Genomic DNA, 64,877 nt, shown 5'->3' with positions numbered 1-64,877 from the left:
TTTTTTGGCGTTAAACTAGTTTCTTGGCATCTTATTGAATTCCGGGTCAAGGAGTCCTTGAATTCAAATTCCGACGGTTCCATTGAGTTCGGAACGTCGAATTTAGTGGGGGTACATATTCAGTTTGTGTGCACGAGATTCCGAACGAATCCCGAGGGTCAAACGGGGACTTAAACTTTGGTGTTATATGTTGTTTCAGCTGCTGTGGTTTTTTAAAGCTGCAACATCAGTTGTTTCTTTCTTTTTTAAAGCCAAAACCAGTAGCCATTTTCCCCTAACTTGAAAAATACCCATTTCTCCATTTTTAGACTTTGAGAGCTCGAAAATAGGTGATTTCAAGTGGGTTTTCGCAAGGAATTCATTGGATTGTGGTGATTTGGAGCGTGCTCGGAAGGGTAAAACTCAAATTTGAGTTACTAGTTGAAGTGTTTTGAGGCAAGTGACTTCTAAACTTTGTTAAACTCTTAGACTACGCATGACTACTTTCCTAATTGTGTTGGGGAGTAATGGGGATTGAGGATGGGTTTTATTTGTTGATTGAAATTGTTGTAAATGAAAGATGGGGAATAAAACGAGCTAAATGTGTTATATGTGACTTGAATTTGTTGAATAAGTCATGTGATAACTGATATTGAGGGGATAGAAGAGCATGAGTAGGCTATGATTGATACATACATTGATGTTGAGACAGATGATGTGTAATACTATGATGTGGTCGTGATATGGTTGTGATTGAGACAGATGATGTGTAATACTATGATGTGGTCGTGATATGGTTGTGATTGAGACAGATGATGTGTAATACTATGATGTGGTCGTGATATGGTTGTGATTGAGACAGATGATGTGTAATACTATGATGTGGTCGTGATATGGTTGTGATTGAGACAGATGATGTGTAATACTATGATGTGGTCGTGATATGGTTGTGATTGAGACAGATGATGTGTAATACTATGATGTGGTCGTGATATGGTTGTGATTGAGACAGATGATGTGTAATACTATGATGTGGTCGTGATATGGTTGTGATTGAGACAGATGATGTGTAATACTATGATGTGGTCGTGATATGGTTGTGATTGAGACAGATGATGTGTAATACTATGATGTGGTCGTGATATGGTTGTGATTGAGACAGATGATGTGTAATACTATGATGTGATCGTGATATGATTGTGATTGATGACATGTGCATATTCATTATTCATCCCATGTGTGAACTATCTGTTGCATGAGTTCTGAGACACTGATATGAGGATGGATGGATATGAGACACAGTTGAGACTAGCTCCGGCTAGCGATTTGGATGCCGATGGGATCTGGTTCCGGCGGTGATACATGGTCCATGTGTGGCCCCCATGGGTTCTGATTTGAGTATTCAGCGCGGACTGATTACGTCAACAGATGTGTATCGTAGGACAGACATGCATCACGACTACATGACATCATTATTGCATTTTGCATCGCATTTGCCTTATCTTTGTCTGTGATGTGTGGATTGTATCGATTTACCCTTCTTATGTGGAATTTGATCTACTTGCTCTTATTTGTTGATCTGAGGTTGATGAGGATATACTGTTGGTTCTGGCTGTTGAATATGATCTGTTTAGTATAGGTTGGTTGGTTTGCTGCTAGATTGAAGTTTCGGTTGTTCGGTTATGATTGAAAGGAGTTGTTTGTAGCTGCTAGTTTTGCTTAGTTTAGAGTTACTTGCGAGTACCTGTGGTTTTCGGTACTCACCCTTGCTTCTACACAATTGTGTAGGTTGACAGCTCTCTCAGATTCGGCTTAGTATTTTCTTTAGCAGATTGAGCTTCGGGACATACTCGAGAGGTAGCGGTTCATTCCAGACGTGCCCTTGAGTTATCTTTACTTTCAGTTTTGTTCTATTCGAGAACTATACTCTGAGACTTGTATATTTTTATTCGAATTCTGTATTTAGAGGTTTGTACATGTGACAACCAAATTCTGGGTAGTGTTGAGTCTTAATTAAAGTCTTCCGCTTATTTATTATCTTTTATTCTCGTATTTCTACTTCTCTATCGTTGTGGTTGGGTTAGGCTGACGTGTCCGGTGGGAAATGGACACGTGCCATCACATCCGGATTTGGGGTGTGACAAAAAGTAAGATTTTCATGTCTACTACATGTGATTATGTGTAATAATATGTGTAATAATATCTACCTACCTACCTCCACTATCTTCTCATTAATCTCCTACAAATAATTTTCCTTACATTTTCAAGGATTGACATCATATTTATGACATCCTTTGATGTTCCAACCTTAATTATGAATATAATATTGAGAATGTATACACTTGATTATACTTGGAACAAAAAAGAGAAAGTTCTCTCTTAATCAAGCATTTTTATTTTAACAAAATGCACTCCTATCAGAGCCGTCAAAATGGGCTTCGCCATATGGCTGGCCCAACCCAACTTGTTATTGGGTAGGTTGGGATAAAAAAAAGAGTAAATTTTAGGTTTAGCAAATATAAAAATCATATTTGTATGTTATAGCGCTATAGTTTGCATAATTGCAATCCATAGCAAATTTTATGTTTGCTATGGCTATGAATCTGTATATTTCGGTATACTTATACATAAAAATCAATTGTATAACTATATATTCGTATATGTATATGTGTATTATATTTATTTAAATATAAATCTGTATATGTATATGTAACTGTATTTTTGTATACAGCTGTAAGTTGTATAAGTATATGTTTTTTTGTTGTGATTTTTAGTCGTATATGTATATGTGTATAATATGTATTTAAATATAAATCTATATATGTATATGTAACTGTACTTTTGTATATAGATAGATTTGTATACAAATCTCTCTCGCTTTATACAAACACAAATTATATATTGTATTTTGTATAATTTGTATTTGTATAAAGCGAGAAAGAGAGAAAGGCAAAAGAGAACTGGCAGAGGAAGATTTGTATTGTATAATTATAAGTGTATAGGATGAAAAGATATGCATGTGTATGTGTATATACAATTTTCTCCCGTTTTATACAAACACAAACACAATTTATACATTTGTGTTTGTATAAAGTGAGAGTGGCTTTGTGTTTGTATAAAGTGAGAGAGACGAGGGAGAGTGGCAAGCGAGATCAGGGAGAGTGGTGAGCGAGATTTCTGGGAGAGAGAGGTGAGTGGCAACTGTTTGCTACAGATTATAATTAAATGAAACTGTGGTTATAACATTTATTTTGAATTAACAGTTTGTTATTTTATACAATTTTCCCTACAAAAAATTCAAGCCCATTTATTTAAGGGTCGGGCAATGGGCCAAACTATTTATTTAAGGGTAACTTACATATATCTCATTAGTTTAGGAACTAATTACTTAGATGCACTCTATGTTGCAATATTACGAATCTTACCAGATTTGGTGCTCCCAGATACATGTATCTCGAGGTACATGGGCTCAAAATTAGGTGTTATTTGTTTTAGATACACTTTATGCAAGTGGATTCACATGCATCTATGTATCTAGCTCGCCTCCCTCTCATTTCTCTCGTCACTCTCTTATCTGGTATCCCAAATACATACTAAACACACCATATACACGTATTTGATGTGATTCATATGTATCTGGGATACATAGACAAATCTCACTTGTCTCCCTCCTATTATCGCTCATCTCTCTTCCTATTTAAATGTATCTGGTAGCAAAAAACTTGTACCTAGGTGTATTGACTTGAAATATGATATGAGTTATTAATTTGTGAGATAAAATGCAATTATTTCAAACTGCAGAGAGAATTAGAAAATATGGTTGGAATGTTTGTGTAATTAGGTAGTTTTTCCTTTATTTAATTTGAATTAAAATAATTAAAGTTTTAAGGCGTAATTGTTCTTTAATTTACAAGTTTATTTTTTCAAATTTCCTATATTTATTTATTCGTCAAAAAAAATTATTACTCCCTCCGTCTGTGGCACTTTTTGGATTTCGAGATTCAAACAAGTCTATCTTTGACGTAAATTTTTCATATATCTTTTAATTATTTTGAATTGTCAATTATTGTGACTTATAGTACTTTTTACGTAGTTTACAAATATATAAATTTCTTTTCAAAAAAATTGAAGATCCACGCGCAAATTTCTGGTCAAACTTAAACTGTTTGACTCTCGAGAAACGAAAAGTACCACATAAATTGGGACAGAGGGAGTATTATTTTTCTTTAATACTTTTTGCTAGAATTATTGAAACAGCATCACTGTTTGTCATATTCTATTAATTAAAACTCTTTCTCATTTTCTTGATATTATAGAATTTTAAATTTGAAAAGAAAAAAAACGAAGGGCTAGCCCACCCAACCCGCGGCCCTTCTAGGATTGGGTTGTGTTGACCATTTTCAGGCCCTTCCATATGAAGGGTCAACCCGCCCTAGCCCATCAAATTTCTTGGCCTGCAATGCTTGGGCTAGGTGGGGTGTATTTGTTTTTAAAATTTAAAACCAAATCAAATCATATATCAATTTTTTAATCAGTTTGATTTGAATTGAATTTTTAACCATAACTATGAAAAACGATATGTCTTAGGTTGTTAGGTTCTTGACTCGTTAATTGATTATTACAAAAATTGGTTGATTATTTTATGTTACTTGAGCAATATTTATAGCGTTAATTGGTAAATAAAGGAACGGGGTTTGCTTACAGGAATAATGGATGACTGACTTCACAGTATAACAATATTTTGGGTGGTGACAAAAAACAAAGCTTTATATTGATATACTATATATAGGTAGGAACACTCATTTCCTGAATTTTATACAAAAATAATACTTACATCCCTCATAGTGTTTGTACTTCTCTTCTGCATATAATATCATCAAATTCATAGGACAAGGCTAAAAATTAGGTGCTCCTCACTTGATTAATTAAGACTTAATAGTTTTACAAGAGATGCTATAAACAATTTCTAGTTACTTGAGTTTGGATGTGTGATTGAAGCCTCAATATCTTTAGCTTGAAAAGAATCTACAAACTTAAGGTATTGATCAATATCTTTGCTATGTGAGCTACCAAGATACCATTTCCGAGTTGTTTTTGGTCGTTTGCTGATCGCAATGGCAATGTCATTTGGAAATAGGTCTCTCAAAACAAAAGCATGAATGATTGTTGTCACAAGCAATCCTGTTACAGTGAGTGTAGAAAGACCACATAGTATGATAGCTAGGCACTTTGTCACCAGGTTGGTAACTACAAGTGAGTACTTGATGGTTGCAATAGCAGCTCCTGTCATAGGGAATGTGTATGCCCACCAAGCCAATGAAAACCTGCACGCGGTTGAGGAATAAGTTAGCACAGTATAAGAATCCCGTTGATTTCTCAGATGGTCACTCAACTAATAGTTGTTAGTTCAGAAAGTTATTATAAGTTGAGTGATCATCTGAGAAATCAACTCTGCTATAAGATAGGCTATTTTACTTACTTGAAGCCTCGGAAGAAGTTAATGCGAACAGCCTGAAAAGCAACAAGAGAGAATGAAATATATTAGTTACAAGCTAGTGTACTAATTTGATTGTAGATACATTCATTATGCTAAAAATTGACTAGACATACCAATGAAAAATAGAGGAACAAGGCGATGAAATAAGCAATCCGAGATCCATGATCAAACGACCCTTGGATCGTTGTCCATGCCATAGAAGCGACACTAGGTGCAGCAACAAACAGAAAGAAGACAGGGTGAAGTTCCTTTGGGAGTGTATCATTTGTTGGAAGTCTCTGATAGAGAGTTACAAACATGACTATGTAATGAGCCAATCCAACAGCAAAGAAGAATATTGGCCCTTCTTTTAGTCCCATAGATGCACCAAGCAATGCACCAACGAAATTCCCAACAATCGACAGATGATTTGAGGGATTCGCTACCTTTGAGAGTCTTCGTTGTCCTCCAGACATCCATTGTCCATAGAGTTTTAGCTCTAGACAAAAGATTGGAAACATAAGAATGTACCATAAAGATGTGTGCAAGTGTTGAGTGATCGATGTTGGAACTCCGAGTGCTAAGAACAGAAGTGATATAAAGGGAGCAAAAAAGAAGTTGACACGTATAGGGTGGTAGTACTCTCGACGAACAGCTTCAAAGTAGAAAATGAATTTCAGGGCGTAGACGAAAGAGATAATGATCATAAGTGCAGCAGATATACACCACAGGCCAAGATTTGCTTTCAAGCTTACGTGCAAGAAATTTGTCGAGGCAGAAGTGGCTAGGTTCTTCCACATTATAGCTTGACTACTAACACCTAGACAGATACCGAAGGATGAAATAGGGAAACGAAGAAGAAATGGCCATTTTCTGTCTTCTGGAAGAATGATTTCCTCAGAAGCCTGCAGGGGAAAAATATGCCTTATATATTCACCATACAAAATAAAAAGAAATTTAACTTCACTCTAAAGGCACATCAATTGGTATTAGCATTGACACAACATATCTGTGTTGCTCGGACTCTTCAAAAATGATGACAGATCCTTCAAAAATAGTGCATTTTTGGAGAGTTCAAGCAACATAGCAACATATATGGAGTATTAAACTTTGTTAGGCATATATTTTCATGGCTTTAAAACTTACATGATGACCTATATATTGTTGTAAGCATTTTGCTCTTGTTCTAGATGAACAAACACCAACATAAAGAATAGTACATCCTCTATTTCAATTGACACAGAAATTAAAAAAGTAAAGAAGACTTTATAATCTCATGGTCTTAAACTAAAAATACGCAGAATGTAGTAAATTTATGAGTGAAAATCAAGTATACCCTTAAGGTGTCCAATTCAGGTCCTTCCAAGGCATCAAAATATCGATCAACAGGAATAGTTTCTATGTGAGGACTTGGTTGAGAAATAGGTTCTTGTTCCTTTCCGCGCAAAGCTGATAATTGTCTCTCCAGTCTACCAGACCATGTTTTAAAAGAATCAAACCTTGTATCCTTTAGCTTATTAGTATTACTTCTGGGAAGTTTCGGAGACTCTGGAAACACTGTACCTCTAGGCGTTGATGTCTGAGAATAAGACGATATTCGTTTATTATTCTGTGTGGTGGTAGTACCTCGAGGCGTTGATGTCTGAGAATAAATCTCATTGAAGCCAACTCCTTTCGATGAAGGAGTTGGCGGCATACTAATGGAAATAGTACTAGTGTCACTCTGTTGTTCAGCAGCACCTTTAGTTCCCTGAGAAGAAAAAAGTATTAGGCCAAATTGTGTTACTGAGAAACATCAAAGTTAATCATCGTAGTAATAGTTGATTTCTTAGATGGTCACTCAACTAATAGTTATTATCTGACAAAAATTGCAATCATTTTCTGAGATAATTAATAACTATTAGTTGAGTGACCAGAAATATTCCCATTCCAGTACTTAAACTAACAAAATGGAACGAAACATTTATGTGAAGTTCAACAAATAGTTATCTCAACTTACGGTGGCTAGTGAGTTTAAAGAGCGGCATCGTGTTTGATCAAGCTTATAATCAATAAGATCTGTATCCTCTAGAATGCTATCAAAGCGCTTCATCGTTTTATGATGACAAGTTATAGTTTTGGATACTGATGGAATCATTTGCGCAAAATCTTCCTTTGTTGTTCTGATCATAGTTAAAAAAGGACTGCAAAATTGAAATGCTAGAAAAAAAAGTTATGTGGATTGTGGAGAGATCACAAGTCTTGCAGCAGTATAAAAAGGGCTATTCATGCAAAGTTCTTGGAAACACACATCACTCACTATTACAACCTGTCATGTATGAAACGACAAAACCATCCAAAAAAATAAAAAATTTATGCTCTCGGTGTCAATTTAAGTGTCTTAGTTTGATTAGATACAAAAGAAGTTTGCATTATTAAATGGAAGATATATATAATTCTTTAAACATGTCATTTAGATTATTAAATATAAAAAAAGACGTATATTTAAATAATTGAAGAAAAGAGTAAGAAACTTAAATTGGAGAGAGAGTATCCGAGGTTCTCGACAGGAACAAATAAGAGATGCGTTACTAGACATTTTAGGCCTATATTCCATCAAAATGCGTTGGGTATTGGTCAGAAAAGATTAATAATTGGAGAATAGACAGGCACGCAAATGGAGAAAATCAAAGCATGTGCTTGCAGGTCCCATGCATAATACTGAACAAAATTATTTTGGGGTCAAACATGAGATGTACAATAGTCATATCATAATATAGAAACAAGATTTGATACGCACATCAAAGACCAACTGTGTCAGCTTAAAATAATACATGTTTACACTTGAAAAGATACCGTTAAGTTAAATTTGTATGTGAGGTTTAAATGATACGTGGATTAGATCGAACGGAATGTAAAATACATAAGCTAAGATAAATTGACCGGATGTAATAAGATTAAGCAAGTATAACCTGTGTTAGCCTAATTCCAACGATCTTTTGTTTGGAACATTAATGATTCTCTTTACCTTCTTAACATTTGTGATTCTCTTTACCTTCTTAACATTTGAATCGTATCTTACTTCGAAAAAGAGTGAAGTTGGGAAAAGGGTCAAAAATGCCCTTAAATTATGTAGAAGGAATAAAAATGCTCTTCGTGGATAGTTTGGCTCAAAAATACCCTTGTTGTCAATACTTTGATTCAAAAATGCCCTTGCAATCAATACTTTGGTTCAGAAATGCCCCTTTAGTTACTAAATGAGTCAAAAATGCCTTTTTCCGAATAAATATATGATTTTTTTCTTTTTAAACATATCTTCTTCCTAATTAACATATTATTAAAGAACGTTGTTCTTGTTTTCTTTCTTTTAAAATCACTTTAACAAATAAAATGTAGGAAATTTTTTTTCTTCTTAATCTCATTTTATCAATTAAAATAGAATAAATTCATGTACCCTTTCGACAGATAATATATGTCATATATATAAGATCATAGTATATCCATCATAAAAATTAATTATAATAAAATAAGTAACATATTCATTTTTTATTTTTTTCTGAATTGAAGTAAGATAAATTTTTGCTAATTTAAAAAACATTATTAGAAAAAGAATGTATTAAAAAGAAAATAAATAATATATATTTTATTTGAAAAATGAGCATTTTTTACCCATTAAATAACAATAAGGGCATTTTTGGACCAAAATATTAACGGCAAGGGTATTTTTGGACCAAACTACAGACTGAGGGCATTTTTGTTCCTTTCGCATAGTTTAAGGACATTTTTTACCCTTTTCCCATTAATGTTTCTGACACATTCGTTCATGCCTTTTCAGGAATACATGATTGTGTAGGGATGTCCAAAATCAAATCGTAATCGATAAGACAATTGTAAAAGACTTATTGTCTTATTGATTTTAGGTTACTGAATTAACGGTTGGCGAACAGATTAAAATTTTATACTTAATTTATTGGTGAGGGAGCAGATTACTCAAATTTTTTATTGGATACACCGTTAATCCGTTAAGAATTATAAACTTACAATTTTACCCCTTAATATATAAAATGTATATTATTAATCCTAAATCTCCATTTAATATTTTGCCGCTCCTTATGATTTGATACATATTTGTGTGAATTGGGTTTTGTAACACCTTGCATAATTCTACGCTAAAGAGCCGAACCATTCGTCGTAAGCATATCAACTTGGACCAGATAATATCTAACTTTCTCATCATTAAAGTGCTTTATTTATAAGTTAGACTATTCGTATTTTCATGAGTTAGGAACTAGGTCTAGGTCTAGCCTTATAAATTTCTTTCAAAATCTCAGTCCTCGTACGTTTTTCTATAGGTGCCTTCACGGTTGCTTGATTTTGGGACTCTGACAATTGCTTTCATGTGTTTGTAATTTATTTGTCTTATTTTTTTAATCTGTTTTATAATTTTAATTAATTTTTTAATTTTAATTTTTCATATGATTTTTTTTTTTCATATGATTCGTTTAATACTATAAGATAAAATGTATTTTGATATATTCTATCTATTTTTTAATTTTAGACTATAAAATTAATAGATAATTTTCTTTACTTTTTAAAATTTCGTGATTCGTTTAATACTATAAAATAAAATGTATTTTGATATATTCTATCTATTTTTTAATTTTAGACTATAAAATTAATAGATACTTTTCTTTACTTTTTTAAATTTCGTATCAAATTAAAATTATACCAACAAATTCAATAAAGTATATATATATATGAAAGGTGGAGTTCTAGAAGTACATGAAGAGCTTGATCCAGGTGCGTGTACCTTCAAAACATGCCAGAAAATATTTGTCTTTGCTTGCTTGCACCGTTTCCCTCTCCAATTCTTCTTTCAATATATATATATTATGTTTTGTTTTCACTTGTAAATTTTGCATTATTATTTCAAGGATTAGGAAAGGTAATCCCATTATAAAATTTGTATAATATAAATATTTATAGTATTTGCTTGGAGATATTTAAAAGGAAGTAATTTCTTAGTTGTAAAAGAAAATAATAATTTATATTATTAGGAGAATTTTTGAAAAATATACAACTTTCATGATCATTTTCATTTTACATAGACAATATTTTCTATAGTAGTGTAATTTTTACCTGATATATTAATTATATATAAAAAAAACTTATCTACCTTGCATAACATATTATTATTGTTATTATTAGAAGAATTTTAGTAGCTCAATTGATTGTCTATATGAACAATCAATTGAGTTACTGAGATTTTCCTAATAGTAATGCCACTATTTTAATCTTACAAAAAATCAATATTCTAAATAATTATGAGCTTAAGAGCATGTTTGACATTGCTCTTGAGAGATAAAAAATACTCATTTTGAGAAAAAAAAGTATTAATTTGTAAAAATATAAGGTGTTTGGCAAATAAGTAAAACAACTTTTAAATGGATGTGGAAGCAATTTTTCTGCTGCCGGGAAGAAGTAAAAAATTTCGCATCATAAAAAAAGCAGAAGCAGAAAATTATTTATTTTAAGACCAAAATATATGTATCATATATACACATTTGTCAACGAATCCCTTATATTTTGTTCATTTTTGTAGTGAATTTAATTTGTGAAATAATGTTGCTTGATATTTTTAAGGGAAAATTTCGCAATTAGGCACTAAAAACAACTTAATTAGGCTCTATAGCTATAGTTTGCTAATTATGATTCGTAGCTATATATATGTTAGAGGAGGAGAGAGGCGAGCGAGATTGGGAGAGGGAGGAGAGAGGTGAATTGTATTTGTATAGATGTTGAATTGTATATGTATATTTGTCAGACAATTGTATATATATACATATGCATTTGTATATATGAAAAGCGAGATTGAGAGAGGGAGAAGATGCGAGCGAGATTGGGAAAGGGAGGAGAGAGGCTAGTGAGATTGGGAGAGGGATGAGAGAGGCACATTGTATTTGTATATCTGTCGAATTGTATATGTATAATTTGTCAGATAATTGTATATATGTAACTGATATGCATATGTATTTGTATATCTGACGAGTGAGATTGAGAGATGGAGGAGAGAAGCGAGCGAGATCGGGAAAGGGAGGAGAGAGGGCAGAGAGTGGAGAAAAGTGAATTGTATTTGTTTATCTGTCATATACTTGTATATGTATAAGAGAGGAGTGAGGCAAGAGGGAGGAAGAGAGGAGAGAAGCGCACGTAATTATAGCTAAAAAAAGAGGTTGCGAATGGTAATTAATTCAATCTATAGTTATGTTATCTAATTAACTTGTATGTATACTAATTTTCTATTTTTAATTATATTTAAATCATCATATCAATATTATGTCAATTTATTAGCAATTTAAGCCAGATCAATGTATTCCACCAAAAATATAGAATTGACTTATTTTAAATATCTACTTTACTCACTCATCCTTATGGATGGAAGTAGAGAAAAGAACCGGAAGATCCGGTCAGTCTACTTTGTTATTATTCGGTCATACTAAAGTGACTTGATTCTTCTTTTCTTCTCTTTAGGCTTTTTTAGAGCTCTGTTTTCTTCACTTTCGGTGCTTCTGCCAACACCTTCTTATCTTCCTCTTCTGGTAATCAATTTCCTCTCTTTTTCTCTTTATATTAACAATTGTTTGTTTTTTCTTAATTCAATTTTGTAATTGAGAAACTTGTAGAACCACTAATTACTTATTTGGGAAAAAGATATATATATATATATATATATTATTTTGCTTCATTGTGGTTGATAAAGTTTTGATGTTTTCTTTTGTTTCTGTTTTACTGTTGTGTGGAGATGAATTTACTGATTCGGTCTAAATAGGAAGGTTTAAAGTAAAAGTAGTATTTTTACTTTTCTTTTTCCTATTTATTGAAGTAGTTTTTGGTTGGTTTACTTAAAATTGGTATTGTGAGATCATGTAGAGAGATGTAACATAGTTATTTTTCTAACATGAACCAAATTCACTACTATAAAATCACTATTTAGTGGCTATCTCCGTTGATATTTTGATTGAATCGTAGTGAAAAGAAAAATAAATAGTAAATGTTTCATATGGGAAAATTAGGAAGCTTCCCATTATTTCACTGTTTGCCATAATGCATTTTCCTAGTGAGCTGGTTTGGTGGGAAAATCATGTTTTATAGCATAAAGTTCCCATTGATTCGCGGTGAGAAAAACCTTTGTTTCTAGTAGTGAATCTAGTCCTCTTAACTTTGATGGATTCAACCTTAAGAAGTTCTTAATAATGAAATTCATTTGCACTTACAAAATTATGGGTTCAAAATTTAATATTTGTTAGACTTTTAGTAGTTTTTCGCTTATACATATATATATATATGTGTTCCAACACGCGGAACATATGCTTTATTGTAACAAGATATAGTATCTCCAAGAAAAAAATGTCAATTCTGCAGGTAATTATAGGCAAAAACACATATATATTTTTGGTTGAAGAGTTGATCTTTTCACAGACATCCGAATAGAGTGTAGGACAACTAGTTGTTGTGTTTCCTTCTAATTCTTCTGGTTGTTCAGCAATGCTTTTTGTGCACAATGAGCAATATTCATGTTTTTATTTGGCGCTGTTCATATCGGCTTGTGCATTGATTCTTGTATATTGGAAATGAATTGTAACTTACCAACTTTTATCACACTGTTCAAATATAAGATGCACATTGATGGGGTTTTAACTTAGGCTGATTTTTTCGATTAGGCAGTTTTAAGTTACAATGAAAGGTGGAAAAGGAAAAGGTGCATTGAGAAAAGAAACAAGGTCGGCGTTGAAGCCTGTTGAGGACCGGTGAGTACCATTTTAAAGTTTGTTTGTTATTCTGGATTTATATGTGAGTGGTTTTAGTGCTGCATAGACCTTACTGAAATATTAGCTGATGCTACCTTTTGGGATACGGAAATGGAGTTTCTTGGATTTTCGTTTTGACGGAATGTTGTAGCATAGTGATAAAAGGAGTATCATTTTAGTGACAGATCATGTTTGTCTCTCTTATTTCAGAAAGATGGGGAAGAGAAAAGCCACATTGAAGGACGATAAAAAGAAGGTCACAAAGGACAAAAAGGCAAAGAAAGATCCTAACAAGCCTAAGAGGCCTCCTAGTGCCTTTTTTGTATTCCTGTAGGGGCTTCGTTTTCTTTTTATAATTAACTATATTTAGTTGCATATCTATAGTTATGTGCTGTAACCGACAAATGATCATTCATGCTATTGCAGTGAGGAATTCAGGAAGACATTTAAAAAGGAGAATCCTAATGTGAAGGCTGTTTCAGCTGTAAGCTTTTGATGATTATTTCATTAGCATTGCTTCATTTAATAGTTGTCCTGAGAAATTGTTAATATTATATATAAAGGTCGGGAAAGCTGGAGGAGAAAAGTGGAAATCTTTGAGTGCAGCTGTAAGTATTCTTCATCTCCTATAAAGTTAGTGATCCAAGTAGAGAACTTGGTGCAATGACCATTTTATATATGCCACATTGTTATATTGTTATACAAGTTAAATAATTTTGCAGAAGAAGGATATATATGGATTCATTACTTTCCTTTTTATGGGACAAAATCTACATATTTAATATAATGAGGTCACTTATAAGTTTGGTTCTACTTGTTGAAAGGAAAAAGCACCATATGAAGCCAAAGCTGCAAAAAGGAAGGCCGAGTATGGAAAGCTCATGAATGCTTACAACAACAAGCAAGTAAGCTTCCTATAATCTGTTTTCTTTTTAAGATTCGTATGATCTTTGAGCTGGAAAGAGAGGCTTCTTTCTTCTCACTTCATCAATGGAATTAGACGGAAAGCTCAGATGATGAGGACGAAGAAGAAAAAGAAGAAGAAAAAGAAAAAAAGTCAAAGCCTGAGGTACATGATGAAGATGCGGAGGACAGTGGGCAGGTATTAATAGCTTACGAAAGTCTAGTGTGTTTTTTAATTGACTCGATGCTTGCGTTAGTGCATCTAATAGATTTATGTTTGTGTTGACAAGACTGTTGTGGCTCACAGTTGCCCCCCGGCCCAAAGTTATGTTAGAGAATAGTTTCACTGATCATTCTAGTTATTTCATTAGGTCCTTTTCTTGGGGGCGGGGAGGGGGGATGCCCTTTTTGTCCTTAATGATGCATGAAGTGCAGTTTTGGTTGCAAAAAGGCCGAGGAAGCCGATGTTAAATGTTAAACTTTGGATGTTAACGCTTGATCCAAAATGGAACTTGTATACTCCGAGGGACATTGAAAACTAGAACTTGTGCCTGAAAAGGCAAGTTATGATAATTATTATAGATGCTGGTGGTTTTCGACAAAATTATTGCCAAATTCATAACAGAGTTGATTTGAGTTCTGTGATTTGGTCATCTGCTCAATAAACTTTGAGAAGGTAAGAAATATAGTGCTTACCTATTATGAAGCTAGTTAATTGATGTGTAAACATTTATACGTTCTCCTCATATGGGACTTCGATCCATTACCGCAAGTGCTATGCTACTTTAATTGGGAAAAAGAGTTCCTTATTTCAAGTAGGCTCATTTGTTAGAGTGGCTGCATTGTTTTTCTATCGGATTTACTAGTGCTTGATAATAATCCTTAGGGCGAAGAAGAGGAAGAGGACGACGAAGACGAAGAGGATGAAGATGATTGAAGCTATGTAATTTCTGGCTTGTACCGTTGCCTTGGTCCATGACATGCATGCTTCAAACATAATAGTTTTGTACTTCTGTCACCTAAACATATGTATTTTCTGTTACCTAGTTGAGTTTTGCAGTTTGCTGAAACTCTTAACCCTGTGAACTTATATATATATATATATATATATGACCGATAAGTGATGTGGCATCTAATGCCATCACGTTGCTTTGTTTATTGTACTGTTTGTGGTTGATATTGTTCTTTTCTCTATTATTATTATTATTATGCTTCGTTTGAGTTTATTGAGTTTCTGAAAAAAAGCTTATTATATCTTAGCTTAAACTATCTTAATATATGTCCTATCAACCATAATAGGGAAGGTCCTTAATGGAATATCATCCGCCTTTTTATCCTTTGTAGGTGTCTTCCATTTTGGATATAGTTTGTTCATCCCTAGATGTGATGCATGAAGTGGACGTGGAAGTGAAAATTGATAATTATTATACCTAAGAGATGAGTTTCTAATATCTTTAATCTATAATCTAAGGAAATGGGGAGATTGATGATGATATCACACATGCATTATATATTATTGGATCGAGTTGATGATATGGAGTTCCACATCTAGGGTATTGTGTGATAAGAGTGTGTCACCATGGATTAGAAGTCAAGTTCTAAGGAGTGATGGTCAGACCTACTTTGTTATATGAGTAGAGTGATCACCAGTCAAGAACATACACGTCGTTTAGAGGATGAAGGTAGCAGGATGAGGATGCTCAAATAGATTTGTAGACATACTAGGAGAGATAAGATTATGAATGAGGTTATATGAGATAAGGTTGAAGTGGATTTCGTAGTGGAAAAAATTAAGGAAGCGAGCATGGTGATTCGTACATGTGAAGAAGAGGAGCGCATATGCACCATTAAGGAGATGTGAGAAGTTTTACGAGAGGTATAGGTAAGCCAAAGAAGAACTGTGGTGGGGGGGGAGGTAATTAGGCACACCGTATCACTTCTTCAACTTACGAAGGATATAACCCTACACAAGATAAAGGTAAAAGAATAATAGGTAGCCGAGTGTTGTAGTATTAGCTAGTTAGTGTACATGTAGTATCTTATTTTCCTAATTTTCACTATTACATGTTTCATTTGTTTGTTTATCTAGCTATTTTGTTGCCGACTTGTTTTCTTTCTATTATGCTTTGATTACATTTATTTTAAATTAATGGTCTATCGAGAACAACTTTTCTACCCTACAAAAATAGAGATAATATATGCATATTTCCTACCTCCGTTAATCTCACTTATAAAATCACACTGTATATATTATTATTATTATTTATATTCTTTATTTGAGCTATGTATGAAGTCTTAATATTTAGGATAAAAGTTTGCCTAGTTAAATATTGTTTTCTATATTTAGCCTTTAAAACCATATTTCAAATTAGATAAAACTAATTTCAATTACTTTTTACTATTTCAGTCTTCAAAACCAACATATACAAATATTAATTGGAGTTTTGGTTCCCTGTTTAAATTACTTAGGAACTTATAATATTTAGAATATTTTTTTTATATAATATTTTTTGTGCGTATCATTTTTATGTATTTAGTGAATTTTCTATCTTGCTACAAAACAGTAAGTCTACTCATTAAAAATATGGCATTGAATGTTGAATATTTTTGTGATGTATGATATCTTTCGATGACATTTGAATATTGAAAACTTTTGTAATATATTTTCTTTTTTCTTTTTTGAGCTCATTGAATATCATAAATCTTTATTATTTTCAGGAAATCAAATATTATTTATATTTTTTGTTTTACAACTAAAGTATATTATTTAATTATTATTTTTTTGAATTATACTCATTGGCAGGAGCACAAGTTTAACACACGTATTCAGATTATTTGCAAAATTTAACTGGGATATTTGGATCAAATACTACATAAATAAAAAAAAATCTGTTACAATAAAATATCTATAATTATAAAATCTATATAAGTAACTCAGCTAAAATATTTGTTTTGGCAGGTTTGGAAGATATTTAATTACTTAGAATTCAACTATTGTAGGAATGTAATGATATTTTTTTATTTAAATAAATATTTCATTTATCTTGAAGTCAATTGTTGTTATTGGTAGATATAAAATTCATGCAAGACACACATACGCTAAGCTAGTCAATCAAATGTGAACATATTTACTAGCAAGAAGGATTTCGTACCAAAAAGCTAAAACATATCACTAACTTTTAAAGGAAAAACATTCAAGTCTATTAAATAAAATAAATATATAATTAAATGTTAAATCAGATTATCTCTTATGTAATATGATTAGTCAACTCTATTCTTCCACAATTTCATGTTAAGAGAGGCAAATATAAGGAATAAACTTCTAGATCTGTTAAATAATTATTTAGGAGTAGCTACTTTTTAACTATTGTGAGAAAGATGAATATTGATGCTGCAGGTGCAGGTGCAAGGGGTAAATGTGCAGCATGTAGGTACCAAAGAAAACTATGTGAGGAGAATTGTCCGTTAGCTCCATTTTTTCCTTCCAATAAAGTGGAAGATTTCAATAAAGTTATTCGACTTTTCAAAGTAAGCACTATCATAAATATGCTTAATTCTGTTGCTGACAATGAGAAAAAGGCAAAAATGGTGGAAACCCTAATTTTAGAGGCTAAGATTAGGTATGAAAATCCTGTGCACGGATGCATTGCCGTTGAAGAAAAATTGAGGTTAGAAATTGAAGAAACTATGAAAGAGCTTGATTTAGTGCAGAAAGCAAACGCTTATTTCAAAGAACTGCGTAAAAGATCATTGTATTACAAGGTAAATTTTTTTCTTTAATTTTAATTTGATTTTCTTTTTTTATAGTATATATATTTATATAGTTTAATGATTTCCTCCTATTTTATTCGAAGTTTATTGCCAAAATGATCAATTAAAGAACATGATACATTTGACTTACCAATTGAGATCTTTTGATTCTATATTTATTAATAAATTAGTTGTCAAACCATGAACGAATGATATGTATTCTCACTTTTCATTGTTATGATTAAATTATTTAATTTAATATCAATATCTCGTTCATATAAGTACTTTTTTATATATAAAATTTAGTATTCAAAGAACTTTACAAACAAAAAACTAGCAGATTTGGAGAGTTGGCCCCAAGTCTTGCTCAAGCACCATAAACATTTAACCAATACATTATCTATCATATTTAAGGATATATATACATTAAGGTCATGTAATCTCCCATGGACTGGCTAGTGTAGGTTGATATGATCCTCCGTAATAATTATGTATCCATACCATCCACAATTTGTCCTTTTTCTTGCATAAGTTTCATAGTTGGTTTTCAAGAACAGCTTTGCTGTATACCTCTAGGAAGTTCACACCTCCAATGGATTTGGGGCAACATAACTTTTCCCAAGAAATCAATACTTTCTTAGAGGCATCAACATATTCAGTTCATAAAAACCTTTTGCAAATAGATTCAATGGCTTGTATGATCTTCTTAGGCCGTGAGAAGACTTGTGACTAGAATATTTTTTTCAAACACCAGGATAACCCGCAGCCGCTACGACCTCTGCCACAGCCTCTGTCCTTCGGGTGCACTTTGTGCGCACTGGGTAAACCCCCAATGTGTAATATCTTGCAAACAACACAAGGGATGTAAACCTCACTAGGCAAGTCCTATGTGACAGGCTTGACTCAGAAGACATTGAGGGGGGATCGATCTCGGGCCATCCGTGTGACTAGAATATTTGTATGGCAAATAAGATACTTTTGCCTAACTGAGTTCTGCTAGTATACGATAGAAATCTAGTGGTCCAACTTATAATTCTTCTCAACACATCTTATAAATGAGAGGTTTACATTTGACTATGAGCATTCTTTTAGTACTTAAAGGTACTCCTAAGATACTTGAAAGTTAAGGAAGTTCTCCCTTCACAAAGTTTAGCTCTTGAATTACGTGGTCTTGGACATTCATCTTCACCCCTCTAAATTAAATATATGCTACTTTAAAGCTTGAGATAAGAACATCTGAAAGCGTTCATAAAGACATTTAATAAATTATTTAACATCATCTCTACAAAATAGTAGTAAGTTGCCTACAATACCATTCAACAATCAGAAAAATATACACATAACATATACCAAATCATATATAAGTTGTGTACTTTTTACACAAACTTGCTCTTGGACTTGCCAATGGTCTTTTGGTTATAAATTTATTAATTCGTTGCCAACTATTATTGAATGATTTGTATTTTCACGTAGAAAAGTACGATTAAATTATTTTTTTATATATAAATTTCCCTTCAGAAAAGTACGTACTTACTCTCTATAACACATTTTTTGTTAACCTACAATACAATGCAACAATCAGAAAAATGCATACACACTTAGCATATACCAAATCATGTATAAGTTTATGTATTTTTTTACACATAACAGAACTAAATTAAATATTTCACGTAGAAAAATCTATTTTCTATGATAAATGATTAATTTGTCGATTGCACAATTATTTCATTTTGTGCAGAAAAATAAAGAGACCTCTACAAGTGGCACACAAAGCTTTAAAGGGCACAAGTCTGACTCGACTTTGGAAGAAGCTACGAGCATTACTGAACATCATGCCATTCAAGATGTGGAAACCAGGTCATGTCGTATTATAAATGTTTATATGTTTAATCAAATTACTTTTAAGACGATTTTAGAAAAAAATTCTTGAAGGAAATTCTATATCAATCCGTATGAACCTTTTTTTGATTTTAAATTCACCTTTCAAGTAAGAAAAAACTCTTAAGAAATTTATACTACCAATTTTGCCTATAAACATTGTGTGCAATGTCTAACATTTGTATTTATTTTTCTATACTGTAGGATTGATCTCAATGACAATGACGGGACCTAGGAAGCACTGGGATTTGCAATGAAGATGAGATGAAGATCATAATTTCTATAGATTATGATTTTAAGAAAGTTAGTTTTGGTGACGTAAAATGATATCTTATAAAGTTTATTGATGCTCATGTCCTAGTGTTGAAAAAAGAGACGACATATATTTGAACATTACAATCTCGTTGTGTTTTTATTTAAATTGTTTCTCCTCACGTGCCTTGCACGTATAAGTTGAACTATTGGTACACTGTTTTTTAAAAAAAAAATTATCTATTAAATCAAGTCTTTGAGTTTATAATGTTTATACATGAAAGACATAAGAATAACATACAAGATTCTGTGAATATTATCAATATGAATTATCATATAGTGACTTGTTTGATGATGATTGTACATATATTATGCATCAATCCTAGCAAAGTAGCTATCCAGAGCACTAGCAATATTTTGCTAGGTGCCACCAAAAGTACTGCTACTATTTGAATCACATAATGACTCTTTAAGCTTTAACAAAAAGTTAGTGTTTGGCGGGACTTTTTAAATATTTATGAAAAAATAAATTTGGGTTAAAGTTAGAAGGCATAATACATAAATATGACTCGTAACTTGGCTTCAACTGAAAATTATGGCCTTTAACTTTGTCAGTGCATAAGTAGGCACACTAACTATTCATAACTTAAACAAATAAGCACTCGAATATTGCAGGTCATAGAAAAACTTATTTATCAGAATTGCAATTTAAATGTTGTATTCTTTCTCAGTATACAAATTAATTACAGTGGAAATCTATATATACAAAACTATGGTTATCAATGTAGTCGACATCCTCACGTCATCTAGTCATGCCTCATTGCCATTCTCAAACCGCAATAGAAAAAAAAAATGATTCTTTGAAATTATAATTGGTTGATTAGTGACCACTAGAAATTTTGTATTAGAATCTCACTATCAAGAAAATTGGACGGGGTCATTTATGTAAGTCAACTCGAATTCATATCTAAAAAATTTGTGTATACATATTTATATTATATACATTTGTAATATTAATAAATAAAAGAAATGAGACACAACTACTAAGATTATTTCTAAAAAATTTGCATCCCTTTAGAATTATAAAAAATGTTGTCTTAACATAAATCATTTTTTGGTAAATTCTTCCCCAAAATCAAGAACAAACTTATGTAATTATTTTGACGTAGTTCATATGTCAAAACCATGTAATTGCATTATAAGACTAGTAAAATAAATTCAATAATGTTTTTGATAAATTATTCACACTATATATGTAACGTCATTTTCATCTTTAGTTCTATATATGAAACCCTTTGCTCAATATGTGTTTTTAATTTCCATTGTTATCTTTCAAAAAAAAAAGAAAAAAAGCATGCAGCTTAGGCATCTTCCTTTTTTTATTTCATTTATGCTAATTTTGACATTAGCCACTGCCCAAAAAATTATCCCCTCTAACACCACTTCTCCTCCGCCGACAAACACCACATCTCCGCCAACCAACACCACGACGACGACGATCACTAAAGCTGCGATCATTACAAAAGCAGGATGTCCGAAAAAGTGTGGGAACCTAACAGTTCCGTACCCTTTTGGGATTGGCTTAGGATCTGGTTGTGCCTTGGATCCGAATTTTGAAATCAATTGTGATACTAATACAACAGATTCTCCAACACCATTCATAGGGAATATTCAAGTGTATGACATCTCTGACGCTGAAATGCGCGTATCGACTAACATAAATCGGAGGTGTTATTCATCGACGGGCATGTTGCTTCGAAATGATCCTTCTTGGATGAATTTAGGAACCTCGAGTCCTTACAGTTTCTCTACCCACAACAGGTACGTACCTAATTATAAATTTTCTCTTGAAACCTTATAAACTTGAATTTTGAATTCACCTATATATACAGGTTCACCGTTGTTGGTTGTGATGAAGCTGCTATAATATTTGAAGGTGACTTTGCTAATGGCTGCCCCGCGATCTGTATTAGTTCGAGTCAGGTAACTGAAGGAAGGTGTATGGGTATTGGTTGCTGCCAAATAACAATACCAAAAGGCTTGAAAAATTTCAACACAATGATGCAAAGTTCGCCACAAAATCACACTGGAGTTTGGTCTTTCAATCCATGTGGCTATTCATTTCTTGGTGAAGCTAGTCGATTCGAATTCATGGGTTTACAAGATCTAGGCGATCTTACTTTTAAAAAGAGGATTTTAGATAATGTCCCTATTGTGTTAGATTGGGCTATTGGAACTCTTACTTGTGTTGAAGCACAAAAAAGTAGTAACAATTATGCTTGTTTGAATAATAGCCAATGTGTTGATTCCAACACTGGCCTTGGTGGTTATAGGTGTGCCTGTAAACCGGGATATGAAGGCAATCCATATATCGGCCCAGGTTGTCAAGGTAACTTCATTTCTCTACTTCCCTCACATGTTTCAACTTACTTTTATGTGTAAAATTTAGATATGATAAGTACCGTAAAATGTAATTCTTCTCAAGTCAATACGATAAACAAGTTAATTTTAAAATGTTTGTCAAACTTCGCATGCATAATCTTAGTTATAAGACAAGAGAGAGTTATTCGAATGATAAGCACCCGAGTCATCAAGAGAGCAAAGGTGAGAGCTCCTGGGGAGGGAGAGAAAAAAAAATAAAAAAGATTATTATAAATTGGGACAAAGAGAATAAAACTATTTTATTGGGGAAAAAAATACTAACAATTTGAGTTAAGACTTTTTTGAGGTGAATCAGTCTAGCAATAAGGTCGCTATTAACTTATCTTTTTTTTTTATATAGAAATGATTAAATATTCAAAGTTGTACAAATATTAGTTAGCTTTTAAAATATTTAAGATATGTGATAATGAATATGGTTTAAATACTTGGAAAAAGAGTGACGCTAATTAAATACTCCTACTTGCCATTAGTTAACAAAATAATGTAGGACCGTACAACTTCACACGTAAATACGTACAAAATAAAGATAAAAAAATCAAAGTGTCACAAATTAATTTATTTGATCCACCAGCCAACGTAATATATATTTATGTACACTATGATTTTGACCGATGAAAAGAAATTACTATCTAATGTCATGATTTTTATTTCACCTTATTGATCGATTAATCTTTCTTTAATTTTGGGTGACGCATCGTTTGGTTAATTGTACCCAGATATTGATGAATGTGCGAATCCAAATACTAATTCATGTGAACAAAATTGTATAAACATACCGGGGAGTTACAATTGTTCATGTCCAAAAGGGTACACTGGTGATGGAAGAAAGAATGGTCGTGGTTGTATTGCACCAAACTCGAACTCAGAGTTCCCATGGATTAAGTTTTCCGTTGGTAAGTTTCTCAGAAATTCGACTTGTCTCTACTTGCATATAGATAAACGTACTGAATTGTATTTCAATTTATCTGTCTTAATTTGACTGGACACGAAATTTAAGAAAATAAATTTGTTGGATAAACACAGGTATGGGAGTTGGTTTTATGTCCCTAGTAGTTGGGACAACTTGGCTCTACTTCAGCATCAAGAAAAGAAAACTCATTAAACTTCGCGAGAAATTCTTCCAACAAAATGGTGGTTTGCTGTTGAAACAACGAATATCTTCTAACGAGGGTGGTGTGGAAGCAACCAAAGTTTTTACAGCAGAAGAGTTGAAGAAGGCTACAAACAACTATGCTAGTGATAGAATTCTTGGTCGTGGTGGAAATGGAATTGTCTATAAAGGTATACTACCTGATAATCTCATAGTTGCTATTAAAAAGTCTAAGTTTGTGGACGAGGATCAAATTGAACAGTTCATCAATGAGGTTCTTATTCTTACTCAAGTCAACCATAGAAACGTGGTGAGACTCTTTGGATGTTGTTTGGAAGCCGAAGTTCCTTTACTAGTTTACGAATACATTTCTAATGGTACTCTTTACGAGCATATCCACAACCAAAATGGAGCACCTTGGTTATCATGGAAGAATCGGCTAAGAGTTGCTAGTGAGACAGCAAGTGCACTTGCTTACCTTCATTCATCCGCGTCAATGCCTATAATTCATAGAGATGTCAAGTCTGCCAATTTATTGTTGGATGATGTTTACACCGCGAAAGTGGCAGATTTTGGAGCTTCAAGACTAATTCCTCTTGATCAAACACATATTGCTACATTGGTTCAAGGGACATTAGGATACCTAGATCCTGAATATTTTCGTTTAAGTAAATTGACTGAAAAAAGTGATGTTTATAGTTTTGGAGTAGTCCTTGCAGAACTTTTAACAGGGATAAAACCTATTTCGAGGGATAAAAATAACGAGGACAAGAATTTGGCAGAGTGCTTCATTTTGTCTATGAGAAAGAATCAATTGTTTCAAATTCTTGATCGTAGAGTGGTAAGAGAAGGAAGCCTTGAACAACTCCAAAAGGTGGCTGAGCTAGTGAAAAATTGTCTTAGATTGCACGGTGAACATAGGCCTACGATGAAGGAAGTAGCAATGGAACTTGAGAGTTTGCAAAAGTTCACAAAAAATAACCCTTGGGCTGATGGACACGGACATGAAGAGAACGAAGATGAATCAACAGATCTTTATACAATTCCAATTGACTCGAATACAGGTATCAACAAATTCTCTGGACAATACAGTTCCAACGCCAACACAAATAGCAGCATGTTTTCTTCATTGATATATACTAGTACAAATATTCCGCCGTGATCTAAAGAAGGTAAAAACAGTTCTTCAATGTTGAATTTTCTAATGTAAATTTTTGGTTTTGATTTGTATTTTTCTCTTTGGATTTAGGATAGAAAGAAAACTGTTTCTTCCCGAATCTATTTGCTTTTGAATTTTTAGTTTCTCATTTTAATATGAGAAAACTTGTTGTGTATAGTACTATTGTTGTATAATCTGTATATATTTGTTAAATTTGTTTATGTTCAATTTAGTTCAGAAGGTTGATAAAATAATTTTGAAAAAGAACTCGATAAACAAAATGGGAACTGAAATTGATCTAGGGAAATTCGAAGCCCAGAATGGAATGAATCATTTCTGCCACCGAAATGAATGTAAGCCCTTTATGAATGCTTGTACCATTCAAAGTTTTAACGAATGACATAGATGAGTCTTTCGATGGCATATTTGAGTGTTATCCCTAAAAAGAATTAACATAAACTGTACAACAATAGTATAAACAACAAATTTCTCACATAAAACGAGAAAAAAATACATTTAAAAGCTAGCTAAAGTAGGATAGTTTCCGATGAGAACAAAAATCATGAAAGTACAAATCAGTGAATCACAAACAAGAAAATTACATCAAAAAAACCAAAGCGCATAATCTTTATCAATCATCAAATTGCCCTTCTGTTGTGGATCAATGGGCTATTTGTGTTAGAAGTACTACCTGAACTATATTGTCCAGAAAAGTTGCTGCTATTTGTATTGGAATTCGAACTATATTGTCCAGAGAAATTGTCGATGCCTGTATTAGAGTCTATTGGAATTGTATAAAGATCTGATAATTCATCTCCGTTCTCTTCATGTCCGTTTCCATTAGCCCAGGGGTTATTTTTTGTGAACTTTCTCAAATTTTCAAGTTCACTTGCTACTTCTTTCATCATAGGCCTATCTTCTCCGTGTAAACTAAGACAACTCTTCACTAGCTCAGCCACCTTTTGGAGTTGCTCAAGGCTTCCTTCTCTTACCACTCTGCGATCAAGAATTTGAAATAATTGATTCCTTCTCATAGACAAAACAAAATACTCTGCCAAATTCTTCTCCTCCTCATTTCTGTCCTTGGAAATAGGTTTCATCCCTGTCAAAAGTTCGGCAAGAACTACTCCAAAACTATAAACATCGCTTTTCTCAGTCAATTGACTTGTGCGAAAATATTCAGGATCTAGGTATCCTAATGTCCCTTGAACCATAGTGGCAAGATGTGTTTGATCAATAGGGATTACCCTTGAAGCACCAAAATCTGCCACTTTCGCGGTGTAAACATCATCCAATAACAAATTGGCAGACTTGACATCTCTATGAATTATAGGCATTTGCGCGGATGAATGAAGGTAAGAAAGTGCACTTGCTGTCTCACTAGCAACTCTTAGCCGATTTTCCCAAGATAACCAAGGTGCTCCATTTCGATTGTGGATATGCTCGTAAAGAGTTCCGTGAGAAATGTATTCGTAAACCAGTAAAGGAACTTCAGCTTCCAAACAACATCCAAAGAGTCTCACCACATTTCTATGGTTAACTTGAGTAAGAATAAGTACCTCATTAATGAACTGTTCAACCTGTTCCTCGTCCATAAACTTAGATTTCTTAATAGCAACTATGCGGTTATCAGGTAGAATACCTTTATAGACAATTCCATTTCCACCACGACCAAGAATTCTGTCACTAGCATAGTTGTTTGTAGCCTTCTTCAGCTCCGCAGCTGTGAAAATTTTGGTTGCTTCCACACCACCCTCGTGAGAAGACATTCGTTGTTTCATAAGCAAACCACCATTTTGTTGGAAGAAATTCTCGCGAAGTTTAATGAGTTTTCTTTTCTTGATGCAGAAATAGAGCCAAGTTGTCCCAATTACTAGGGACATAAAACCAACTCCCATACCTGTGTTTATCGAACGAATTTATTAGAATTAGAAATATAAGAGAAGGGAAAGTAGAGACAAGTTGAAATATCTTAGAAACTTACCAACAGAAAACTTGATCCATGGGAACTCTGAGTTTGAGTTTGGTGCAATACAACCACGACCATTCTTTTTGCCATCACCGGTGTATCCTTCTGGACAAGAACAATTGAAACTCCCAGGTATGTTTGTGCAAATCTTTTCACATGAATTGGTATTTGGATCCGCACATTCATCGATATCTGGCATGCAAAACAGAGAAAATTAATCCCAGACGTGTTGTCCTTTTTATTTGTTTCTTTTAGATACTTACTATCAAAGTTGGAATTAAAGAGTTGTTATAAAATGAAACTGACATTACTTTTAAACAGACTAAAAGAGAACGTATAATAAACAAATTGAAACAGAGGGAAAAAAAAGAGACAAACTTCTTATAAACAAGAGAAAGTCCAAACATGTGAGAAAGCAGAGAGACCAAATTACCTTGGCAGCCAGAGCCAATGTATGGATTGCCTATATATCCCGATTTACAGCCACACCGATAGCCACCAACGCCAGTATCAGAATCAATACACTGGCTATTATTGAGGCAAGCATAATCGTTACTTTTTTGTGCTTCAACACAAGAAAGATTTCCAATGGCCCAATCTAGCACAATAGGGACACTATTCCTAATCTTCTTTGCAAAATTAACATCACTGAGATCCTCTATACCCTGGAACTCAAATCGACTAGCTTCACCAAGAAACGAATATCCACATGGATTAAACGACCAAATTAAGCTATGATTTTTTGTGGTTACCATAGTTGTATTGAAATATTTCAACCCTTTTGGTATTGTTATTTGGCAGCAACCAAAACCCATACATTTTCCTTTAACTATATTATTGGTGCTTATGCAGATAGAGGGGCAATTATTAACGAAGTCATTTCCAGTAATTACACCACCATCATCACAACCAACCACGATGAATCTGCAGAGGCGAATTTACAATTTAGATTCAGTAAATTTGTTGACTTGACCAAACAAATTGAACTTGAAATGACTCATCAAAATGAGTTGAAATAATGTAACTCAACATGTCAAACTGCAATCCAAATTTAAATATACAACATTAGATTTGAAATTTAAGAATTATGTAAACTTAAAAGAATATAAATTGGTTTTCTTTTAGCCTTTCTTTCATAAAGGGGGTAGTTTGGTCGTCATTTTCAATTTGATTGTTAGCTTAGTGGGTATGGGTTGGGTTAAAAGAGGTAACGGGTAGTTTAAGTGAAATCGAGTATTTTTTTGGTCGATTAGGATTTTTTCATCCGATCAGGAGTAATTTTGTTAAGTTTAATAACAGTAGGGGTATAAATTATAACGAAGGACAAGACTAACTGATAAACGAAAGTAAAAGGATATCTTTTTTTTTAAAACTAGTATCCCCATTTTTGACACCCTTACATGTTGGACGGGTTAATTTATGACTCATCTTAATTCACCCATTATTATCTAAGCAAATTTTGATTGATTAGGCATGACATATTTATTTATTTATTTAATCCATTTAGTATAACTGTACATGAGCATATTTAAGAATCATTTCGCGCACATATATATATGATTGAAGCAGAAAATAAAAAGTTCAGTTGAATCGATAATACCTATTGAGCGAAGAAAAACTGTAAGGACTTGATCTTCCTAAAGTTATCCAAGAAGGAATATCTTGAATTAAAACTCCTGTTTGTGAGTAACACTTTGTATTTATGAAATTTGTTATACGCATTTCCGTGTCTGAGATATCGTAAATTTGAATATTCCCTATGAATGGTGTCGTAACGTTGCATTCGATCTCAAACATGGGGTCTAAGGCACAACCTGACCCAATTCCAAACGGATATGGAACTGTAACGTTTCCACACTGTTTTGGACATCCTGGTTTTGTGATGTTAGCAGCTTTGGTGATTGTGTTGGCATTGGTTGGCGGAGATGTGGTGTTTGTGGGAGGAGATGTGGTGTTAGAAGGGATAATTTGGGCGGTGGCTAGTGTTAAGATTAGCATAAAACAGGGGAGTTGGAAAGAAAACAGAGCAACTTGATTATGCTGCATGGTTTTGAAATATTATTATGGAAATTAAAAGGACGTATTGAGTAAAAGGTTCCATATATAGGACTTAGGGCAACCGTTTGGTAGAATAGTACTGAATAGCGTGTATTAGTAACGTTAAAATTAGTGATCTTTGGATTATTTCCTATTTGTAGTTTCATTTAGAGAGACTTATTATAAACACTTTTAAATTTGACGCAAATTATTAGTTTCGTACCGAACTATTGACAGTCTTAAAAACACATATCTATTTGACTAACTAAACTTAAATACACCTCCGAGAGAAGTGTTGAAAACACCCCTAAACTTGGTGAGAATTTAGGGGTGTATTTTACTCATGTTTCAAGATCCTGAAGTGTATTTAAGTTTAATTAGTCAAGTATATAGGTATTTTTAAGACTCTCAATAATTTGAGAATGAAACTAATAATTTACATTAAATTTTAGGTATTTTCAATACGTCTCTACTTCATATGGTAGAATGTGTTATTTTTATTTGTCCTTACCCACACTTATCCATATATTTAGATTATCTAACACACAAATGTTTTAAATTTCTTGATTATGATATTTAAAAATATTTTCTTTTGGAAATAAGTTACTTAAAAATGAAACATCTCTAACAGATAAGGAAAATAAGTTTCACAAACTCTATTTCACATTGATCATGTTCTCTTCATTCTTAAACATACTTTATTTTCACCTCATTCTCGTAGCTTCTATTCCCACCACTCCTATCCTCGATCTCCACTTTTCATAATATTTGTCTAAATAATATAGCAATGTGAAAATGACCTTAGAATAAAAGATCTCTAGTGGCCTAGTGGGAATGACAACAAGGCAATAATAGATAAAAATTTCGAAGGCGTTGACAATCGTAGTTTTGTCTTCTTAATAATGTGCCCACCAAACAACGAAGACTTTGACTAAATCAAAGTCGACAAGGAATCATTTAAATGCATGCAATGTTAGTAATTGACGGAAATTGATACGAATATTACTTCAGTTGTTTACTAAATACTACATTAAAAATAGATGTCCTGCTTAAAAATTATGAGATAAGCGGATTCAAAATTTTCACTCAAAATAAATTTTGAACTCCTAACAATTAAGTCAACTTCTAATCTTGTATTCAAGAGATTCAAAATCTATATATTTGAAGAAAAAAAACATGTATATATCTATATTTAAGGATTCGAGTGATCACCCTCACAACCCTTAGATCCACCCGGAGTGAACATCATGTATATATCGTCGAGCTATGAATAAGTTGATTCGGAGTTCACTGTTATTGAAAAAATAAATCTTTAAGATGAATTCTTTGAATTACGTTATCTTGTCAGTATAAACTATTTTATAGTCAACGTTCTACTTTTTTATCCTTTCTGTCACAATAAGTCAATGCATGCACCATTATGAAGCATTCTTATGACAATACATATTGGTTGGCAGTGCCTAATTTTGCAGTTTTATATTAGTAACTTCTCTTAAGATTTTTCCTTCTTTTAATCTTGATGATTAATACAATTTTCTTGTCAAATTGTTTGAAAAATAACATCTAACTCAATTCCTCTTCTTTACCAATGTGCCATTTCAATTAACTAATTCCGATAAAAAATTTAGCACTTTTTATTAATGTACATATTTATTAACATAATTAGCATGAAGATATGATCATATGCTGTGTTTTATTTATCACTCTCTTGTATTCCTTTTTGTTTTCTGTAAAAAAGAGCATATAACTTTCATTTTTACTTTTTTTAATCGTATAACTAAAAAAAGCAATTAGAATAGGGTAATTTACAAAAATTTCACTAGTTTATGAGCTAATTATTTAGATTCACTCACAATAATTTACAATATTATGAATCTTACCAGATTTTAAATTTCGGATACATATATCTACCGTGTTCAGATAATACATGTATCTCGAATACATGATGTGAAAATTAGGTGTAATTTGTTCTAGATATATTGTATCCAAATGAATTTGCATGTATCTGACTCTCTCATTCGTCACTCTCGTTCGCCTCTCTCCTATCTCGCTCGTCACTCTCCTTTCTCACTCGCCTTTCTCCCTGTATCTAGTAGTAAAAATACATGTATTTAAATGTATCTGACTTAAAATCCGATATAAATTATTAATCAATGAGACAATATATAATTATTAATTAGTGAGATAAAATGTCAAAACCAATAAAACCTGGTTTGAAAAGAATATGTATGCCACTTTGTCCTGGCGAATACAGTGTTTGAATAACTAAAGTCATACATTTGGCTATAAGTTGACTGGTACTACGTGGACACAAAGAAAGAAAGAAGGAAATGTAGTTCATTATATTGATGATTTTCAGAGTCGACATTCAAAATTTCAACAAGAATTGACAAAAACATTCAGTTCACAATAATATAACTTTCATTCATTAGTTAATTTATCATATGAGATTAGCTAATTACAAAAAGAAAAATATTTGGTTCAACTCTTCGGTTGATCAATTGTAAGCAAACCATTTAGAGGAATTTGTTTATATTTGAAACTCAGAAAATACAAATCATATAAAATCTTTCAATGACGAATTAAGAAAGAGTGCATGGGATAACAAATTAAATATAATCTTCATCAATCATTATATTCACCTTCTGATCACCGCGGGATATTTGTATGATATATTAATGAAGGACTATACGAACTATATTGTCCAGAAAAGTCGTTGTCTGTATTAGAGTCGATTGGATCAATTGTATAAAGATCTCTTACTTCATCTTCATTCTCTTCGTGTTCATGTCCATTAGCCCAAGGATTATTTTTTGTGAACTTTCTCAAACTTTCAAGTTCCATCGCCACTTCTTTCATAGTAGGCCTATCTTCTCCGTGCAAACTAAGGCAACTCTTAACAAGCTCAGCAATCTTCTGAAGTTGCTCAAGACTTCCTTCTCGTACCACTCTACGATCAAGAATCTGAAATAAGTTATTCGTGTTCATGGACAAGATGAAATAGTCCACTAAACATTTGTCCTTTTCATTTTCGTCCTTCAAAATAGGTTTCAACGCTGTCAAAAGTTCAGCAAGAACTACTCCAAAACTATAAACGTCACTTTTCTCTGTCAATTGACCTGAGTGGAAATATTCGGGATCCAAGTACCCTAACGTTCCTTGAACCATCGTAGCAACATGTGTTTGATCGAGAGGGACTAATCTTGAAGCTCCAAAATCTGCAACTTTCGCGGTGTAAACATCATCCAACAATAAATTGGCAGACTTGACATCTCTATGAATTATTGGCATGGACGCGGATGAATGAAGGTAAGCAAGTGAACTTGCTGTCTCTGCAGCAATTCTCAACCGATTTTGCAAAGATAACCAAGGCGCTCCATTTTGATTGTGGATATGCTCGTAAAGAGTTCCATTAGAAACGTATTCATAAACTAGTAAAGGGACTTCAGCTTCCAAACAACACCCAAAGAGTTTCACTACATTTCTATGGTTAACTTGAGTAAGAATAAGTACCTCATTGATGAACTGTTCAATTTGATTCTCATCCACAAACTTAGATTTCTTAATTGCAACTATATGATTATCGGGTAGTATACCTTTGTAGACAATTCCATTTCCACCACGACCAAGAATCCTATCGTTGGCATAGTTGTTTGTAGCCTTCTTCAACTCTTCAGCTGTAAAAATTTTGGTTGCTTCCACACCACCCTCGTTAGAGGAGATTCGTTGTTTTAAGAGGAATCCGCCATTTTGTTGGAAGAACTTCTCCCTGAGTTTCATGAGTTTTCGTTTCTTGAAGCTAAAATAGAGCCAAGTTGTTCCAAGCACTAGGGACATAAACCCAACTCCCATACCTGTACTGAGTAGAACAGATGTTAAATCGTCCTGAAAATATTAAAAACTTCATGACAAATATCAATGTAAACTCGAAGAATTCTTAGAGTTTATATGATGAGGAACTTACCAACGGAAAACTTGATCCATGGAAACTCCGAGTTTGAGTTTTTAGCATTACAACCACGACCATTCTTTTTTCCATCACCAGTATATCCTTCTGGACAAGAACAATTGTAACTCCCCGGTATGTTTATACAATTTTGTTCACACGAATTAGTATTTGGATTCACACATTCATCAATATCTAGCATACAAATTAAAGCAAGAGAAAATATATAAACCATAGTACATTTTATCATTTTATGAATTCAAGTTATACACAGGGCTAGTGTTATTGTACCTTGACAGCCGAGGTAAGGATTTCCTTCATATCCCAGGTTACATCTGCACCGATATCCACCTAAGCCAGTGTCAGAATCAACACATTGGCTATTACCTTGACAACCATAATCATCGCGTTTTTGTGCTTCAACACAAGTAAGATTTCCAATAGCCCAATCCAATACAATGGGGACATTATTGACAATCCTCTCAACAAAATTCAAATCATTTAGATCCTCCATGCCTCGGAATTGGAAACGACTAGCCTCACCAAGAAATGCGTAGCCACATGGATTAAACGACCAAATTCTACTGTGATTTTTCAAGCTTTGCATTGATGTGTTGAAATATTTCAACCCTTTTGGTATTTGTATTTGGCAGCAACCGGAAGCCATACATGTACCATCGACTACCTCAGACGACCGTGTACAGGTTGTGGGGCAACCATTCACGAATTTAGTACCACTTATTATAGCAGTATCATCACATCCAACAACCGTAAATCTGTGAATTTAAAGTTAATCAGTTCGAACAGAATACTGAATTCAAACATAAGGACTTCTTTTGTGATTTTTGAAATAATAATTTACATACTACATAAAAAGGTCCTAACATTAATCACATGAAATAAATCAAAAGCAACAAACATCTAGTTATATGTATACATCTGAGTCATTTTTGTAACGATATATCAATTCTAAATTGCAAAGTTGAGGAATATATACGAGGATTCAACTTGAACCTGTTAAGGGTAGAGAAACTATAAGGATTTGATCTTCCTAAAGTGACCCATAGCGGATATTCCACGAGCTTAAGTCCTGCTGATGTGTAACATGTCTCCGCTATGAAATTAAATAACCGCATTTCCGCGTCAGAAATGTCGTATACTTTGATGTTCGATGCATAGAGTGTTGCAGTCCCTGTCGATTTGTTACAACCAATCTCAAAACTCGGGTCAATGGCACAACCTGAACCTAACCCAATCCCAAAAGGATACGGAACTGTGAGGTTCCCACACTTCTTTGGACATCCTGGTTTTGTGATATTCGCGCCTTTTGTAATGGTGGTGGTCGTGGTGGTGTTGGTGTTGGTGGGAGGAGACGTTGTGCTAGTGGTGGTTTGAGCAGTGGCTAATGTCAAGAATATTAGAAAGAAATGAAGTAGAAGCAATTGACTTTGCTTCATGATTTTGAAAAAAATAATTTCATTTGAGGTGTTTAATTTCATCATATATAGAAATATAGAATAAACAATTTGAAAATAAACTTTGCTATTGCTATTTGGATGCAAAATTTAATTATTTTTATGGTTCGTATAATGTAATTGCAATCATTGAAATTCTATATTATCAGTGTACTAAAACCAGCTGTTGAATGTTTTGTCTTTCTCTATATATTTTTTTATATAATTAACTTGCCAGCTTGTTGTTATTGTATAAAAATTAATCTATGGTGTAAAAATTATTTAAACTGCCAAATGTATGAAACATTCTCGAGATTTAAGCAATTGCATGTTGATATAACTAGTGAATATGTTTCTCCCAATATTGATATATATATTTTATTTGTTTAAGGAAAATATACACTTATTTTTTATTCTTCATGACCAAAAAAGGGGAGTAGAAATTTTGCCTACTAACAGGATATATCTTCTTATACAAGGACGTTTTGTATAATCTAAAAAGACAAAAGATTTTTGTTTTTACTACTAAAGCATATGCCTAGTTAAAATGTTCGAAGACGTTGACAATTAGAGGTTTATTTGATCTAATCATTTGCCCACCAAAGTTTAATTTCAAAAAGAATGAATATGGAGTTTAAGAAAATAAAACATATTAGATTTTTAAATTTTGTGGTCCTAAATTAAAGTTATGTTAAATATATTAAAATATTTTTTAATTTTGTAGTCTTAAATATATCACGTCGTTTGAGGAAAAAAATTAAATATATCACATCAAAATTTGAAATTAAAGTGTATGTCAGAAGGAAAGGGGTCATTCATTTGAATCAGACTAAAAAAAAAATAAAGTCATTCTTTTTTAAACGGTAATAGTATATTTTATCCTTACGTCCATCATGCTTGCCACACAACATGTCATGGAACACCACTTCCAAACATTTTTAAAGAGAATGCATTTATATAAAAATATATAAAGGCTGTGATTGACCAATTTGAAGTTTTATAATGCTTTTTAAGTTTGATTAATCAACTTTCTTGTCGAATTGTTTAGAACATCCTGTTTCATGATGTGTATATAGTGGGTGTCAAAATATAAAGAAATAAGATTGTATAGAAGTCAAGGAGTGTCAAATGTAATATATATACATAAAACAATATTTTCATTCTAGCTATGTAATTTTTCGACGAAGGGGTGTCGGTCAACACCCGAACAATAAAAATGTTTGACTATTACTATTAAAAGTGATTTTTCACGAAGAGTAATATCAATGCAATATGTACCACAATGAAAACAGGAAAAGTACTTAATTAGGGGAGAAAATCTTCAAACCAAACTTTAGAGTCTAGTCTAAGTATTAAAAGCGTTGACATAAATGGTATTGTTTACTCATCCTCCTTTGTTTCAATTTACTTGAGTATGAAATTTTAAAAATACGGATATGTTATTAAATTATTTTTAAAATAAATAAATAAATTTTTAAATAGAAGAATATATTTTTATAAAAAAAATAATTTATGAAATAAGTAAGATTTAATATCAATAAAAAGTTGATAGCATAATTAATATATACCAAAATAAGAAAATATGATTTATTTATTTTTAGAATTGGCTAAAAAAAAGTATCACATAAATTAAACAAAATAAATATATACATAGTATTAATTCTGACATTTTGGTGAAGAAAAATCCCCGCATCACTATTGGACCTTTAAGTCTTCAATAACAAGTGAAAATCATTTATATATATATGAGATTTATTTTTAACGAATTTCAAAAATAGAGGTATTTATTATAACAAATTTCCAAAAGATAATTTATGTAAATTGTAAATGAATTTTATATAGAAGCTTGTCTAAAAATCGAACTTCAATCTATTTAAAATATTCATATTCACACTACATAAAATAAGAAAATAAAAAAAGATACATTCTATTTTTGGAACATATATATTTAGTTTAGAGAGAGTTAAATAGGAAAGGAGGTAGATAAAGAATATAAATAAATAAATAGCTACAGTAGATAAAGGGAAAAAAATGGGATTGAAAAGAAGATAGAGGAGAAGGCTGCTAACGATAAAAATATGGAAAAATTGTATATAATAGCAAACTATTAATTCAAATTAAATGCTATAAATATGTATTTTGGGGTGTTTTCAACACTTCACTTTGTATTTTATTAAGAGTCTCATGCTCCTACAAGAGTTTGAGACCACTTGTTATATCATGTAGCAGATCGAGAGCGTATTAAAATTTAATAATCAAATATAAAAATATTTTTAAGGTTATCAATAATTTAGAGATGAAATTAATAATTTGCATCAAATTAGGGATGTTTTCAAAAAACTTAGTCAGAAACCAAATAATATAATGCCATGTTAATATTGCAATGCAAATTTGTTTTGGCTTAATTTTTTTTTATTGTCTAACGTGCAAGGCTATTCTCCTACTAGATTATAGGAAGGGTTGGCATGCCATAATCCATGTCTTAAATAGCAAAATATTTTTGTGGTCCCCCTTTCTTTGCCTCCAAGATGCTCTCTAAATATACTACAACTAACCTATACGATATAATTTCACAAGTGGAGATTGTATGCATATTTTATTATTATCTCGTGGAGCTAGAAATATTATTTTCGATAGATTCTCGATTTAAGTGCATTAAATTCAAGTACAAAAAAGAAGAAAATAGTGTAAAAAAAATATATAGCAACCAACAAAGACAACAGTGTAAAGACAAAATAATCGATAATAGCAACACAATAAACCACATACAATGATATATCAAAAACAGGAACTATGTATACAATAATATGGCTAGTATATACAACGACCAACACAAACAAGCATAAACCTTCAAAAAGCAAAACAATTCTCCACTACCTACTAACCTTCTACCGCACACCCTCCTATATCTAAGGTCATGTCCTCAATAATCTGAAAAGTTGTGTCATACTATATCTAATCAGCTTCCAATACTTCTCCAGTTTACCTCTACCTCTTCTTGTCTCTCCTATAACCAATCTCTCTCACCTTCTCATTGAGACGTCTGCCTATATAAATAGTGTTAGTTGCGTAGACACATCATACATGTATTTCTCTCTGATTTACTAGTCATGAGTGACACAAAAATCATAAAACTAAGTTTGTTTTTCTTTGTGATCTACTTAGTGAAATCTAGCCCACCTGAAGATCCCATAAAATGTTCATACAACACCAATTTGAACTGCACCATTACAAACTCTTACGGTACCTTCCCAGATCGAACCATTTGCAAGGCAGCTCAAGCTGTTTTTCCAACCACAGAAAATGAGCTCATTTCTATAGTAGCAAATGCAACAAGGGAAAATCGAAAAATGAAAATCGCCACTCGATTTTCTCATAGCATACCTAAATTAGTATGTCTAGACGATAGTGTTCAAGACGGATTACTTATAAGTACAAAATTCCTAAATAAGATCTTAAGAATTGATCAAGAAAACATGAGTATCACCGTTGAAAGTGGGGTGACTTTGAGACAATTAATTAGTGAGGCGGGTAAGGCAGGATTGGTCCTGCCTTACACGCCTTACTGGTGGGGTATAACGATTGGTGGGTTAATTGGGACGGGTGCTCATGGAAGTTCTCTTTGGGGTTTGGGAAGTTCGGTACATGATTATATTGTGCAACTTCGAATTGTTACACCATCTGATGCGCCAAATAATTATACTAAAGTTCGTATATTGGAAAATGGGAGCCCTGAGCTGAATGCTGTTAGAGTGTCACTAGGTGTTCTTGGAGTTGTTTCACAGGTACGTATGGATTTATTAGATCATATTATATAATTAATACAAAGCAAATTATGATATTAATAAGTAATATTAGAGTTTTTATGAACCAAACTAGGATTTTCAAACCAAACTCCAAGAAAAGTACTTAGGGGTGAATTTTCAAACCCCATTATACCCCATTAAAATCCATGTACTATATTGACAAAAATGGTAGTAGTTTGCAGTGACATAATTCATAAATGGTGTAGTTTGATTGAGACAATTTTAAGATAAGAAATATATATAGAAACCCTTTGACATGTTTCAAAATTAATTTTAAAATAAATAAATTTTTAAACAGAATAATATATCTTTGCTGACTTTTTGCGAAACAAGTGAAACCCAACATAGTAAAGTCACTAAATATTTCTTATATAGAAAAATATATTATTTTTTGTAGACTGATTAAAAAAAAAACTCAAATATGTCATTGAACCTGGAGAAAAGGCTCATTTATGTCATCCATTAAAATTTGGCTCATTTATATCATTTTTGATTAAAAAAAGTTCATCTATGTCATTATTTATGAAATCAAAGAATCAAACGTCCACTCTTGATTCTTTTCCTCATTTTGACTTTCAAGTCCATAATGTATGGATATAAGTCTGAATTAACATAAAATACTAGATAAGCATATTTAATTCTTCTTCCAACAACAGTAAAAAAAATCAAACATAACTTTTGAATGACAAATATTTCAGTCCTTATGTATGCGTGTGAATTAAATTTAGGTGACATTAAAACTAGAACGAGTTTTCAAACGTTCAATTACCCTTTCTGAAAGGGATGACTCAAACTTAGGGGAAGACGCAGTTACCTTTGGGAGACAACATGAATTTGCAGACTTTACATGGTATCCGAGTCAACGTAAAGTTATTTATAGGATTGATGATCGAGTTCCTACCAACACTCCTGGCAATGCCCTTAATGCCTTTCTTGGATTTCGCTCAATACCTTCCCTCGTCCTCGCCATTTTAAGAACCACGGGTAATTAATTACTCATAAATTGCTTCAAATTTACCTTTTTTTTCAACTTTATGGTAAACATTTTTTACTTTATTCTAATACTTTCTTTTTTTACCAGAGGAGAATCAAGAATCAACAAATGATGCTGATGGAAAATGCTTAAGTGCAAAATTAACCACTTCCACATTGAAGATTGGTGCTTATGGGTTGACAAACAATGGTTAGTTAATTCTTTCATCATGCCATCGTACAAATAATATATATAGGATGTTAACTTCATATACTGTTCTGATCGATAAAGACTTGTCTGATTGATCATCTAACTTGTATTAAAGACTTTAATAGTCTAAGTTGTGTCAATTCCACAACTGTGTCAGATTCTCCAAAAATACACTAGTACTTTTATAAAATCCGGCATGCCCTGATGATGTTTTAAAAGAGTCCAAGCAACATAGTTAATAATTTGATTGCATTCTATCAGGTATTGCCTTTACTGGCTATCCAGTGGTTGGGTTTCAGAATCGACTCCAAGCATCAGGAACATGTCTAGACAGTGTTGAAGATGCAAGAATCACAGCATGCCCTTGGGACCATAGAGTTAAAGGTCTATTTGTTCACCAAACAGCATTTAGCATTAGCTTATCCAAAGTCAAAGGTTTTATTGAAGATGTCCAAAGGCTAGTTGTTTTAGAGCCTAGAGCACTATGTGTGCTTGACTTATACAATGGAATCCTCATTAGGTATGTTACAACTTCAAATGCTTACTTAGGTAAACAAGAAGATGCTTTGGATTTTGATATCACATATTATAGAAGTAAGGACCCAATGTCCCCTAGACTCTTTGAAGATTTTCTTGAAGAGATAGAACAACTAGCATTTTTCAAATATGGGGCATTGCCACATTGGGGTAAAAATAGGAATGTAGCATTCATTGGTGCAATCAACAAGTACAAAAATGTTGATAAATTCTTGGAAGTTAAGCAAAGCTATGACCAATTAGGATTATTTTCAAGTGAGTGGACAAATCAAGTTTTAGGTTTAAAAGATGGGTTGACCATAGTCAAAGAAGGGTGTGCTTTAGAAGGACTATGCATTTGTTCTCAAGATATTCATTGTGCCCCAAAGAAGGGTTACTTTTGTCGACCAGGCAGAATTTATAAAGATGCCAGGGTGTGTACTCGTTTATCGTCACAGTAAAATACTTATTTTAATAAAATATATCAATGGTGTATGCATAAAGAAGGAAAAGAATAAACATATCAATGTAACAAGTAATTGATCTTAATTTAATAAAGTACTTAAAAATATTAATACACTTGTTCTATATATACATATATATATATATGAGTTTTTATTACTTCTTTTGATACTAAAGATGATCTATGTTTTTTTTTCTTCAATTGAATGTATAGACACAAACATACACAAACTTGAGGAGAGTATCTTTTCATTTAGAATTTTAACCAAAATTAAAAATTCGATTTTCTTACGTTCACATTTCATTCTAAGCAAAGTAGTCAACAAGTTTTTTACATTAATTACAAAGTTTCTAATCACGGACTATAAGCAATAATCTTTAAAAACCATTTAAAATTAGACCAAATCTCGCTAGTTTAGGGTTTAATTACGTACCTTCCTATGAGTTTTCAAAATTATCATTCATGATAGATTTTGACGATACATTGTCAAAATTAGGTGTAATTATAAGATAGGTAAATGTTTAATATTGCCGCTAAATGGAAAAATTATTGCCACTAAAGGTTTCTTTTGTTTTGTTGTAGTGTAGTTCTTCAATGCTCGAACCATGACAAGAGACATTATAGATTTTTAGGGAAATCAGGTTAGATGAAGTAGTAAAGATGAGCATTTTTTCACAAACTCCATGTTAGAGCTTGAAGGAGGAGGAAGCTTGAATTTTTCTGGATTTTAAATTTAAGAACATTGTGAACTCAAACTGCGGAAATAATTTCTAAAGCTCAATGTACTAAAAGTTCTTGTCACTAATACAATACAATCAACAATAAATTGATTATTAAATTCAGACGCAAATAAAAATACATAACAACATTCAACAAGAAAGAAAGATAGCTAAAAAGGAACTTACAAAACAGAGAAAAATCTTCACATATATATTGACCTTTTATTCTGGATCGATCACCGCGGGATATTTGTATTGTGTAGTAATGAAGAACTATCCGAACTATATTGTCCAGAAAAGATGGTGCTGCTATTTATGTAGGAGCTAGGATATTGTCCAGAGAAGTTGTCCATACCTATATTAGAGTCAATTGGAATTGTATAAAGATCTGTTAATTCAACTTCCTTCTCATCTTCATGTTCGTTTCCATTAGTCCAAAGGCTAGTGAACTTTCTTAAACTCTCAAGTTCCATAGCCACTTCCTTCATCGTAGGCCTATCTTCTCCGTGCAAGTGAAGGCAACTCTTAATGAGCTCAGCTATCTTTTGAAGTTGCTCAAGACCTCCTTCTCTTACAACTCTACGATCAACAATTTGAAATAAGCTATTCTTGTTCATCGATGAGACAAAGTACTCCACCAAACATTTGTCCTTGTCACTAATTGTGTCCCTCGAAATAGGTTTCATCCCTGTTAAAAGTTCCGCAAGAACTACTCCAAAACTATAAACGTCACTTTTGTCTGTCAATTGACCTGTATGGAAATATTCAGGATCTAAGTACCCTAACGTTCCTTGAACCAATGTAGCAACACGTGTTTGGTCAAGAGGGACTAATCTTGAAGCTCCAAAATCTGCCACTTTTGCTGTGTAACCATCATCCAATAATATATTAGTAGATTTGACGTCTCTATGAATTATTGGCATCGATGCTGATGAATGAAGGTAAGCAAGTGAACTTGCTGTCTCTGAAGCAATTCTCAACCGATTTTGCAAAGATAACCAAGGCGCTCCATTTTGATTGTGGATATGCTCGTAAAGAGTTCCATGAGAAACATATTCGTAAACCAGTAAAGGCACTTCATCTTCCAAACAACATCCAAAGAGTCTCACGACGTTTCTATGGTTGACTTGAGTAAGAATAAGTACCTCATTGATGAACTGTTCAATTTGATTCTCATCCACAGTCTTAGATTTCTTAATAGCAACTATACGGTTATCAGGTAGAATACCTTTATAGACAATTCCATTTCCGCCACGACCAAGAATTCTATCACTAGCATAGTTATTTGTTGCCTTCTTCAACTCGTCAGCTGTAAAAATTTTGGTTGCTTCCACACCACCCTTTTTAGAGGAGATTTGTTGTTTCAAGAGTAAACCACCATTTTGTTGGAAGAACTTCTCCCTATTTTTAATGAGTCTTCGTTTGTTGATACAAAAATAGAGCAAGATTGTCCCAACCACTAGGGATATAAAGCCAACTCCCATACCTGTGTTTTATAACAACAGGAAGTGAATTCCTTTGATCACTTCAATATATATATACATATATATATATATATATGCGTGAGAAACTTACCAACAGAAAACTTGATCCATGGGAACTCGGAGTTTGTTGCAATACAGACACGACCATTGTTTTCACCATCATCAGTGTATCCTTTTGGACAAAAACATTTGTAACTCCCCAGCGTGTTTATACAATTGTTGTGTTCACACGTATTGGAAATTGAATTTCGACATTCATCAATATCTAACATGCCAAACAGAGAAACATACCACATTAATTTAATCCCTTTGGCTCTGTCTTTATATCTTCTTTGTTTTACAACTAGCACAAGTTGTGATTATACCATACGAAAATTCCAGGATTAATTACTTTGTCATTAATGGCAACTATGAGTATCTAATTAAGCATTACATATGAATCAGAATCTACTTCAATCAACCGATATGCCCTAAGGCACGGCCATACATAACATAGAAATCACACTTAGAAAGGATGGACAATTAGGCCATGTTTCTCAATATAAACTTGTCTCCGACTAATATTATGCAAAATAAAAAACTTTAGCATTTTTTTCGTGCTTTCTCTCTCAAATTGAGTGTATTAGATTTTCTTTGTCACCTAAGCACTCAGGGGTAGAGTAATTCTAGTTAAAAAAATATTTTAGAGGGGATATAGGACTCTTGCAAAGTTTGCGTGTGTAATAATAATTTCGATTATAATTGGAGTGTCTTTTGAACCATATTTCCTACCGAGAATGAAAGAAAAAAAAGTTTAAATATAAGGCAAAATATTTTTAGTAAAATTACATGTATTAACTTAGTTTAAATACAAGATAAAGAAAATATCTTCTTAAATTTGATGTTTGATCCTACACTAGAGCTCTGATTAAATCTAAATCATGCACTGCAAGGCCCATTTTGAGATGACGCTCCTAACAGAATTTTCTCTATATTTAGAGTTCGAAACTTAAAATCTCTCACTAAATCTGGAATAGTTCCTCCCCACTATACCACAAGTCAGGTTGATGGGTGACTATTATATAGTGATAAGTGTTTGAATTAGTCAAATTTTGATGAGAGCAAAACATTAGTGAGGAGTCATCTTCACCTCTATCGTTGTGTCCACGCTTCAATCAGGCAGATAATTAGGTACTTCGATTCATTAATTTCTAGTGTGTGGTGTTAAAAAGGCACTCACTATCCTACAATAAATATAAATGTCCCTATGATTTTGATATCCTACCCTTCTTGACACCCAACCTACTAAAGTATTTCTTTTCTTATTTTCAATTTATACCTCTTACTTTTTTTAATTCCTCCATTTCAATTGGTTAATAGGGAAAAGACTCAAATATGTATCAAACTTTAAAAAAAACGTTCATTTGTGCCATCTATTAAATGTTTGGCTCATCTGTGTCATTTCCATTTGAGGAAAGGTTCATCCGTGCCATTGATTGTTAATTGAAATGACATAGATGAGCCAAACTTAACGGATGACATAGATGAGCCTTTTCTCAAAGTTCGGTGACATATTTGAGCCTTTTCTCTTTTAAAAATGATGTAATTAATGGCGTGACCGAATCATAATTGACCACCTATAAAAAATAGTTTCGCAAAAGCAGAACTATTTTCAGTTAACAAATAATGACATAGATGAGTCTTTTCTCAAACAAAAATGACATAAATGAGCAAACTTTTAACGGATGGCATAGATGAGCTTTTTCTCAGAATTCAGAGGCATATTTGAGTTTTTCCCCTTGTTTATATGATTTTGAATTGACGCAAAATTTAAAAAAAGTAAAAAAGTAATAATTGAATTTCCTGGTCTTAAGCTAAAAATATGTAGGAAAGTATTGAAATGTCCTTATTGATCTTATGATATTAAACATATCATATAGAAAGCTGAAATTAAAGAATTATCAAAAAAAAAAAAGGAAAGAAAATTCTATTCAAAACGAACTATAAAACACCAAATTAAAATGGATGGAGTAATATATATGAAAAGAATGTCACTGTTCTAGTAAGAGTATGGAAATAAAATAATTTGTTGAAGTTTATCTAGCTTGCCTCAGCCAGGGGCGGAGCCAATTTTAATAATTCCGACTCCGTCACTGACTTCAACCTGAGTACTAAAAGTAAGAAATCAAGTTACCTAGACGGATATCTAGCTTGCCTCAGCCGGGAAGCGGATCCAATTTAAGCTTAAAGGGTTCATTCGAACCGGAAAATTGCATATTTAAAATTATATATATATATATAGCAGATGTTGAATCTCTATTTATTTTTTACTTAATTGAAATCGTTAGTGATAATTCCGACTTCAATGAAATCAAGTTACCTGAGCAGCCTGGATGGATATATGGATTGCCTTCATATCCCGGGTCACAATGGCACCGATATCCACCAAGGCCAGTGTCGGAATCAACACAATGGCTATTAACGAGGCAAGCATAATCGTTGCGCTTTTGTGCGTCAACACAAGTAAGATTATTTCCGATAGCCCAATCTAACACAATAGGAACATTATCCAAAATCCTGTTTTTAAGATTATTATCAGTAAGATCATGCTCGCCCTTGAATTGGAATCGGCTTGCCTCACCTAAAAACGCGTATCCACATCGATTAATAGACCAAATTCCGGTGTGATTTTCCACACTGTCCATCGTCGTGCTGAAGTATTTCAATCCTTTAGGTATTTCTATTTGACAGCACCCTGTACCCATACACCTTCCTACAACAACATTAACACCACTGGAATTAGTACAGAAAGCGTAACATCCGTTACGAAAGTTATCTCCAGTCATTATAGCAGATTCATCGCATCCAATTACGGTAAACATGTTAAGTGCTGAGAAACTGTATGGTGTTAATTTTTCGAAACGTAACCATGTTGGATTATCTGGTTCTAAAAGCTGTCCTGTTTCTGAGTAACATCTCTGGTACAGCATATTTGATACGCGTATTTCAGAGTCTGAGATATCGTAGATTTTGATGTGTGATCTATAGAGTGTTGCACCAGACCCTGTACAGTTGATCTCGAAACTTGAGTCTATGGCACAATCTGATCCAATACCAAAAGGATACGGAACTGTAACGTTCCCACACTGCTTTGGGCATCCTGGTTTGGCGATATTTGTACCTTTTGTGATTGTAGTAGGAGATACGGGACTGTCTGCCGTGGGATGGGCGGAGGTTGATGTCAAGATTATTAGCACAGAACAAGTAAATGAAAAAAACAGAGCAATTTGTCTGTGTTGCATGTTTAGTAATTTGGAGGAATATAATGTATACACAACCTATTCCATTATATTGGACTAATTAAGTACTCCTAGAAATTAAACACCTTACCACCAATGGATGGGCTACTACTTCTTTAATCAAAGGTTTCGAGTTTGAGTTTTTGGCTATGGAAAAATTCATAGTAGGAATCGCTTTCTCTGGATAAGGTCCTATGCAGTGTGAACAAGGAATAGTCGGGACTCCAATGCGGATAACATAATGTGAGAAACTAAAAATAAATAGAAAACCGTAGGTGTCGTTTGTTTGCTTTGTGAATGTTATACTCTGAGCGTTTAAATTTGATTTGATTTGAATGCAGAACTTAAACAAAATAAAGAAGATTTTTGAATACTCCCTTCATTCCATATTAGTTAATCATCTTTTTTAAACTAGTTGTCTACCTTACTAAATCAAGAAAGTATTAATTAATTTTTTCCTATATTATCCTTGCAATTAATTCTTTTTTAAAGTGTTCACATTTATTTGTAAAATTTTCAAAAAGTATTTTAAAGGGTAAATTAGTAAAATTATCTCTTAATATGTGTAAGAAAAAAAATGATCAACTAATATAGAATGGGAGAGTGTTATGATATTAAACTATAAATATGTTGAATATAAAAAAAAAAATTGTGAAATTACATGTGTCGTGTGAAAAGATTATTAATCAAAGTACTCCTAATAATTTTCTTTTTTCTAATTCTGTGGATGCCAAAATAGAAAGATTCATTTCCACCACAATAAATATTCAAATGGTTATAAAGTGCCGTGACGTCTATACAGTCGTGTATGTTGCAAGTTGTAACAGTAAGGATGTTTACTTGTAATCACTGTGCTTTTAAATGTAGATTAGGACTTGAGAGGGAAAGGAGAAAAGAGGATTATTTATCCGTTTGGTCATAAAAAATATTAATTTTATAGGAAAATCAGTGTTTTATCATCAAATTTTCAAATTTAACTTAAAAGTTATTCTTAAATATAAATAAAAATATTATTCTAGATATTTCTTTAAAAAAAAATATATAGCCATACAAAATCGCCTCGTCAAATTCATAAACTTAACTTTGTACTAATAAAATAATGTGCATGCCACACCAAAGAGCAAAGACTTTGACAATGTCAAAGTCAAGAAGGAGACATTATTTTCTATTCGCTTTGCGGGTAAAAATAAATCCAGACAACTTTCTGTTTGGCCATACATTTTGGCTCAAATATTTTCAAAAAACAAAAATATATTATTCAGAGATTTTGACTTGATACAGAATTTAAGAAAGAAAGATAGATTTTAAAATTTATAATTTAAAATATATCATAAAAATATTTGTATGGATATAATTAATCATTTAATTAAAGATAAAAGAGATACTTTTAAGTTTAATTATTACTGAAATATCTAGAAATATCGCTCTTTTTGTGACTATCGGAAAGAAAAGGCAAATCATATAAATTGAGACAGAAAAACATATAAAAGGGAGTTAGGACTTAACAAACATGTCTATTATTTTTTTTGTTATTGATGAACTATTCTTATATTTTATAACTAAAAATGTAAATTGTAATTATGACTTAAATAAATTATAGATATAAAATTAATGTTATTGAACACGTACACACAGCACGGATTATCATTAAATAGTACTTCAAATAATTAAGTATTGGTTTATCAAATTAGCTAATTATTTCAATTGCAAATATAAAAAATGAGTTATAGAAAATTTTAAATGTAACTATCCTCAGGATCATTTCGTATTTTCAGTCGTTTTTCCTTGCTCTCTCCCTTTTGATTAGAGTCATTTTTGACTTGCAAAGATGAGTGGAAATTTTTTTACGGTGATTGGATGAAAATTTTAAATTGACAAGCTCAAATTTGAATTTTGAAAGTTTCATTAAAATGGGAAGGTAATATCAGAAGTAGTTGGATAGTTTGCAAAGATGCTGAGAATAATTAAATTAAATGACCACATATAAATGAAATGACTCGAATTAGTTTTATTTATTAACCGTTATATATATATACGTATATAATTGTTTCACATACTCACTCCTGAGTATCTGAAGTGTTTGTTTGATATGAATATAAATGTATGCGGTGGGAAAATAGTAGAGAGGAGTCGTGTCATTGTGCATGCATATGTGTGTCTTTGTTTTGACACGTAACTCATCAAATATATATATATATATACCTCGCTCCTCTATGAACTTAGCTTGCTCATTTTATATTTGAAAAGAAAAAGAAAAAAAAAGTTAGAATGGCATCAGAACAAGAAGAACGATCTCAACTTGATGCTAGAGCTAGACAGGGAGAGACAGTTGTACCTGGTGGCACTGGTGGAAAAAGCCTTGAAGCTCAAGAACATCTAGCTCAAGGTAGAAGCAGAGGAGGTCAAACAAGAAGGGAGCAGCTAGGAACAGAAGGATACCAAGAGCTAGGACAAAAAGGAGGACAAACTAGGAAAGAGCAAATAGGGAAACAAGGCTACAAAGAAATGGGTCGAAAAGGCGGACTTAGTAGTACTAATACTGAGAAATCCCCCCCTCAACACGACATGTAGTTGCTTGAACTCTTTTATTATGGAGTAGTATTTCATGTTTTAGCTAGTTTTCTTCTTGTACGTTTAGTTATGAATAAGGTACCAAGAGTTATGAACTGTTTTATTATGGAGTAGAAATCTTTAGCTATTTATTATGAGATTTATAGACACTATCTAATAGTAAGAAATCTACAAAAAAAAAAATCCATTCGAGTGAATGAAATATATGATGATTGATACAGCAGGTAGTATGTGTATCAAATAAAGACATGCGAGTTGTACTCATTTTTAATAAACGTCATTTTCTATGTTCAAATTCAATTTCTTCTTGCGTTTCAACTTTTATTTAATTTGTTAAAATAAATAATAAAAATCATCCAAAATCTGCATAAATTAAATTAAATTTTACATCCTAATCTAGCATTCTACATTTAAGGAAAAGTAAAACACAAGTCATTAAATAGAAAGAGCTTTGTTTGCTCTAAGCAGCTTGGCATCTCCATGGAGGAAAAGGCATCTCCACTTGAATATTAATGGCTAGTTGCTAAAGCAGTAACCAAAAGACCAAGTATAAGAAATGGCTGTGCACTGGCCTGAAATGAGATACAATTGGTATTAGTTTGACAAATCCAAATTAAGAGCTGATTGACTAATGGTTTACATTTCCGACGTTTTAAGTTGTAGTACAAAGGAAGCCGAAGGTACCTGATATTTAACGTCATATTTTACTGGATCTTTGAGGAAGTACTTGAACTGCAGAGCCAAAATGAATTACATGTTAGATCACGTTTTCCTTGCAGAGAACCAAGTCATATATCTACTTTTATCAGGCAACTGATCCACACTTTTCGAATCCAATTATGTAAGCCAGCCTTTCTTTCTTTCTACGTCGGTGTATAAAAGTCAAACTCTCAAGTGATTAGATTAGAATTGTGTGGCTCTGTTAGCACGATAAGGCGTTACCTGGAAGAAGACTTGTGGAGCAATTAAACCTAGAAGTGCAAAAGCATAATAGGGTTTGCCAGCACCTAAAAGATACCCTGCAACAAACAAGACATAATGCAGTTACAAGCTTGTTTTAAGGCATAAATTTGTCCACATTCAGAAAAGTATATTCCTAAATGATAGCCATTATCTTTAGCATAATGAAAGCTTACTTTGGCCTAAACTTAGAAAAGTTTAGATGATCTTAGGTGCTTTAGTTTGTGACTGGATTTGACAGCACTTAAGTAGCCTTTGTACCACCCTAATTTTCAAGCAACATAAATCTGCAGCTCTAACTTTCAAAGAGAGAATTCCAAACAATCAAATGTAGTGATTACCCTCTCTAAGGTAGCAGAAACTAAACTTCTCTTGGTTTGTATTTTTTTTAAGAAGAAACTGTGGTGTCCAAGCAAACTTGTGCACAAATCAACTAAATCTACGGGGTCCCTACTAGCTCCCACCAGCACAACAGGTACCGGGTAACTCTATCCACCAAAGCTTGGACAAATAAGAAGAACTGACCAAGTTTTTTTACCTTCGCTAGAATTTGAACCTGAGACCTTATGGTTCCTAGCCTACTTTATTGACCACTAGGCCACACCCTTGGTGCTTCTCTTGATTTTCATATAGTCTGAAGTCGAGGAGATTGTTAATAGCGTCTACCATGCACGTCAATACTGGCAGTTAGTAATCATTTCTATCGTCAACAATCACCATTTCAGAAAGCTATCACCTAACATCCATTTCTTACTTTCACATAATATATTGATATAATGACACAAGCTTCAATGAAGATACACAACTTAGGAGGACCAGAAGGTCATCATGTGTTAACATATATAGATCTGACAGTTGTTGATAAAACAAGAACAACGATCACCTGCCACTGATATCTGAGTTATGTCAATGGCACCAACACAAATCCATTTAGCAGCTTCAGAACCAAAAGCTACTGGAAGTGACTAAAAATAGTGTCATAAGAAAGTCAGTATGGTCATAGATATGCCCGATTGTGTATGAAAACTCAAACTTAGTGGAGATATATACCTGAAGCCCCATAGCCCTATCTCCTTCAATGCTTTTGAAATCATTTACAATGGCTATGCCCAGCTGCAAAACAATAGACAAAAGGTAAGATGACTATTGATGCATGATCAGAAAATAAAACAAAGGTGCTTTTGCAGACTCTTACACCGGCAATGCTGTACAATAGTGTTAGTACAATTACGTCAGGTGTAAGGGTCCCGAACAAAGCTTGACCAGCCCACCTACATCAAGAAATTAAAAGGGTTATGCATTACATAGTAAATAAGAAACTTTTTCCCTCCTGAACACAAACCAAAACGCTGAAGTAATACATTTATAAAAGCTCTTTGCTGCAAAAAGGTAATTTTTGTCACACATGATCCCATCTGTGGGACTAAATAAATGAGAACAAACTTCTCTACCAAGTCTCCAAGCAAATGATGCCTAGTCAACTTAGGTTAACATTCAACATGATCATACTTGCATGATTGGAGAAATAGTTCACCTAATCAACCTTCTTATACGGCAAAGTGCAAACAGATAAGACCCTCCCCCCACCCCGTCTCACATCATGGATTTCCCTTTCTGGATTATCTCGACTATTAGAAAATTATACACAGAAACAGAAGTTAATCTAGACACCTAAGTTTTTGTTGTTCAAATATCATAAACAACTATAATCTATACTTCCCCAGAATAATTTTACGCACAAGTAAAAAATTACCTTAAAAGTTTCCTTTTTCTTTTTAAGTAGACATTAAAGTTTTCTTTCTATCGTCATGAATAGATAAGTAAATGAAAATAAGCCCTGATAAAGCTGTCATAAAAAACAGGATGGAGGCAGCAACTCGGAGCCAAAGGGAAGGCCAGGTTATTAGCTTTTCTATATGTAAGGCCATGTTATTATTATGAGAGGTAACTTGTTAAGACTGCTCCACTTTAGACAGGTTCTTTCTATTTTTGGAAGTAAATCTCGATAAGTTGCAGAGTACTTAGAAGAAAGTTTGATATATACCAAGGCAAGCTGATATAACTTGCTCCTAAAGCAAAATTTCCAATCCATCCATTCTGTTTGAGCTGCACAAAAATTTTTATATCAAAGCTGTTCACATTTTGATACTGTACAAAAAAGTGTGTTCAGAGGATTGTGAAAGATAACGATATTACCTTTAATGGTGGAGCTGAGTAGATGTAGGAGAGCAAGGATCCACCAAGTGCTAGGTAAAATATTACAGGAAAGTCATGCCCTGCCTATAACAACAACGATCATAGAATTGAGACGTTTCCAGATAAATAACTAGATAATTAGCAGATTTAAGGACTTACCCACACATCTAAAATACCAGCTAAACCAAGACCTCCTAAAAGAAGCACCCATATTTGAGTAATGACCTGGTATCAACAATATTTTGATGAGAACATAGAGAATTTCTGGAATTAGTTTTCACTTTTCAACATATCTGTAGACAATCTCAAACAAGACATACCTCTTGTTCAGATATTGCCCCTGAAGGAATTGGACGGTACGGTTCATTAATAGCATCAATCTCTCTATCATACCAATCATTAATAGTCTAAACATAAAGCCAAAAGTTACTTCCTAGGATTTCTGAAGTAGATACTATCTTGAAAAGTATTAACTTGAACTCACAAGAGAAGTACCTGAGTATAGCCAGTTAGAAATGGGCCAGACATCAACATACAAACAATTGATTTGGCCACATCCTCTGGAGTCCAGTGGAAATTCCCTATGACAAGGTTTCGAAAATAAATTAGATACATGCAGAGAGCCCACAAAGTACATATTTGTCTAATCACAACTGTATAAATAAAAGCTTTTATTGGAAAACAGTTTCCCTTGCCAAAGTGACCCACAAAGATACGATGAAGTATAAAAATCAAAAATTAACTTAAACTGACAACATACTGTCATGGCAGATCTAGTATCATTTGCACGGCACCAAGCCACGGCTGATGTACTTCTAATAGGCTATAACACAGGGCAATAATCCTTTCTCTTATAAGGAGATAAGGAAGTATTTTTACGAAATGCAATCAGATTGTGGCTTCATAATCTCATATTTGTTTACACAGCCTGATGACAATTTACATCTGAGGCAAAGTTTATATGAATATAAAGTGTTCAATTCAAAATAGAGAGAAGCACGGAAAACATCATCCCTGAACTTGGTGCAAATTATTAATTTCATCATCGAACTATTGATTGCCTTAAAAACACCCATCTACTTGACTAACTAAACTTAGATACACTCCTGATTTGCCACATGGCATAGCAAGTGGTCTCAAACTCTTAGGAGCATGGGGCTCTTAATAAAAAGCCGAGAAAAGTATTGAAAACACCCCTAAACTTAGCGAGAATTAAGGAATATATTCCACTCATGTTGCAAGAGCGGGGGTGTATTTAAGTACAGTTAATCAAGTAAAGGGGTGTTTTTAAGGTTGAAAATAGTTCAGGAATGCAACTAATAATTCACGTCAAGTTTAGGGGTGTCTTCAATACTTCTCACATTCAAAATATAAGAGCATTTCATGATTTGATAACTAAATGTTGTGACTGCATTCCTTTAATGTTTGGGAAATTAAAATTTATCAGAACAAACAGGATATGAACATAGAAATTGGAGATATCTAGGGAGGGATGTTGAAGGAGACATTTAAATACTCCTTGAACATGTCTCTAGCAATTGAGTTTTAAGAATATGTGCCTAGTACTAGTAGTACCAGAAGCAGCAGCTCCACAGACCACGCCCCAGATAAGGGGAGGCCAAGTAACAGGTTTTGTAAGCTGAACCCGAATCTTCCACTTTTCCTGTAAAGAAGTGAATAGAGAAAAGTAAGTGTTGAATTATTTAGTCTCAGTTGGATATATATATACACACACTAATCGCATCCCTCTTTTCTATGCTTTTTCTCTTGCCCTCTTTAACTATCCAACCAGCAAAGCAGACTCTAGTAAGAAATCTTAAGGTGTTCTTTCAGGTTTATGACATCATGCAGAAAATATAAAAAAGGAGAGTATTTATAGAACTTCTGCAATGGTAAAAGCATGAGTAAACTCTTCCCAAAGAATGACCAGGCATTTACCTGTCGAAGACTTCCTGTGCTACAAACAAGAATTTCCCACATGATCAAAAGTCAATAATGAATGGAGATGATTTTTTGCTAGTAGATGCATCTTATTAGTTATTAACCTGTCCTCAGTGTGGTGTGTAGTTTTGCAGGTAGATTAATGTTCACGATTTTCTTGAGTGTATGAAGTGGTTAAGGATATCAGACATAACAGGCACTTATATCAATAAACTACGCTTCAATACCAAACAAAGTCGGGTCATATAGAAGCCTCTAAAACAAGTTCACTATATCCCAGCCTGAAACATTCCTATACTACTTTACAACAATAACTATGTCTCAAACCCAAGTCATACTTTGCTTATAAATAATCTATCTTCTAACGAAATTCAGGATTTACTAAAGAAGAAGTTTTCAAGTCACACACTTATCTCTACAATATACACGTCTTTAACCAGACCAAAAGGACTTCTGGCAAGTACCAGACATAATAAAAATGTAAAAACAATAATACAGAAACAAAATAAACCTTTATCCCAGCTAACTGGTATGGCCTCCATTGTTTTCTACTCATAACTATATCCGCATTGATTTTTATTTTTGAGAGATTGCAGGTCTTTTAAAACAACTTCACTCCATGTAATTTTAGACCTACCCTGTCCTATGTTAGTTACTTCAATCATCATAGTGCTGTGCCAACAGACAAATGCAGTTTATATAGGCCATGACCAAAACCATCTCAGACTACATCTCATTTTATCCCTTGAGTTTGTTACTTGTACCTTCAGACAGATGTGATCAATTCTAATCTTATCTTACACAATCTGTTAGCACATTCATCTTAAGATCCGCATTTCTGCTGCACTCATCCAACATTCACTCCCAATTAGCATTGTTTGTCTCACCATTATTCTATAGAACTTGAGTTTCACTTTGTCAAGTATCTTCCTATCGCATAACACTCTCGTAACACTCCTCCATTTCAGGTGTTCTATTTTAATTCTATGCATTTCGTGTCTTATATCATTCTTTTTAATATTGTGCTTACTATGTAATATGCTTCCATTTGAGCACCACAATTCATCTAAAACTCATTTCACCTCATCCTTATGTTTCGCTAAACGGCAGTTTCATAACAGGCATTTATGAACTAAATGACTCAGAGTAACAAATTAAAGTTAAGAACAGATTCAAATTCAAAGCTCAAAATAACAATAAATCCAAGAATAAACCCATTTAGCCCACCGTTTCTTGCTTGGCTCCTTTGATTCCAAGAATCTGGTTTATACTTGAGCCACCAGCAGCTGGTGCCTTATCCGGTGCCTGTGCTTTAGCTGCCACACAATATTTGAAACTCTCATAAATACCCAAAACCCAATTAATTTTTTAAAAAAACAAAAACTCACCTTCTTTTTCAGTCTCTGTTGCTCTAACAACCAGCCTTCTTCCTATAAAGGTATCCAAAATAACAAACATAAATGCATTAAATAGACAAACAAATTGAAGTTAATTGCATGTATGAATTTTTTGAGTAAGCTTACGAGAGAGGGAGAAGGAAATTTGTGAAGAGCGAAGTGGGTTGTTGTAGTTGAAATTTGATAGTTTAATAGATGGCACAGAGTTGAGGAGAGAAGCCATTGCAAGGGAAGTTCAGTGAAAGGAGAGCTTTTTAGTCTGATGATAACTTTTTTCTTTTGTTTAATACTATGTTAAAACAATTTATGCCCAAAATGATTCTTTCTTTTCCATTTGCTATTTTATATAACAACTCACTCTTTTCGAGACTTAAAAAAATGAATATACTTTTTGTGTTCTTTAAAAAAAAATGGGCTTGTTTAAATAAGTGGGGTTGAGGAATATAATAGTAGTTAGCTAGTTATATTACTTACTTTTCTATAAAAATTAATAATAAATGTTTTAGCACTTGGTGAACAATTAATTAATTAATCCAAATTCTTATATTAGACTAAATTTTTAGGATTAAATTTTTGGTCCACGAACCCTTTTATTGATACTAATAATAAAAAAATAAAAAAAGTAAAAATAGCTTGGGGATGAAGCCCAATCTGTCTTGTCTACAAAATATAGTCGGGTCCAACAAATGACCCAGCCCATAAAGTCAAAGGACAATAATTATAAAGAAAAAATTACTTAAATACACCACTTATTTTATCATATTCTTTCGAATTTTCTTCCATTTGAAAAAATTACAAAAATTTCTACTCTTTCGTATAGATCGGATACATCAATATACGCAATATATCGATCAGATACATCACTTTATGCGATGTATCGGGACATTGAGTGATGTATCTGAAAACCGAGACGTAATGTATCAGGATGTTGAATGATGTATCCGAAATCAGGACGTGATGTATTGGGATGTTTTGGAATATTGTATCTGGATTCCACCAAATTTAAGAAAATTTTGTAATTTGAAAAAGAATAAGGATATGATGTAATTAGCTCCTCACGCTATAGGATTTTGTGTAAAAACTCCTAATATAAATTCTCCAGCAGTGAAGAGTCTTCACTATTCTTTGCAAAAGTTGTCTCTTCCTCTTCTAGATTGATAATAGATGGATCATTGTCTCCTCAGAAGTTTCACAACACCAACATCTAGACTATGTTTATCTTCATTCTCTTCGAGTTATCATCTTTAGTAACCCTTCTCCTCCAAACTCTTTTTATGAAAAAATCATCTTAACTAGACAGTTGTACAATCTAGTATATCATGTAACTAATGGGTTGTCAGGAGGTAATTCGAACCCCTTCATTATTTATATATGATTAAAAAAATTGTTTATATATAGTAGATAACAAACTTCTTTTGATTAGTTCACGTGTTTACTTCTTCATATTTTTAACTTTTTAATGAAAATTTTAGCTTCGTCACTGATGAATAAACTATATTTTGTAACAATGAAAGGAACCAAAATATATACACGTCATTCATGATTGGTTTCGTAAAAATTACATAAATCTCATAATGTTAAGATTTAATTACATTCTATCTCTACTCTTTTCCAAATTACAAAAATCCTTTAAAATTAAAGGGTTTTGGATACATCAGTAGACATGCAGATACATAAGTCGCGATACATTGTTATTTAGGAAACCTGTGGATACATAGCTCATGGATGTATCCGAGAGGGGATGAATGTATCCGAGAGGGTATAGGGATGTATCCGGGAGAGGATAGGGATGTATCTGAGAGGAAATTTTTATAATTTTTTTAAATGATAGAAAATTTTAGAGATTATGATAAAATAAAATGTATATTTAGGTAAATTTCCATTGATTGTACTATTGGACGATTTGGATTTGAAACTGTTTCCCATTACAGGAAAAGAATTGGGTCTATTCTCATTACTTTTCGTATGAAGCCCAAGACTTATTTCTTTCGGACACTCAGCAAACATTAGACTTCTCGCTTACGGATGTATCCGAGAGGGGATAAGAATGTATTCGAGAGCTTGAGAGGGGAGGGATGTATCTGAGAGAGGATAGGGGTGTATTCCGGGAAAAAAATTATATTTTTTTTAAATGGTAGGAAATTTAAGAAATTATAGTAAAATGAGATGTGTATTTGGTAGTTTTTCCATTGGTTGTACATTTGTACTAATTGAGGATTTGGATTTGAAACTGTTGCCCATTACAGGAAAAGAATTGGGCCTATTCTCATTACTTTTCATATGAAGCCCAAGACTTATTTCTTTAATACACTCATCAAACATTAGGCTTCTCTTTTCTTTTTGATTTTTCAATATTCGGTGTTCGCTGTCTATATTTGAGTTTAACTAAATTTAAATTTGCGTTGGAAAGTCCCACATTGGGGAATAAAGATCTCCCTAACAAAGGCAACTCCGTAACCAAGGAAACTTGAACCCGAGACCTCTGATTAAGAATGAAGGAGTACTTACCACTTCATCACAACTCTTGTTAGTACCATTAGGCTTCTCTTGTTAAAGCAAAAACTATTTGACTCTTTAGTAAATAACACTTCACATAAAATAAGACGGATGGATTATATTATAAGTGTAAGAATCATTTCCCATACATATATAGGACATCATCATTTTTTATGATTTTATTGCAGAAACTGCTCTCCTTTTGGCAATTTGTACGGAGTTATATATTGTTGGAACCAAAAAAAATAAATTTAAAAAAATAGCGCAAATTCTAATCTTCCATTGCCTAGCTTCTAGGCAATATTGTTCTTTTATTCACGTTCTTTAGCATGAATAGAATAAGAATGAAATGGAAAATCCCCATTTAAAAACTTAGTTGCCAAAAGAAAGAATAAATCAGGAATATACTCTTTCCATTTTAGAATACTTGTCATAGTTTAATATATATATATATATAGTCAAACAATATGAACATTGACCAATATTTTAAGATATATTTTTCATCATATTGAAGAGAAAAAATGAAAATGAAATTGATAATAACTTTTATATAATTTTTGAATATCTAAATTTTAATTTTAAAATAGTAAATTAATTTAATCTAGTTAGCTATAAAAAAATAATTAATTGACTTTAAAAAAAACGAAACGTGACAATTATTTTGAAACTGGCACAATATTATACATCTTGAAAATCTTCCTTATGGAATATGAGCATTGTGCATGTTGTTGCAGCAGCATTTTAAAGATAATTAGTATTTCTAGAAAACTTATTCTAATCTCTTAATGACCCGGAGAAAAAAGTGAAGCTTCAGCTTACCATTATTGGGCTTTGCTGCCCAAGCTGCAGTAAATAACAGAGGCCCACTTAGCCAACTTGGGCTACCCACTTGAATGGCCCATTTTACCCAATTATTTAAGGACAAATTACTTAACTACACTCTTTTACTTACCTTAATATCCATTTATCCCTACTTATTTCAAAATTTTCAAAAATCCCTTATTTCCCCCAATTAATAAAATCTGTAAGATACATAAAGATTTCCCACCTTTTTTACACCTAATACATGTGTATCCCGTGCACAACGTTATGTATCCGCTATGTGGAATGTATCAAACGCTATATATCCCGTGCACAACGCTATGTATCCCGCATGTATCGCGTGCATAACGCTATGTATCCCGCTATATGGAATGTATCAAACCTAATGTATCCCGTGCACAACGCTATGTATCCCGCAAACATCATTTTTTGAGGAATTTTTGGTAAATAGAAAACTAGATGGGATAGGATGTTATTTAGTACTTATAATATGTGGTTCCTATAATTTATACAAACTTTTAACACTTTTTGGGCTAAGAACAATGTATATTCTTTTCTTTTTTTCAGTTTGTCATTCATGACATTCTTTACTTTTCCATCTTTTAAATTTATGCTAAAATGAGAATATTTGGTCAAATTAATGCGAATGTTCCCCTTGTTTGGTAGCAATCAGAATTATTTGGCAATCAGATCTTACTGTATTTTAAATTTCGAAGTTATAATATCATTGTTACGGTGATTCATGTTTTTTTCTTCCAAAATTCATATTTTTATCAATCTCTTTGTTTTAATTTATGTGGCATATTTTGAATTTTGAGATTCAAATAAATTTTATTTTATTATAATATTTTTCAAATAACTTGAAAACATCAATTATTTATTGTGAGTTTGTGACTTACAATTTAAAAATACTATATCCAAATTTGATCAAAATTAAATTATTTGACTCTCAAAAATCAAACAATGTCATATAAATTGAAAGAGAGGAATAAAATATTTTGTACCATAAAAATGTAAATTTGAGTCTTTGATTTCCCCTTTTAAGTAAAATGTCAACATTGTCAAATAATACTGCTAGGCTGCTAAGCTTAGCATATATTGATGTGATTGTTCCCTTGTGTATAGTAACAGGATTATTTATAAAATATTTTATTGTAAATTTAATTATAATAAATATATTAATTTAAAATTATTATAAAAATTTATAAATTTTAAATTTTAAATTTATGTTTTTAAAATTAAAATGGATTGGGAGAAACTTGCTAGGGATGAGATAACAATTTACGGGTAGGGAAACTTACATAAATCTCACTAATTTAGAAGTTGATTACTTAGATATACTCTAGTTTGTAATACTACGAATTTTGTCAGATTTTGGTGCATTCAGATATGTTCAGATACATGTATCTCGAGATACATGAGGTCAAAATTAGGTGTAATTTGTTCGAGATACACTGTATCCAAGTGGATTCGCATGTATTTGGGATACATAACAAGTCTTCCTCGCCTTCCTCGTCTCCCTCCCATCCCACTCGCCACTCTCCTATGTATCTAGGGTACACGATTATCTCGCTCACACCTTCCTCCCCATCTCGCTTGCTTCTCAACCTAGTATATTTGTCAACAAAAATACATGTGTATCTTCCTCATTATATGGTAGAATTTTTTTAATTAGTAGTACGATACGTAAAATTTTGAAAATATAAATAACAATAATATATAGTATAGTGGAGTATGTCTAGTTAAGTTGTTTACTGTTACATCAGAGAACTCTTATTTGGATTAGGCTTCTAATTCTTTAATATAGCATATCATTAATGATTAAAATACCATAATTATGATTATACATTATCTTTTCCTCAAAAGCATTATCAGCGAATCGTCAACAGAAAGGGAAAAGTAGATCTTTACCATTAATTAATACTTAAATAAATTCATAGAAAACTGAAAAGTGAATGAAACCAATAGTCAGCTTGGTAAGTGAGTAATATAGTAAAATGTCATTAATTTTCAAATTAGGCCATTCATATAATTCAATAATCAATAGGTTATCAGAAATAAAATAAAAAAATTAAAAAATTAAAAAAATGTTGACATAAAATCAGATGAGGATAAAGGTCGATTTAGTATTGACTGCATCACTCAAAGTTAAAAATTACTCTACGAACAATATAATGATCTTCCTTAAAAATTTACATCGAAAAAAAGGTTCGACGCATCTAAGATTGCAATATGTTTCAAGGAATTAGGTTATTTGCTTATTAAAGTGGTACGTAAGTTGAAATTAGATTATCGTAATATAATTCAATCATTTCTTTAAAAAAATCATATATATTTCCTCATGAAAAAGCTAGAATAGCATGATGCGACATTAACTAAATTTGAAAAAATAAGTTAAATTTTCATTTGCGTTTATATTAAGTATATATGTTATCCATTTGTGTTTACGCCAAATTGTGTCAACGAATTATAATTAAGTGATTCAATAGTTAATAGCAAAAAGCTATATTCAAATCATAACATACGTTTTAAAAAAAATATAAACATCATAAGCAGATAAAGCTTTTACCATACAGCATAACACATTAGTTTGATTTTTTATTTTTATTTTTATGACAAGGGAAATCCGTAGCCGCTACCCTTTGGGTGCGCACAGGGTAAAACCCCCGCTCCTATGCAATAGCTCGCAAACTACATAGGAGAGGTACCCCGTACTAGGCAAGCCCGATGCGACGAGCTCGACCCAAAAGGTAAACCCCTTGTTTTCGCTAGCAAGGAGTTTCGAACTTGAGACCTCCAACATGGAAGTGCCAACCCCTTAGATTTAATTTTTATTTATGAAAATAAACAACTTAAAGGATACTTGTCATAGGAAAAAGCTGTCTCCCATTGAGGAGTAGGATAGACAAATCATTTGGCGTTTGATTAATTTTTTATTGTGATTTTGAAATAAATATTGTATAATTTTTATTTTAAAGTAAAAAAATAATATTAATGTTTGGCTATAATGTAAATTAGAGTTGTCTGGTATTTTGTGAATAATTTAGATTGAAAAAAATGAAAACACAACTTTATTGTTTAAAATTCAACTTCAAATTAAAAAAATTATGAAGTTCAACAAAAAATCATGTTGAAACGCCTCATTAATATTTAGTAAATTGTTATTATCAATTTACTTTTACTTTTTAAAACAAGTCATCCTAATTGCTTTATGAAGACCTTTTTAGTTTTTACATTAAGGACAAGTTTCATTTTGGTTTTTACAATACTAACAAACTACGATTTAGCCTTTAATATATTTTATATTAATATTGGTAATTAATTTGGATTCGATCACATCAACATTCACTGAATTTGTTCATTTACAAACCTCTTGAAACGAAAAATTATAACAAAAAGAATGAATTGAAAGTGTGAAAAATGTGATGAGAATTGAGATTGTATATTAAACTATGCAAAGATTTTTGGTTGTTTCAAGTCACATTAATATTCAGTGAATTGAAGATCATTTTCGACATCTTAAAAATATATGGAGTAATTCAATTCATTTATTATCATATTTAAAATGTGACAGGGTATTGTCTTTTAAACACAAAATATTAATTGGATAAAATCGGCTTTACTTGAAGGATTACAATCAATCAAACAACACCTACAATTAAAAGTAGATTCAAGATTTAAATTCAGATTCAATTATAAGATTGTTAACATTCAAAGGTAATTAATTTCAATACAATAAATCAAACAACACCTACAATCAGAGATAGGTTCAAAATTTAAATTTTATAGATTTAAATTTAAGATCATTATCATTGAATTCATTATATTTTTAAAGTTATGGATCAAATCTGCAATTTATTGCAATTTTAATAGCATAAATTTATGTTATACTCCAAAATTATGAATTCACATGAATCTGTAATAATAATCCTACATATGTGTCTACCTACGACCAATCAATTTAACATGTCAATGAGGATTTGTTAAAGCGGTAAGATTAGGAGTCAAGCTTATCAAAATCCTATAACTCTAATAACATACTTAATGTAGAATAGGATAATTTATTAATTTGTGTTTACCTAAAATATGAAATGATTTTATCTAATTAGGAAAATTTCAAGTGTAGGTTCTTGGAATAGTTTGCTTTAACGGTAAATTTCCTAAATTTCCTTGTGAATCACACTTAAATAAATAAATATATCACCAACCAAATGTATCATTTTATTGCAAAAATAGTACTCCCTTTACAAACTTTTATATGATATATTTTCCTTTTCCATCTGTCCGGAAAATAATGGCATCATCTTATATTTCGAATCTTCTACTAATATTTTCAATTTTACATTTAAGGTCGTGTTTTTACTGTCATACGAACATTTAGTCATTTTAAAATCTCAAACTTTATTTTTTTTAAAATAATTATTTATATGGTTTTGATTTGATACATAATTAAAAAAAGAAAACTTTTAAATTTTAAGATGTGAACTAAAAAATATGTAGAATATTAAATGTCATTTCAACCTTAGAATTTTAAAGATATGATGCAGATACTTGAAAATAAAATGTGGCAAAAAAAGACATTCTTTTTTAGAAAATAAACTAAGAAAATACAAAACAAGCAAACTGAAATAGAAGATATATAAATATATATATATATATATATATATTTATATATAATGTGTTGCCAAACACATACATATAAGTTATAATAACATATAAAATAAATAAAAGAGATAAATGAGTGGTGGACATATCTCAACATTTTGAACACGTGCCTCGTCTTGTTTGGAGTATTTGGCATGTGTTGCCAAACACATACATATAAGTTTATAACATATAAAATAAAAAAATAAAAGAGATAAATGAGTGGTGGCCATATATCAGCATTTTGAACACGTGCCTCGTCTTGTTTGGAGTAATTGGCATTTGAATGGATAATGAAAGGGACTTCACACTTCTCACCACACCATGTAATACCAGTATACCACTATTAAACTCCTTTTTTTTTTATTCGAAGTACAGATTTCACATTAGAACTTCAACAAAATTAGATCGCACAGATCTATTTAGTGAGCTTCCCAACAAGATTTTTTTCATATTCAAAACTTGAATTTAATATCTCTAAGTAAAAATGAAACAGTCTCACCACTTTTGGTGCACTATTAAACTTTCATCAAACTCTGTAGGACCTTTTCCTATTTCTTTTCTTGGTTTTTAAAGATTAATTAAATCAGTGAATTAAACAATAGATTACATCAAAATTAATATAGAGAAATATTTAATCCTTAGAAGTAATTTCTCTTTGAAATATTTAATCCTTAGAACTAATTATTCTCTTTGTCCAATAATAGTTGTTCACTATTTACTTGATATACACCTCAAGAAACAATAAATAATAGGGGTAATATTACTATATTATCTTTTGACTTTGTTAAATTTAATGCTATGAAAATTGTGTTAGATGAGAAATAGTACTTAATAGCAAAAAGGTAAATTATATCTTGATTTTTTAAATTGGACAAAAATTGTTAGACAATTATTTTTAGTATAGTGGATAACTATTGTTAAACGGAGGAAGTAATAAAACTTTTTTTTTTCAAAGTTATTTCAGTTTTAAGAGCAAATAACCTACACACCATTTTAGAGGACAAGAGAAAGTTGCTCGAATGATTAAATATCTTTCACTTTCAATTTTAAAATAATGAATTTAAATTATCAAAAGAGCAAAAAGATGAGAACGGAAATTTAAAAAAAACACCATTTCTTAAGTGAGAATTTTTTAGACTTTTTATGGAAGTAAATTTCTAATTTGATTTCCCCGATAGAAAACGATTCATATCTTTGTTTGAAATTTTGAATGGACCATCATTGCCTTAAGAAGGAGAACAAAACCGCAAGCAAATATATACTAGTAAGTGTAGTTTACATTTATTTTAATTTCATTAAGAAAATAATAAATATAAGGTATAGTTTACTAAGTTATTTCCATGTATTAGTAGATGTTTTTGAGAATTTAACATTACTTATGATAAGAGTATAGTTGAAAACAATTACTACTATTTTTTTCTTGAATTACCAAAGCGATACTTATTTTGGGACAAAATTTTTGTTATTAAAGCGAAACTTATTTTAGAATGGAAGGAATAGTAATTTGTACTATCCATGTCTATTTTTACTAGTCAACTATATTAAAAATATATATCCACTTTTCCTTGTACACTTTGAAAAATTATATTACTTTATACTTGTTTTGCCCTTATTGGTTAGTTACATTGTTCATTTTTCAATATTTAGAGGACTTATAATAATCTAGACAAATACTATCATAAATAAGGTTGGATGATAGAGATTTGGGATAGTGTGACGGGAGATACGAAATTGAGGTGAATATAAAGTATGTCAGATGGTGAAATAGATATAATCAAAACGAAATTTCACTTAAAAATATAATCATTAAGCAAATTATTTTCCTAGCTATAATTAATTATGAATTTCACTTAAAAATATATTATTAAGAAAATCATTTTCTTAAATATTCACTTAAAAATATAATCATTAAAAAAATTATTTTCCGCATTTTAAAGAAAAACTTATTTTTTTTTAATCAACATCATCTTTCATCACTTTGTTAAACGCCAAAATTTCCTAGTGAACAATTGATGTGAATGATTCATTGATTTTAACGTTATGCGTGGCTAAACAATTCACGTGGTTCCATTTCAAAAAACAAACTCTTTTTTTTTTTCTGAAAAAGACAACATACAATATTCAAAATAAATGAAACCATTCTGGATCTGGATAACAAAGGATTTCTGAAAGGAAATATATGATTATTTTTATTTATTTTTTTTTTTTTTTTTTTTTTTTTTTGTGTTCAAAATTTGTATTCAATCTGATTACATTTAAATTCATATTGAAAAGTT

General features: G+C 32.1%; 10 protein-coding genes across 11 annotated transcripts; 5 read left to right on the top strand and 5 right to left on the bottom strand.

Moving 5' to 3' along the window:
- Positions 1 to 4,730: 4,730 nt before the first annotated feature.
- On the bottom strand, positions 4,731 to 7,702 carry LOC102582289 (S-type anion channel SLAH2-like). The gene is made up of 5 exons (XM_006366281.2): positions 7,455 to 7,702; positions 6,792 to 7,205; positions 5,590 to 6,360; positions 5,459 to 5,490; positions 4,731 to 5,303 (listed from the first exon to the last, which is right to left on the bottom strand). The coding sequence occupies exons 1-5, from the start codon at positions 7,623 to 7,625 to the stop codon at positions 4,946 to 4,948; spliced, it is 1,746 nt and encodes a 581-aa protein (XP_006366343.1). The 5' UTR covers positions 7,626 to 7,702; the 3' UTR covers positions 4,731 to 4,945.
- Positions 7,703 to 11,911: 4,209 nt separating this feature from the next.
- LOC102581733 (high mobility group B protein 1) lies at positions 11,912 to 15,322 on the top strand. Of its 2 annotated transcripts, none has more exons than XM_006366280.2 (8): positions 11,912 to 12,033; positions 13,160 to 13,242; positions 13,453 to 13,572; positions 13,669 to 13,726; positions 13,806 to 13,850; positions 14,067 to 14,147; positions 14,243 to 14,344; positions 15,032 to 15,322. In XM_006366280.2, the coding sequence occupies exons 2-8, from the start codon at positions 13,172 to 13,174 to the stop codon at positions 15,080 to 15,082; spliced, it is 528 nt and encodes a 175-aa protein (XP_006366342.1). In that variant the 5' UTR covers positions 11,912 to 12,033; positions 13,160 to 13,171; the 3' UTR covers positions 15,083 to 15,322. The 2 variants fall into 2 exon arrangements, with proteins under 2 accessions (XP_006366342.1, XP_006366341.1); XM_006366279.2 differs by having other exon boundaries at positions 11,913 to 12,033; positions 13,156 to 13,242.
- Positions 15,323 to 17,523: 2,201 nt separating this feature from the next.
- On the top strand, positions 17,524 to 20,008 carry LOC102588782 (LOB domain-containing protein 24-like). The gene is made up of 3 exons (XM_006366301.1): positions 17,524 to 17,907; positions 19,634 to 19,752; positions 19,978 to 20,008. Exons 1-3 carry the CDS (start codon positions 17,524 to 17,526, stop codon positions 20,006 to 20,008), a joined length of 534 nt encoding a protein of 177 aa, XP_006366363.1.
- A 1,407-nt stretch (positions 20,009 to 21,415) lies between these two features.
- Positions 21,416 to 24,754, top strand: LOC102588454 (wall-associated receptor kinase 2-like). Its single transcript, XM_006366300.2, has 4 exons — positions 21,416 to 21,846; positions 21,918 to 22,414; positions 23,184 to 23,360; positions 23,491 to 24,754. Exons 1-4 carry the CDS (start codon positions 21,416 to 21,418, stop codon positions 24,717 to 24,719), a joined length of 2,334 nt encoding a protein of 777 aa, XP_006366362.1. The 3' UTR covers positions 24,720 to 24,754.
- A 437-nt stretch (positions 24,755 to 25,191) lies between these two features.
- Positions 25,192 to 28,740, bottom strand: LOC102588133 (wall-associated receptor kinase 2-like). The gene is made up of 4 exons (XM_006366299.2): positions 28,286 to 28,740; positions 27,119 to 27,609; positions 26,701 to 26,877; positions 25,192 to 26,616 (listed from the first exon to the last, which is right to left on the bottom strand). Exons 1-4 carry the CDS (start codon positions 28,729 to 28,731, stop codon positions 25,355 to 25,357), a joined length of 2,376 nt encoding a protein of 791 aa, XP_006366361.2. The 5' UTR covers positions 28,732 to 28,740; the 3' UTR covers positions 25,192 to 25,354.
- Positions 28,741 to 31,189: 2,449 nt separating this feature from the next.
- LOC102581403 (wall-associated receptor kinase 2-like) lies at positions 31,190 to 34,125 on the bottom strand. The gene is made up of 4 exons (XM_006366278.2): positions 33,683 to 34,125; positions 32,960 to 33,444; positions 32,687 to 32,863; positions 31,190 to 32,576 (listed from the first exon to the last, which is right to left on the bottom strand). The coding sequence occupies exons 1-4, from the start codon at positions 34,123 to 34,125 to the stop codon at positions 31,372 to 31,374; spliced, it is 2,310 nt and encodes a 769-aa protein (XP_006366340.2). The 3' UTR covers positions 31,190 to 31,371.
- A 3,107-nt stretch (positions 34,126 to 37,232) lies between these two features.
- LOC102587810 (probable L-gulonolactone oxidase 6) lies at positions 37,233 to 40,088 on the top strand. The gene is made up of 4 exons (XM_006366298.1): positions 37,233 to 37,907; positions 38,657 to 38,912; positions 39,010 to 39,111; positions 39,373 to 40,088. Exons 1-4 carry the CDS (start codon positions 37,233 to 37,235, stop codon positions 40,086 to 40,088), a joined length of 1,749 nt encoding a protein of 582 aa, XP_006366360.1.
- A 797-nt stretch (positions 40,089 to 40,885) lies between these two features.
- Positions 40,886 to 45,627, bottom strand: LOC102587485 (wall-associated receptor kinase 2-like). Its single transcript, XM_006366297.2, has 3 exons — positions 44,653 to 45,627; positions 42,385 to 42,558; positions 40,886 to 42,295 (listed from the first exon to the last, which is right to left on the bottom strand). Exons 1-3 carry the CDS (start codon positions 45,572 to 45,574, stop codon positions 41,046 to 41,048), a joined length of 2,346 nt encoding a protein of 781 aa, XP_006366359.1. The 5' UTR covers positions 45,575 to 45,627; the 3' UTR covers positions 40,886 to 41,045.
- A 2,183-nt stretch (positions 45,628 to 47,810) lies between these two features.
- On the top strand, positions 47,811 to 48,428 carry LOC102581066 (carrot ABA-induced in somatic embryos 3). The gene has a single exon (XM_006366277.2). The coding sequence runs from the start codon at positions 47,840 to 47,842 to the stop codon at positions 48,140 to 48,142; it is 303 nt and encodes a 100-aa protein (XP_006366339.1). The 5' UTR covers positions 47,811 to 47,839; the 3' UTR covers positions 48,143 to 48,428.
- A 57-nt stretch (positions 48,429 to 48,485) lies between these two features.
- On the bottom strand, positions 48,486 to 54,978 carry LOC102580726 (chlorophyll synthase, chloroplastic). The gene is made up of 15 exons (XM_006366276.2): positions 54,763 to 54,978; positions 54,628 to 54,669; positions 54,467 to 54,555; positions 52,874 to 52,961; positions 51,794 to 51,879; positions 51,619 to 51,705; positions 51,458 to 51,523; positions 51,299 to 51,382; positions 51,147 to 51,208; positions 50,298 to 50,373; positions 50,153 to 50,215; positions 49,986 to 50,067; positions 49,085 to 49,161; positions 48,827 to 48,874; positions 48,486 to 48,714 (listed from the first exon to the last, which is right to left on the bottom strand). Exons 1-15 carry the CDS (start codon positions 54,857 to 54,859, stop codon positions 48,652 to 48,654), a joined length of 1,110 nt encoding a protein of 369 aa, XP_006366338.1. The 5' UTR covers positions 54,860 to 54,978; the 3' UTR covers positions 48,486 to 48,651.
- Between the last annotated feature and the right edge of the window lie 9,899 nt (positions 54,979 to 64,877).

This window comes from Solanum tuberosum, unplaced genomic scaffold, assembly GCF_000226075.1.
Source record: "Solanum tuberosum cultivar DM 1-3 516 R44 unplaced genomic scaffold, SolTub_3.0 scf00627, whole genome shotgun sequence".
Lineage (NCBI taxonomy): Eukaryota > Viridiplantae > Streptophyta > Magnoliopsida > Solanales > Solanaceae > Solanum > Solanum tuberosum.
Note: the sequence above shows the minus strand (reverse complement) of the source record. Positions and strands in the feature narration are given on the sequence as shown.

Coding starts and splice junctions, on each gene's coding strand:
- LOC102582289 (XM_006366281.2), bottom strand. CDS start 7,625: ATGATCAGAACAACAAAGGAAGATTTTGCGCAAATGATTCCATCAGTA. Junction 7,206..7,454: donor CTTTAAACTCACTAGCCACC/GTAAGTTGAGAT, acceptor TTTTCTTCTCAG/GGAACTAAAGGTGCTGCTGA. Junction 5,304..5,458: donor AACTTCTTCCGAGGCTTCAA/GTAAGTAAAATA, acceptor AACCGCGTGCAG/GTTTTCATTGGCTTGGTGGG.
- LOC102581733 (XM_006366280.2), top strand. CDS start 13,172: ATGAAAGGTGGAAAAGGAAAAGGTGCATTGAGAAAAGAAACAAGGTCG. Junction 13,727..13,805: donor ATGTGAAGGCTGTTTCAGCT/GTAAGCTTTTGA, acceptor TTATATATAAAG/GTCGGGAAAGCTGGAGGAGA. Junction 13,851..14,066: donor GGAAATCTTTGAGTGCAGCT/GTAAGTATTCTT, acceptor ACTTGTTGAAAG/GAAAAAGCACCATATGAAGC.
- LOC102588782 (XM_006366301.1), top strand. CDS start 17,524: ATGAATATTGATGCTGCAGGTGCAGGTGCAAGGGGTAAATGTGCAGCA. Junction 17,908..19,633: donor AAAGATCATTGTATTACAAG/GTAAATTTTTTT, acceptor CATTTTGTGCAG/AAAAATAAAGAGACCTCTAC. Junction 19,753..19,977: donor ATTCAAGATGTGGAAACCAG/GTCATGTCGTAT, acceptor TCTATACTGTAG/GATTGATCTCAATGACAATG.
- LOC102588454 (XM_006366300.2), top strand. CDS start 21,416: ATGCTAATTTTGACATTAGCCACTGCCCAAAAAATTATCCCCTCTAAC. Junction 21,847..21,917: donor AGTTTCTCTACCCACAACAG/GTACGTACCTAA, acceptor CTATATATACAG/GTTCACCGTTGTTGGTTGTG. Junction 23,361..23,490: donor ATGGATTAAGTTTTCCGTTG/GTAAGTTTCTCA, acceptor GGATAAACACAG/GTATGGGAGTTGGTTTTATG.
- LOC102588133 (XM_006366299.2), bottom strand. CDS start 28,731: ATGCAGCATAATCAAGTTGCTCTGTTTTCTTTCCAACTCCCCTGTTTT. Junction 26,878..27,118: donor CATTGGCTCTGGCTGCCAAG/GTAATTTGGTCT, acceptor TTTGCATGCCAG/ATATCGATGAATGTGCGGAT. Junction 26,617..26,700: donor ATGGATCAAGTTTTCTGTTG/GTAAGTTTCTAA, acceptor CGATAAACACAG/GTATGGGAGTTGGTTTTATG.
- LOC102581403 (XM_006366278.2), bottom strand. CDS start 34,125: ATGAAGCAAAGTCAATTGCTTCTACTTCATTTCTTTCTAATATTCTTG. Junction 32,864..32,959: donor TCCTTACCTCGGCTGTCAAG/GTACAATAACAC, acceptor TTTGTATGCTAG/ATATTGATGAATGTGTGAAT. Junction 32,577..32,686: donor ATGGATCAAGTTTTCCGTTG/GTAAGTTCCTCA, acceptor TACTCAGTACAG/GTATGGGAGTTGGGTTTATG.
- LOC102587810 (XM_006366298.1), top strand. CDS start 37,233: ATGAGTGACACAAAAATCATAAAACTAAGTTTGTTTTTCTTTGTGATC. Junction 37,908..38,656: donor TTCTTGGAGTTGTTTCACAG/GTACGTATGGAT, acceptor AATTAAATTTAG/GTGACATTAAAACTAGAACG. Junction 39,112..39,372: donor TTATGGGTTGACAAACAATG/GTTAGTTAATTC, acceptor GCATTCTATCAG/GTATTGCCTTTACTGGCTAT.
- LOC102587485 (XM_006366297.2), bottom strand. CDS start 45,574: ATGCAACACAGACAAATTGCTCTGTTTTTTTCATTTACTTGTTCTGTG. Junction 42,559..44,652: donor TATCCATCCAGGCTGCTCAG/GTAACTTGATTT, acceptor TTGGCATGTTAG/ATATTGATGAATGTCGAAAT. Junction 42,296..42,384: donor ATGGATCAAGTTTTCTGTTG/GTAAGTTTCTCA, acceptor TATAAAACACAG/GTATGGGAGTTGGCTTTATA.
- LOC102581066 (XM_006366277.2), top strand. CDS start 47,840: ATGGCATCAGAACAAGAAGAACGATCTCAACTTGATGCTAGAGCTAGA.
- LOC102580726 (XM_006366276.2), bottom strand. CDS start 54,859: ATGGCTTCTCTCCTCAACTCTGTGCCATCTATTAAACTATCAAATTTC. Junction 51,524..51,618: donor GGGCAATATCTGAACAAGAG/GTATGTCTTGTT, acceptor TGTTGATACCAG/GTCATTACTCAAATATGGGT. Junction 49,162..49,985: donor AACTCAGATATCAGTGGCAG/GTGATCGTTGTT, acceptor TGTTTGTTGCAG/GGTATCTTTTAGGTGCTGGC.